The 71863-nt window shown below is 40.9% G+C and overlaps 3 protein-coding genes across 5 annotated transcripts; all 3 read right to left on the bottom strand.

Moving 5' to 3' along the window:
• Nucleotides 1–27981: 27981 nt before the first annotated feature.
• On the bottom strand, nucleotides 27982–30061 carry DRD5 (dopamine receptor D5). The gene has a single exon (XM_074865042.1). The coding sequence runs from the start codon at nucleotides 30059–30061 to the stop codon at nucleotides 28604–28606; it is 1458 nt and encodes a 485-aa protein (XP_074721143.1). The 3' UTR covers nucleotides 27982–28603.
• Nucleotides 30062–43634: 13573 nt separating this feature from the next.
• OTOP1 (otopetrin 1) lies at nucleotides 43635–58411 on the bottom strand. Its single transcript, XM_074865041.1, has 6 exons — nucleotides 58126–58411; nucleotides 52182–52318; nucleotides 49144–49202; nucleotides 47421–47551; nucleotides 44186–45132; nucleotides 43635–43805 (listed from the first exon to the last, which is right to left on the bottom strand). Exons 1-6 carry the CDS (start codon nucleotides 58409–58411, stop codon nucleotides 43635–43637), a joined length of 1731 nt encoding a protein of 576 aa, XP_074721142.1.
• A 2539-nt stretch (nucleotides 58412–60950) lies between these two features.
• Nucleotides 60951–69033, bottom strand: TMEM128 (transmembrane protein 128). Of its 3 annotated transcripts, XR_012628634.1 has the most exons (6): nucleotides 68901–69033; nucleotides 67536–67677; nucleotides 65549–65710; nucleotides 64246–64354; nucleotides 63571–63644; nucleotides 60951–62699 (listed from the first exon to the last, which is right to left on the bottom strand). XR_012628634.1 is itself a non-coding variant. In XM_074865770.1 (5 exons), the coding sequence occupies exons 1-4, from the start codon at nucleotides 69019–69021 to the stop codon at nucleotides 64255–64257; spliced, it is 525 nt and encodes a 174-aa protein (XP_074721871.1). In that variant the 5' UTR covers nucleotides 69022–69033; the 3' UTR covers nucleotides 60951–62699; nucleotides 64246–64254. The 3 variants fall into 3 exon arrangements, 2 of the variants coding, with proteins under 2 accessions (XP_074721871.1, XP_074721872.1); XM_074865770.1 differs by lacking the exon at nucleotides 63571–63644; XM_074865771.1 differs by lacking the exons at nucleotides 60951–62699; nucleotides 63571–63644 and adding an exon at nucleotides 63651–64124.
• Between the last annotated feature and the right edge of the window lie 2830 nt (nucleotides 69034–71863).

Here is a 71863-nt window from a genome sequence, read left to right as displayed (position 1 = left end):
TAGATGCAATTAATCCCTCTCTGATGAGGCACTAGGTGTCTGCCATAAATCTCACATGGCCTTGCGCAACACTCTTTTGGGGCTCACACGTTCAAACTTCTGGAGTAAATCATTGGCAATATGGTAAAAGTAGGATAAAGCCAACAGTATCACAAGACTAAGAACAGCCAGAAACCACGTAGTGAGCAGGAGCATAATGACAATTTCTCTTATTTGAAGTGCCCCCAAAGTCCCATGGGCCTGGTTGGGAGAGAGCTGCAAAAGGACACAGATGTTTCTAACTCCATGTGTAATAACCTGCAGCTCCTTTAATCTTTCATTCTTTTCTCTTTTTCCACACTGTAATCAAAGCATTTCAGCACAATTTTCTTAACTGACAGGATACAAGAGATAATTGTTGAATTTGAGTGACTTCACCCAGAAAAGCCTCTCTCCTGTTAATCCGTATATTTCTGTCTCCAGTGGGAGTAGGCTGTAGTGATAATCCTTTTTTTGCTTTCTCAGAATTTATTCTAACCTGAAATTGTTTTACAGTGCACCAGAGGAAAAGTTAGCCATAGCTATACCGATTGTACCATTTCTGGCTAACTGCTTCAAATGCAGCTAGCTGCTCTCGTCCATACATTATCCACAGAGCCAGGGTTTAACAGTGTTCCTCTTGACTGTGGTGGAAAAAGTCAAAAAAAGGAAATCAATGGGAATAGGAAACACGTTTTAATTAGCATCTAAAATTTAAAATGCTGAACATATCGATCTGGAAAGTCTCCAGTAATTACATCTCAACCTTACAACACAGAAATGCCACAACGCTTAACTACACCATGTTTTAAAGCCATGTGGCAACGAATAATAAAATTGCTGCTGAATAGTTTTATTCTCTTGGTTCAACTTTAGTGGCAGCATCTATTTGTGTTGATATTCTGGAGCGGGAGACTCCAGTCTGTGTCATCTGGATGGGACCACTGGGTGCTGTAAATGTGCTCCTCATTAAGGCAGTGTGGGTAAACGAAGGAGTGAACTCTACCATCAACCATCGAGAACTTTCAAGGCACCTTGCTGTGCTCTAGGAACTTGGTAGGCACAAGTTTAATCTTCCCAAATGAGTCATGATAACATACACTCAAGCAACAAATACCATGCTGAAAATGAACAGAAAATGGAGTCTCTTCAATATATACTCCAAATCCCAACATCTGCTCCACAATAAACATACGCTGCAGTTGCAGAATATTAGTCCTTTCATTAGCAAAGGCAATCAACTTTGAATAGCTGACTATCTACTTCCAGTAGTTACATAGTGCTTTACCTTAAATAGCTATCTTTTGGAAGAGAGACACCCTGTGAAGTATGTTTTAAAGATCACCTTTCAACAGCATGTTTACATCAACTTAGTAATAGTTACAATGTCTGTGTCTGGGGTGAGCTATGGCCCATGACCTCTCTCAGCATCCCGGGCATCACTGTGGCACTGACTAACACCACACAACAAGCAGGGGACTTGTGCTGGTATGAGAGCTCCCACAATGGGAAGTGGTGAAACGTGCCTGTGGGGAGGTTGGGAAAACTCGGGGACCCATCTGCAGACCCTGCTCATCCTCCTCTCAGAGCAGAGCAGCAGGACTCCTGAGGAGCTGCTCTCATCTCTTCTTGTCATCTTCTCAAGGTCTTTTTCTCCTGTCAGAGAGGGCATTTGGAGGCATGGGGGGATCTGATGACTCTTTCCCTTACCAAGATTGTCAGATGAGACTGCGAGGAGGCAGGGAAGCTGGCCATGCCTATCATAGCCAAAGTAAATCAGAGTGCTTCTGAGCAGCAGGATAAAACCAAATGCTCTCTGGGAGTAGTGGCTTGAGGTAGAAAGGACTATGAATGGTTCTGTCCCCACTCTTAACTGGGAGCATAGCACCTCACCAGGACACACAAACAGGGAGAGAGGAGACCTCTAACATCCCTATCCTACTTTTGCCCAGTAAATCCCAACATAAGCTGGTCTCAGGCTCTAGAAACTGCTGATGAAGGTGTATTATTACACACTCAATTGTTAATGACATTCAGAGTCAGAATCCGCTTCAGTACCAGTGACCCTGGGAATGGAAGGCTCTTCTCTCCCCGTACTGTCATGTCTCTCCATTATTACTGTTATAAAAGTCATTTTGCAGTGCAGCTGTGGCCAGTCCACACTTCATAGCCCGAGTCTCACTCCTGGGCAGTTAAAACTTAGCTCCCATCTGTGGGCTATGTCACCTCACCAGCAGCAAGGCTGTGCTGGCTCAGGAGCTCACATGTATGTGACCAAGCCAGCCAGGCAGCATCTCCTACGGGCTCTTCCTACCTAGCTCATCCTATAGCCAACCACATCACACACCAAACTCATTCTCTACAGCAGCTGCAGGAGCCCTGGATAGCTGCCGTCATCTCTTGCTTGTCAAACATGGTACTTTTCCTGGAGTACCTGATAGCCCATAGCTTTGATCATTTAGAAGCGTTCACAATGTTGCTGAGGTCAATGGAGATACTGACCCTTGCCACAGAGAATTTCGCTGGGGTTCAGGCATTCAGAAGTACTTCTGTAACAGGCTCTGAATAAACGCTTACAGCTAGAGGGAGAGAAGTGCCAAACACCCAGGCACTTGGCCATGCTGGCAGCATCCACAGCCCTGAGGAAGAACAAGAGCATCCTGTGCATGACAAGCGAAGAGTCCTGGAAATACCAGTGAACACTGGGCATACTGGGGGGGAAAGGGCGTGGTGGTGGTGCCAACTATCATAGGTATAGCAACCTCCTATTACAGCATCTCTGTTATATACCAACCTACCAGCCAGTAAAATCACCTTGTCCATAGGATTCTTCTTTACCTGTGAAAGGGCAGCCTAGGAAGCCCCCATGTTGATGAATGTGGTGAATAATTGGTGAATATTAAGAGTTAGCTTCACTCAGCAGTGGCACTTTCCCAGCTGCTAAAATATCTCAATGACCGAAGAACTTCAGCAAAAAAATACCCAAGAACTTTGACAGTGTAATGAAAACTGAGGAATGAAATGTACCCTAAAATTAGGGAAGCACCCTGAGTTTCACTGCTCAGAAAGTCTAAAGCCATTCTTCTGCCAGTATAAGAAAATTAAAGGTTAGATTTAAAATTATTTCCTCCGCCCAGCGTCCCAGTCCCACTGTTGGACACACACTTCTTGTGCCCACTTCATCCACTGCTCATAGACTGACACTAGCGACTGGCAATGTTTAATTTGTTGGATTTTTCTTTTTTAAAATACTAGTGATAAAGGACAGGTTTTTCAAAAGAACTTGAAACGCATTTGAGCAATAACAGAAGTGGCTGGATTTTGACATGAAATGACCATGGTGAGTTGGGCCATCAGCATCTTTGAAAAAGGACTCCTCTGTCAGCACCTGAGGACTGGAAAAAGGTCTGGCTCCAGTGCTGCAAGCAGAGATATTTTGAAATCTGACTCTTTCATATTATTCAAAATAATGTAAAAATGTTAGGGTTCGAGCTGGTCTTTAAGGAAGTAAACTCAAGTGCCAGCTTTTTGCATCAAGGTACATGCAGTCAAATTCCTGTCCAAATGCTTAGTAATCTGATGATCACCTTCCTATTTTACAGGTTACACTAATTTTAAAAAGAAAGATATGACAGACAGGGAGAAATGAACCTATGAATTATCCGAATTACTCTTTCCCTGTCTATCTTGGTATTGCCTATTTTGTCAGAGATACCAGGGTTGCTGGAGTCACACTTTTAATCACTTTTTGCCAGGAATATCAGGCTGCATAGCTGAGAAATATGTGCAGTTTGCAAGAAGACTGAGAAAAATAAGTAATACCTGGATACCATGGTGATAAGTGAATGATAGTCTTACATTGCTTCTCACCAAAAGTATTGGTCCAGCTGTAAACAGGGCTGGATGCAGGGCTTTGTTTCTACAGCTACATAATTAAATTTTAGATCAACAAGCTGAAAAAACAGTGTTTTCCTAAAGTAAAAATAATCTTCTAATTTCTGGTAAGACTCTGATTGCTATTGTGCCTATGTAAGTTTGCCTGCAGTGGCCCTGGGTTTATGTCACTATAATGGTGATAAAATCCTGGTCCTTTACACTCCCAGGAAGAAATGTAAATTTTATGCGAAGATGAGATGTGAAATATTGAAACTCTGATGATGATAAAGGATGCTCATAGGAGGAAAAGACTTACAGGCTTGCCAAGGCTCCAAGAGACATTCACAAATGCTGCCCTTAGTCCTGGGGCTGTCTGCCTACTGCCTGCTACCCAGACTGTGTCCTGGGGAGTCCTTCCCTCCCTTGGCTATAGGGCAGCCAAGATGAGCCCCACTAGGCAAAAGTGAGGCTTTTTTTTCTGAAACGGCTTTGCAGTGGGATACTCATTGTGTAGTAAGTGTAGGCAACCATGCAACGGAAGAGGTACAGCCCCTTTTCAGAGATTTGTACTAAAATGCATGTTGGTGTCTAAAGATCCAACCTACACAAACCAACTGATTATTGCTCCCTAGATCTCATATGAGTTACAGCCGTTTCCATGCTTGAACAGACCCCATACGAGCTCTGGCACCATCCCAGTCCAAGCGGGAGCTTTCCCCATGACCTGACAGCTCCAGCCCAGCCACAGCAAGGTGAGCTGGGAGAGGGGATGCCCGACTCCAGCCTCTCCTCCTGCGCTCCGGCAGCCCCCGGGCAGGTGTAAGCAGGGAGTGTAGGCAGAGGCACAAGAGCTGCACAGAGCACAGCAAAAGATTATAGCTGTCACAAATTGTCAGCAGTGCAGATTATCAGAGGTGTCTTTCCTAAATTTTTCTGTATTATTCTATATTACATACAGGCAGAATCAAGACACTGTACTTTCAGTGCATTGCCTAATGCTACTCTAGGGGCAACTAACCAAAGTTTTATTTTCAAGCATAGCTAATAGTGTGAAAGGCTATGATGAGGCAAACAAGGCCATTACTCCATTTTTCCCCTTTGCAATGTACTTTAATTAGTACTTGTTTCCTGGCTAGAGATGCTGTGGAAATGTTATTACTGCTATTCATAGCATACAATCAATCTACATATATGGTTTCCTTTGATAGTAATGTACAAATATCATGTCATGTTTTGGAAATCACTTGGCTTAATTGGTACAATGTTTGCAGACCCTTCCAGTCAGAAAAGATGGTATAAATGATTGTTTCCATGTGCTGTTTTCTTCATGTATAGACTTTATCTAGACTGAAATTCTTTTCTGTTCTGTTAATTCTTAATCTTAAACAATCTCTGTTGATCCTGTCAAAGGCAGACACCAAAGTGTAATGGTAATTATTGCCATTACAAGCACAGATGATCAGACTATTCAGTGCACGAGTTTTCTGCTTTTTAGAAAAAACTCACTCCTTTACAGTGAGGGTGGTGAGGCACTGGAACAAGTTGCCCAGAGAAGCTGTGTCTGCCCCCTCCCTGGCAGTGTTCAAGGCCAGGCTGGACGGAGCTTTGAGCAACCTGGTCTAGTGGAAGGTGTCCCTGCCCGTGGCAGGGGGCTTGGAACTAGATGATCTTTAAGGTCCCTGCCAACCCAAACCATTCTATGATTCTATGATGATTATACTTCTGACATTTATCTAAATGTGCTTTTAAAACAATTTGGCAACTGAATAATTAGTATTGTTTTCACAGATAGCAAAATCAATCTTCTACCTTCACTGATTTTCAGTGACCACTAATAAATAAGTAAGAATAAAATAAGTAAAATATTTGAGTGTAGTAGGTTAGAATATGTGGACATATCTAGCTAATAGAGTTGAAATGTGTGGGATCAGGCCCTATAAACCTGTATTTGTTCAATTCCTTTTCCTTCCCTCTTCTATCTCCACAGAAAATTACTTGTAAGTTTTATTAATAATCTCTTCAAAGTTGAAAAATTCAAATATCTTTAATCTATTTTAAGACTATGAATCCACAACAAAAGATTACATTTTGTTGCAGAAGATTAATTTAGTCATTGCAAAATTCCCTTATATGCAAGTGCTTTCAGCCACTGATCATGTCTTGGGCTCCAGCTGCAGAGGACTGGGTGCGCTATTTGTAAATAGTTTATCTGGGAGGACAGGAGTGCAGAAGCTCTTTGTTTTGCTGGTATTCTTGTAGGTCAACCTCAGTCCTGACCCCTATTTACATCCACACAGCACCACACCAAACTCTGGGACCCTGGTCCTGAACACTGGTCCCACGTTCCTGGAAAGCCAGCATTCAAGTATTTCGGAGCTAGAGCCTTTTTTAAAAATAAGGTGTGCATTAGATTAATGTACACACAGGCTCTGAACCACCTGGAATAAACTGACATCCCTTTTTTTCCATGCTACTGCACATGTAACAGCCAGGTATCTGGAACTTATTTAATTGTAATATTACAGCTGCCAGAGAAAACTATATTTTTCTATCGGTTCATAAGACATTTTATAGCATGTAGTCAATGTGCATTAAGATCCACAATTTCTTACCTACAAAGGCTTGAATTCAACTCCCAAAGCACACCCTATTGCTACACAAATGTGGCACAAGTCATTTCTGGAATCACTCTCCTGTCCTTTAGGATTAAATTCAACATTAGTACATTCCCTACATCCTTCAAAATGAAAACTGTGTAAAAGATGGCAAACGTTGCAGTTTGGCCCAAGACCACTATTAAAATAATAAACCAAAGCAAAATTTATTGTGTATTGGAAACTACCTTTCAGATCACTCCAGAGAGGATAAAAGTCTGTTGTGCCAGCAGAGGAGATAAATGTCTCCCTTACTGTTTCTCTCTCTTTTCACTCCAGCAGAGTAGCGGGTTATATTTAAACTCTAGAGGACACCATCACCTTGCCCCTCTTGTTGGTAAAGATTATAGACACTACATTTGTTATTAAAAAAGACAGTATTTATTAGGCTCTTGTCCAAAGCCTGACAATCATGAAGCTCTGCACTCAAGTCCTGTATAACTCTCAAATTTGTACCGTTATTGCAGAGCCAGAATTTGTATTTCAATTTAAATTCTAATAGGTGATGTTCATACCAGCTGCCTAGTCTCTAGTGGAAACCCCTGCCACACATCAGAGCAAACTGGCTGCTCCTCCATACGGTTTCACAGCATAACTGCTGGTGGGACCAAGGGAGCAACTAGAGCTGCTCCCTCTGCCACTGCTGCTTGTGCTCCAGGTCCATGGCAGGGAAGCGTCCCGGCTGCACAGCCCCCATGCACACATCCTGGGGCAAACCACCATGTGCTGCTTTCAGAGATGTTCCCCCTGCAAATCCCACATGGGTCGGGGGGCCAGGGGTGGCAACAGAGGTGCACAGAGGAATGGCACCTGTCTCAGTGAAACCAGATGATCCAAAAATTAATAATATTCCTTATGTTATCTGATGGTTAAGTCTGAGCCTCTAAATCAAAAGGGACCATGCCTGGGCATTCTAACCTTACAGTTGTCTATAGCATTAAATCACTGTAGAGGTCCCTGGCTCAGTTTTGGCCCATGCTGACTGGCAGCCTTCCAAAAACTTCCCAGGCAGAGTGTGGCAGCTGGGACAAGCCAAGGGCCATTCCTGATGAGCAGTTTCTCATCTCTCTGTCATTTCCTACTGTAGAGCACTGTGATGAGTTCATGCATCTTGTAATAGGTCCAATTTCCCCACTTCTTGGAGACAATGCTTGTATGTAGCATCACTATCTCTCAGTAAAATGTTATGCAAAACTTTCTGGTTAAGTTTTTTCAAATATAAAGTAGGAAAACAGAAGAAAAGTGTCCAGGTTCACACTTGTCAATGTTTTCCTATTTGCTGGCCCCTAAAAAGTTTCCACTGGCTACACAGATTCCTGTATAAGGCAAAGCCTATTGACAATAAAATTAGTTTTCTTCGACATTTCCACGTACCTTCCAAAATAACAGCCAATGCCCCAGCAACCAGCCACAGGGCAAAGCCATTTGTCCAAGCACAGTGCTGCAGTTTAAGGCTGAGAGGAGCCACCCTTCAGTTCACCATGTTTTCATACTGTGCTCAAGCTCCCTAAAAGAAAACGGCTGCCTTAATTCTTTGTAATCGACAAGTGGCCAGAGATGACTCATTTTGAACTAGCAAAAAAACAAGAGAGAAAGAAAATGCCAAAGTTCCCAAGTTCAGCGCTCAAAAAATTACTTTCAATTTGACAAGCATGAGCAGAAAGAGCTCTTCACCAGCCTCTGAACTGCAGCTCTGCTTAGCTCAGGAGCTGCAAAGCACAAGTCAGGCCAGTGAGATATGTAACAAAGAGCAAAACAGAGTACTGACAAGGCATTTGCCTTCACAAAAGAAGAGGAATCATTCTGACACAAATCTAAAAAGCCTGACGAACTTTTTTTCTTAACTAGAATAAAAATATAATTATAAAAAGGGGTGCAAGAGCCCCAGGAGGAATCTGGAAAATGCTTAGAGGACCTGTAAACACGAAACATGTAAACACGAAACACTAAAGTAACTACACTATTATTAAAGAAGTTCCCTGGGGATTTCACAAATACACAAATAAGGCTGCTCCCAGGGAATAGAGCTGTTGCCATTCTCCAGAGAATCTCCAATGGGGCATAAATCAAAAGCCTGAAAGCGAAAGGAGATGATTCATCTCTCAGTCTCTCAGACAGGCACCCTTCTTGCCAAGAGCAATATAGAGTAACCAGTTAACCCCCTGAAAAAGGTGATCAGAAGAAATGGATTTCTAAGTAACCTATCACCAGCTAAAATTACTGTCTTGTGACAGTAAAGTTTTCTACAGCTTGTAAGATTCAGTATATGCTCAAGCCCTTAATCAAATTACTATATTCATATATTTCTGAAAAGCCATGACATTAACTCCTGACACTTCTCAGAACATTTGCTGGTTTGACTTCAAGACCTTGGTAAGAAAAATCAGCTTTTCTAGAAAGGTCAGCCAGTTTGCACTGTTGTGGGGGGTTTGCATTATTGCTGGAGCGTAGTAAAAAAAGCAGCCACATTTTGGGCAGAAGCAGCCGAGCTTTAGAACGGAAATGCAACACAGCATCATTCAGCTTAGCTGCATACAGCAGGTATGCACTTTCTGTACCACAAGAAGCCCAAAAGAACAAGATGTGGAAGAACTTCAGGAGTCAGGAGTTATCTGTTAATATCTTAAGCTAACAGCATGCTGGTAAAAAGCTGTAACTAGAATTATAAAATAAATGCGGTTTACTTGCTCTTTGGGCATTTTCATCTTCACTTACTAATCTATCTTCCAATGGGACCATTACTAACATTTCAAATATATCAGCAGCAAAGAACCATCATGTCTTTTAAAGTGAGTAGCTTCAAAAAAAAAATTTCTTCCCTAAAGGTCATTAGTAATGCACTGGTATTGCAGTAGTTCAATACTTCATGATGTTTGAAACGTCATGCTAATGAGGTGGAGACATTTTGAACTAGCGTATTTTATTTTAAATTAGAGGACCCATCTCAGGAAGGCTCACTGCGGATTAAGGATGGCTGTCTGAGCTAGCAAAACCAAGATGAGGGACTTCCCTTCCTGCTGGAGTCGTAACAGTGAATAAGAGACCATGGCCAGAGAATTTGCAGAGAGCTTCATTAAAGCTAATAAAGTTTTACATGAATGAGAACAGCTCCAGAGTAAATGAATGAATGGCATGACAACTAGATACACAGATGTAATTTTTTTCCCAAATAACATAGGGCAGCAAAACATGCACAAACAGGAATCTAGTGAGCTCTCCTTCTAGCTTCTACCAACCACAGTCCTGAGCTGGGAATTCATGCAGTTGTACACAGCCAAGTGGTCTTTTGCAAAACAGGATGGAGAAAGGAGGCCTACTAACCTCACAGAGTATATGGTGTACCCGTTTCCAGCCAATTGCCTGTTATGGAGCTGGCAAGGTAATTCATGGACCTATGTTTTCCCCAGCCTTGGTAGAGCAGTCTGCACTGCGGGGACACTCGAAAGTGCCCGCAAGAGAACATGGGAGATTTGACTGAGGGCACTCCGGAGCATAAAGGCAGGAGGCTCCTTTCACCCTCTGTGCCATTTCCAAGCAATGCTGGACTGCATCTCAGCAGCATATCCCACACCTCTCAGCCATGGTTTGCATCATTCTAAGGATCAAAAATCCCAAATGCTGCTCAAAAACTTTGCATTGTATAGCCTAAATGTGTCTTCACTGAAAAGATTGTCCTAATGGCCAGCACCTGAATACAAAATATCCAGGCTAGCCAGAAGTGAGCACCCAGGCAGGAGAGCCACACCTGAGCTGCTGTGGTCTAAGTTCACTGAAGGACCTCAGTGTCCACAGGGGACACAGCCTGGCCTCCAGACTGAAGTACAAAGGCACAGGCAGGTGTCCAACTTCCATATTATGTGAGGACTCCTCAAAAAGGTTACCCAAAAACCCCCCAGCCCAGTGGAGAGAGCTGTCTAGAGCTAGTGTCAAACACAAGGTCTTGGAGTGGAGCTTGGGCCTCATCTAAGGGCTGTAAGATGGGTGGATGAGCTTTCAACCCTTGGGGTCCAGAGACTGAGAATTGCTAAGAAGGTTTCAAAGAGCTCCTCAGAGCTCGTTTCTTTCTCTAGTGCTCATTTGACATACAGTAGCCTCGTGGTTAAAGTACAGCAAGCAACAGACCTGGATTTATTACTTTTATTTTTTTCTGGGATGGGATATTCAAACTCCAGCTTCCCAGAACAAATTTAGTCAAAGCAGCTAAGCCTTTCTACAACATTGCTTAGGCTTCTGTGACATGCCCCAGGTATTGTTGTGATCTTTACCTCTTCAAATTAAAGGAAAAATTGTCTTTCTAGTCCTAACTAGGAATTGCTGAGTTGCCAGCTCTGCAGTTCAGATCATGACTCAAACCTGACAATCAAGAGACAGAGAAATCACCTTCTAGTCTAGGGAGAGCCAGGAGGGAAAAAAAAAAATAAAGTTTCATCACTAGTTTTTGTAGCTTTTTCCCACATAGGTGTGATAACTTAACAAATTTCCTCGCTAATTGCACGGAGGGAGAGTTTACTTTTATTCTCTTCAAAACAAAATAATACTAATTTTCAATTACTTACTTGATTAGTTTCTTAGTTTCTGACCTTCAGTGTGTAAGCATTCTCTCCGGATATCGCCCTTTCTTCCTCCATACTCTTCCTTGCCTGCAAGTGCCAGGCCCTTTCAACGCCAATCCAACGGCAAGTCCTTCAGCTGAGGGTCACACTCCGCTCCTCTCCCACTCCTCCCTCCTGCCTCCAAAACCACTTCGCCACCCTCACTGTATACGGGTACATGACTAATTTACATTGAAGATACAATAGGGAAGAAGAATCATACTGATCCCCCAAGCCACAGAAAGTCTTTGCTGTCCCAAACAGCAGCCATGCCTGCAGCCACAGGACCAAGGTCAATGTGATGGTGTTCATGTAAAACGACCAACATTCATGAGCGTTCACAAACCTCAACTTTAGTGCAACAACCTGTAATCACTTCCATTTTTCAGAAGTTCCTGCCATGGAACGTGACCATTTTTTTTTTCTGAAGAATCCTGAAAAAGTTGACATGAATGAAAAATTAATGAGTTTTTCTATCCTGTACTTCACTGAGAACTGGGATGGGATTTATCAGATATACATAAGGTGCGTGTAGTTCACCCCGTTTGCACTTCACTGTGAAGCTGCATGATTGCACAGGATATCCAACCCTGCTCACACCAGGTCACCTGTGCCCCTGGCTAAAACACATGTGCTTTACCTCGTCTACTGTTCTGTAAATTCACCCACAGTGATGGCTACAGAGTAACCAACAGGCAGGGGAACAACAAGGGTATCATCGGGGGATTAGTAAAAATACAAAGACAAGTATTACCTGGAAATTTGTCTGCTTTTGTCAGCTTGTATCATTTTTAGCTGAATTGGAAAGAAAATTGTGAAAAGAATTTTTGGCTTGGATTGAAAATGGGTATCTAAAAAATAGCTTCTAAATAAGAACAAATATAGCTTAATAGAGTTGGTGAGTCAAGTTGCTGGAAGAAGAAGAGAACAGATTTCTTTTTATAACAGTAATGATAATTCCACTGGCATAAGTATCCTTCAATGCATGATTGAAGGTAATACTGAAACAGACAAATGTGTGCATCATTAGAGACATAATAATCACCCATAAATTTGAGGCATATTCAAAAAATTGAATTTCATCAGATCATCCATGCAAACAGCAAGTTCTTCAAAACAGTCTACCTTCATCCTGCTGTTTCCACCTACAGAAGACATCGGGCAGCCATCAGCTCTTCTCCTTCTCAGTTTTTTTTCTCTTTTTAAGGCAAGTCTCCAGGACTGGCAGGCCACTGGGCTAACATTAGATACTCCGCCGTATAAGCAGGAGAGTGGTGGGGGGGCCATTATTGCCCACAAAGATCCCACAGGGAACAAGTCCCAGCGGCTCATGGTAAGAGACCCTGTGCCCTGCCTGCCCCCACCCCAGGTGTCTGTGCCTGGGGATTGGGGTGGGGGGCTCCTGCAAGCCCCACCAAAATCACAGAGCTCCCTGGGCTTGCGACCATCCCACCCAGCTGCAACTGCAGCTCCAGTCCAGCCCTAATGGACTTTCAGCTTTCTTCGATTTATAACAGACTGTGTCTGTCAGCAAAGGTATACTGTAATTGCCTTCTATTACTATTGCTTTCATTCCAACTTCTCCTCAGTTTTGCAAGCAAGAACTTAATCTTTTCCTCTGATAGGCTAATTCCTCTCCTGTGTTTAAAAGCATCCACAGTAAAAGGTTACTCTGGCCAGCACAGTGAAATAACAAGGTCTATGAGCATGGTGTTGCTTTTGGTGACCACACACTGCAGTAGGTGAGGCACTGGGATGATTTTACACTAACAGGTCACACAATGATCTAGAAGCAGAAACAAAACTGTCCCCCCTGGGATGGGGAAAGCGAAAAGGAAGAGTAACAGTGAGAAAACTCGTGGATCAAGACAAAAATAGTTTAATAAGCAAAGGATGGAAGAAAAAACGAAACAGGTGAGGCAAAGGCAATCACTCACCACCTCCCTTGTGTAGACCGATGCCCAGCCAGTTCCTGACCAGAAGATGACTAACCTACCTAACCTTGGTGCTCTCTGTTTTATTGCTGAGCATGACATTATACAGCATGTAATATCTCTTTGCTTAGTTCAGGTCATCTGCCTGGTTGTATCCCCTCCCAGCCTCTTGCACATCCACAATCTATTCAGAGAGGGGGCAGAGTGAGAAGCAAAGGCCTTGATGCTGTGCAAACACTCTTCAGCAAAAGCTAAAACATTGCTGTGCTATCACCGTTGTTCTGGTCACAAACCTAAAACACAGGACCATACAGGCTGCTATGTTGAAAATTAACTCCATCCCAGCCAGATCCAGTACAGAAGAGCTGATTTTCAGATGAGATGTGCAGCTCTGGCTGTAAATAGCTACATTAACAACACAGAATTCATAGCCAGAAGCAGTTGTTATATTTATCAAAACTGAGTCTGCATCTTCAAAGGCAGATTTAATGTAGTTGGGTAAGTTGGCCACTGAAAATCTCATGAACACAACACTAAATCTGATGTCAGAATTGTTTATGCAGCACAAGTTACGGATGTGGGTTTGTTTGCTTTCTACAGAGAATGTAATGATACTTCTATTAAATTACACCTAGCAGCCTTGTCTTTAACTTACATTTTCTGTGGGGGAGGAAGAGTTAAGGGAAATAAAATATTGCCGATAGAATTTCCTAACAATTTGGCAATCAATTGGAGAAATACAAATTACTTTAAATGCATCTGAGTGAAATATTTTGACTTGAATCCACACATTTCAATTTCTTGTTTGGAGTCTGAGTTGGAAGGGGGAGAATCAAACTTAGTGAACTTCTAGATTCATCAGATCGTGGCTGTCAGCTGCACCTCAGAATCTGTTGATGCATGACAAGTCCACTTTCATTATATGTCATCAGCTTTAGAATCAGATTTGTCCTAAGAAGGATATAAAAATGACAAACCCACTCAGTTACAAAACTACTCAGTTACTCCTACTAGTGCAGGATGCTGCAGTTATTCTTTTGTTGTTGTAGTTACCTCCAAATTTTAACACTGAACTAAATAGGCTTCCGCATTTTAATTGTGGGAAGGAAAACAACAGCTGGCCTTTGCATGCAGTCCCACTCCTTCGCTCTTGCCACACACATATGGCTCCTGCCGTTACTGCCACTCACACACCCACAAATGCAGGACGGGGGCTCCCATACGACACTGTCTACAGCACGTCCTGTCACTTAAAAGAATTTGATTTGCTTCCTCAGCCTAATACTTTTTTTTTCCCTACTAAACCCTGCATATAAAAGTAGCTGTAATCCTCCAGACAAGGAAAGAACACTGACTGAAGAAGATTTTTTAATGCCATGTTATCTGCACAGCACTGACTCAAACAGTTAATGATGTACAGGAATGTTAAGTAAAACTTGAGTAATTTTCTTTTATCCAGCCTGCCACTCTTTAGATGTATAATTTAAAAAATAACTTCGATGTTTTCCCAGATCTGGATAGGGCAAGATAGTTACTCTCAAAACTTTTCTGTAAGATTGAAAATACACGGAAGAAAAACACAATTCTCTGCCAAATGTCTCTTTGAGTTGCATCAGTGAGTCAAACTCTTTGTCTGAACCACGCTCCTTGCTTTGCTTTTTTTTGGTTTTCCTTTTCTTCCTGCTGCTTTGTTATCAGATAATGATTTCTACCCATCTATTGCAAATTTACACCTGTGCTCTTACTGAGACAACACATTAAGATGGTGTAAAAGTGACATAATTCAGTTCTGAACCAGGCCTACAGTGGTTACAGGATACTTTACATAAATTAGGGAGACAGAACTGTAGTAGGGCAGAGGTTTTGCACAAGAACTATAAGGGTCATTACCAACTTCCCTGTAAAGTGTAACTGAAAATTTTGGAACCATTTACCTTAAAAGCATATAAGCTCACAGATAAACTAGGCTGGGAGTTTTTGTTCTCTTTGCCACGTGACACAAGAAATAAGGAAGCATTAGATGAAACAGAGAGACAACAGAGCAAAAGCTGACCACAGGAACCAATTTTTCAAAGCCAGACATCCTCAGATGGAAAGTGAAACTGTAGTGAACTTCTAAGACCAAGTTGGACATTTACACAATTTTCAGTAATATCTAAAGTTAGTTAAAATTGTAGAGGAATCTCTGCTTATCAAGGCTACAAGGACAGCACTATTTGTAGTAGGCAGCGATATCTTTTATTATCCTCTATGACAAAGAGACTTTCAAGCACACGCACTTTGCTTCACCAGATATAGAGGCAAAATACTTCAGACCTGAAGAAGAGCTCTTCTTCCCAGAAGACTGACTGTTTATTGTATCAGTTAAATATAAGATATTATAGCTTTCTCAGGATTTAGAATAGTCAATGACAACAAAAATGAGGGATGGAGTATAAACATCATGCCTCAGACACCAATATTTTAAGCACAATTTAATTAAGAAAATGCCTTCATTTTGAGCTGCAATATCCGAAAGGGCTAGACAAACCACACACACATCTTACCAGGTGTGACAGCTCCTTTCTTCTGGGATTTCAGTGCAAGATCTTCCTGAAGACCTCAGGAAATCCCCTCCCCTCTCCAGGCAAGTGTTATTGGCTTATTTTCAAATACCTTCAATACCAGACTGGTAAACAGGACATAAACTTTCTTAACTGTGGAAGACGTTAAATCTAACATTTTGCCATATCCACATTAGGGCTTATTAAAAGTTTGACAAAAGACATTTAAGACACTTTTTAGTGCTCTTCCTCCACTTCCTCCTACAGGAAGAACTTCATGATGTGGGAGTACAATGGTTTATCTTGCACAGGTCACTCAATGGACTTCATTGATCCTATAATTACTAACCAGGTCTGGATTCCAACTAGAGGTCAAATACAGAGACACTTTGTATAATCCACCTTCTAGGCATCTTCTGCTGCTGCATGAAATACTTGCTAAGAGGTGGGAGGAAGCAACTGAGGCTCAAATGAAGCCAGAAAGCAATCCAATTACTGCTTGCTAACCCTAGGAAATTTGTTACTGTTTTTCTTTACATTTTTAAGCGTAGGTTTGTCAGGCTGGACATCTCATCTTTCCTTCTAATCAAATTGAGAGGTTTACCACTGGGGACCAAATTAAGCCAGTGGTGCGGCACAACATGGGCTACACAGCACAAAAGCCAGGGGCAAAAAAGCATTTCCAACCTCCTTTTAGCTCTCAGTTTTGGAAAATCCAAAACAAGTGGAAACTATGGGATGGGAATACCAGTCAACTAATTTTATCAAGGACTTTTGATCTGGACTGGGTCTTTGAACAGGTGGGAACCATATCTGGAATAAGCCTTCAAAGCGCATTATTTACACCAGGACCAGACCTTCCAAGCTCTGCCCGCTAGGAGAGGAGTACTGGACTAAGAAATGCTGCCAGTGTGAGCCTGGGCATGAGCTGCCTCCAAATCCATCCTTGCTGGACGAAAGAGATATCCAGGTGTAGCCAGTTCACGAAGAGCCAGCCTTGCATGGGATGCTAGGACCACAAACTGTAAGTGTTTGTGTAACTATTCACTTTTTCTTGTATTTCATCCTTCTTCTTTTATGTATTATCTTCTTGTGTATGGATATTCTAACTCATAAAGATGGGGACTGGTCACAGTATGTTGCTCATCCTGTAGGAAAGGCAAGAAGGCGGCACATGAGAAGACCACGTCCCCACTGTTCAAAGCCTCAATAGATACAATGTCAGTCCAAAGGGCTGGTGGCTAAGATTGGTGCAGATCCCACCACCTCCAACAGAGTCAGAGACTTAACTGAATACCTGAGAGTAGCAGGAACTTCACAACCTGACACAAGCAACAAATGAGATCTCCAAGGACTTAGGAAAGTGTGCATCTCTTCTCAAAGGAGAGCAGATTCTCAAAGGAAGACTGTCTGGCTCCAGCACTGGACAAAACTGAAGTCAATACACCACCCTGATGGACCGTGAATGGTCCATCCTCTCTTCAGTCACAGGTCAGTTGCAGGTAAGCTAGGAGCCCAATGCCAGTCTGGCCTGGGAGACTACACAGAGCCAAACAGGTATTTTCATATGACCTGAAAGCCACTGACTTGAACACAGAATGAGATGCAGAAATGAGTCTCCTCTGAATCTGGAGTTCCTTCACAGAGAAAAAGAAAAAAGGTTGTGGAGGACAATTTCTAGCATATAATCTTTTCTAGCTGTTGTAGGTGAAAGAAAGAACTTAAATTGTGAACATTAACAGGCTGCAGATAACTAGTATGGAGGTGCAGTATCCAAAATAAAAACTTTTGAACTCTCAAGCAGAAGTCTGCTACTGTAACCAATACAGACAGGTAAATTGTGATAAAACCTGACTGAATGGAGAGGCACGTCCTGAATCCTCCAGTAATAAAGAGGTGTGAGAGACAGTCACCAATTAGGAGGCTGACCATGTGATGTGCTTCTGCACATAGACTGTGTAGTGCTTGGGGTCCTGGAAAGCAGAGGGGATGTGGAAAAGCAGGGTTCCCAAAAAGCAGTCATCTTGGAAAGAAGAAGGGAGCCCAGAAAGAATAAAGTTGAGATCCTGGCTAGAGTAAAGATCTGGAAAGTAGGTTTCCTCCAGCTACTGACTATCAGCTCCCTAAGGAAACACTTTTAGGACAATTTATTCTATCTCACCAAATAGAAAATAACTCTTCCTTCTGTACCAAACAACTTTAGTGCTCCAGCTAATATGCTGGGGGAGAGGAGAGGAGAGGAGAGGAGAGGAGAGGAGAGGAGAGGAGAGGAGAGGAGAGGAGAGGAGAGGAGAGGAGAGGAGAGGAGAGGAGAGGAGAGGAGAGGAGAGGAGAGGAGAGGAGAGGAGAGGAGAGGAGAGGAGAGGAGAGGAGAGGAGAGGAGAGGAGAGGAGAGGAGAGGAGAGGAGAGGAGAGGAGAGGAGAGGAGAGGAGAGGAGAGGAGAGGAGAGGAGAGGAGAGGAGAGGAGAGGAGAGGAGAGGAGAGGAGAGGAGAGGAGAGGAGAGGAGAGGAGAGGAGAGGAGAGGAGAGGAGAGGAGAGGAGAGGAGAGGAGAGGAGAGGAGAGGAGAGGAGAGGAGAGGAGAGGAGAGGAGGGGAGGGGAGGGGAGGGGAGGGGAGGGGAGGGGAGGGGAGGGGAGGGGAGGGGAGGGGAGGGGAGGGGAGGGGAGGGGAGGGGAGGGGAGGGGAGGGGAGGGGGGGAGGGGAGGGGAGGGGAGGGGAGGGGGGGGGAGGGGAGGGGAGGGGAGGGGAGGGGAGGGGAGGGGAGGGGAGGGGAGGGGAGGGGAGAGGGAGAGGGAGAAGAGGAGAGGGAGAGGGAAAGGGAGAGGGAGAAGAGGAGAGGGAGAGGGAGAGGGAGAGGGAGAGGGAGAGGGAGAGGGAGAGGGAGAGGGAGAGGGAGAGGGAGAGGGAGAGGGAGAGGGGGCAACAAAAAAGACAATTTTAGAATGGCAAAGTCATCTCTTAAATCATCTTCACCATTGAATGATCTGTCCTAGTAGATTAAAGTTATAAAGTTTGTATTGCTGCCATCACTGAATTCATCGCATTTGCTTTTATACACAAGGCACTGAAGCATACCATTTTTTAAAAAAGCAACTGAAATTTGGCTGTGCCTCTTGGAGCCACAAAATAAAGCTCTCAGCCCAAAAATGCTAAGTTAAGGGCGTCCTTTAGCCTCCCTGAGGCTGCCTGAACGTACAAAGAGGCACAGATGTAGCGCAAGCCATTCTCTGGGCAGCCTGAGCTGGGGGGCACATTGCACACGATCGTCCTCATTTTACATCCATTGGCCAGTGCTGCAAAATCCTGCTCCGGAGTATTTTAATAGCCCCTGTACATGAACGGATGCAGCAGTATGCAGGGGCCGGTGGTTTGCTTCAGCTCACAGTGAGAGAATATAAAGCGGACATTGAACCAGGTGATGTCCACAAGTGAGAAAGGATGATCCTACTTAATCTGTGCTTGCAAAGTCAGTAGGTTTACACACTTTTATGTTGCATTTCAAAGCCTGTCCAGCTGGGACCCAGATTCATTTGTGACATGTACAGGCATACTTGAGTAAATACATCTGTAACCTAGAAGGTATTAAAATGCTTACATTTCCATTTATGTGGAATTCAGGTATCTAAGTTTAGGACAACAGTCTTGAAAAAAATCCCACTTCCACACCAGGCTGATTTTTAAGGCAATATTGTCTTTAAGTGCCTAAAGCTGGGCCATCACACACACCCCACTGGTCTTCATTTTTGCTGAGACACCTTCCCACCAACTACAGAGGGCTGGCACCTGGAGACTAGGTATTCCTGCATTGCTGCCACTTGCCTGGTTTAACGAGCACACTCAGAGCCTGCCATTTAGCTTGACTCAGAAAGGAGCCAGTAAGGACAGTATGTGCAATGTGTATCATAGTCTAGTGACTGGAAACTCTGCTGGAAACAGAGAAGTTAAGCTTCTGCAACCTCCAAGGAGAGCTGCTGAGCTGCAGTGTGAGCAGGGGCCCTGTCTCCCCTTCTCAAACAAGGGGCACTACTGGGCCAAGACTGTGATGTGCACAGATCAAGAGGGAGCGCAGGTATGAGATGCTGAGCTTTACATGGTGCAGGTCTTTCTACTAACATGGTGAATACATTCAAGCAGAGGTATTGCCACTTCTCATAGAAACAGCACATAAGCAAAACATTCAAATTTTGGAGTTTACTCTGCAGATCTCTGCAGACTGTTACCATCAGCTGGTTATCCTGACAGAAGCCACTAAAAGGTTAAAAAAAAAAAAAAGAGATGCATTCTGCAAAGATATAAACCAGCATGAGCCCTGCATAGTATAGAATTGAATATTTTCCTATTAGCTATTACATGATATATATTTATTTATGTAGTTAAGCTTTCTGTCTCAAGCTCATTTCCAATTGTCTCATCACTGTACAAAAGTGTCTGTACTCAACTGGCAAACCAATAGTAGAAGTTGGTACCTTTGTGTTTGAAAAAAGTATTACGAATACTTGTATTTGGCAGAAAGCAGAACCCCCACATCTTTTGTACTTGCACATTGGCAAATTTGGGCTTGAGTCACTAGGAGTCAGCTCCATAACATCATGTTACAAGTCACCACAGGAGATCAGCTTTTCACAATGAATATATGTATTCAATATAAACCAGCAGATTTTTATTATGTTCGATACCTTATTTGCACAGATTAAAGAAATCATAGTACTGACATACTTAGGGCCATTCTACTAGAGATTTCAGATGGGACTAGGCACCTTCAGAAAGTTTCTGGAAGACAGACTTGCTTCTAGCAATCCAGCAGAACTAGGACAAACCTCTAAAGTGCCCTACCATCACACAGCAAAACCAGCACTATACAGCACAGTGGGAAGATGATCTCAAAGTCCTCTTTGCTCTCCACTCCTTGACCAAGTATTCCTTGCAGGATGATGTAGGGTGTTGCTGTGGAAGTTATTTTCCAAGCTTTAACACAATGGAACAAATATGACAGCTCTTCATCTGCTGCCCAGTAGACTGACACTTTTACCTGTTTAGTGATAAATTGTAAACAGGTACTTGTTGTACCTGTTTAATGATAAAATGAAGTGGCAATACTGAAGCTATCCAGAAGTGGTAAGAGGGGATTGCACAGAGCAGGAGTCTGTGGATCCTGGGAAGGGAATGGGTGCATGAGTTGTCCACTCTCAGTCCTCTGTCAGCTTCCCCACAGAATTCTCACTCATCTCTGTATGGCCTCCCAGAGCCCCATGAGCCCTTAGAGATGCTCACTTCCCAGACCCCATCCTGACCCCCTCCAGTCCCCTTTCACCCACTCACTCCGAAACCTACTGACCTCTGTTATCACCCCTGCCTCAGCCACCTGGGATCATATCAATTCCTCCTGGTCCCCTGCCTTATTCAACCACCACCAAATTTCTGGCTTCCTGGACCCTCAGCTGGTTTCCCTCATTCCTCCTTAAAATTCTCTCCCTGTCTCCTACTTCCCTGTCCTCAGACATGGCTCTGCTACTGTGAGAACATTCAATCTTGCCTACTTTGTTCAGTGCTGCTGAGCTGGTCCTCAAATTTGCACTTTTCTATCCCATTTGACCTATGAAACCTGGCCCTTTGCAAATATTATTTTTAAGTGAACAGCATTATTTGAATTACCAAAGTAGTTGTCCAATACAGAAAATACTTCTACCTAAGATGCCATTTATAATTTGAATACTGTGTTATGATGTTTTGAAAGGTTATGCAATACATTTTATCTTCTGATGAAGCAGAAACTCTGCACCAAACTGGAAAGACAAAAGCATTGTTTAATATCTGTCTCTTGCTATCTGTCTCAAAATGCTTATAGATAAAGACCAATTAGCAAATCATTATAAAAATACTTTGAATATAAAACAGTTGAAAGAATGTTGTACACTCCCTTTCACGGCATAATTCAAGTTTAGATTTTTGAAGATTCTCAACTCTAAACAGCCAAAACACCTTTTGAACATCTGGGAAGACTTTGTTGTGATGAAAGAATAATAGTAAAAATTTAAGATGTGACTTGCTTCCTTCTGAATGAATTTGCACATTTTGTATTTAGAGAAAAAGAGATATCTTTAATTTCCCTGTAAATATGATTAAATATATTTTCGTGTGTGCATATACATATAGAAGAACATATGTATGCATGTAAGTATATAAAATCAAAGGCATATACTCTTCACAATGAAAATATCCAGCCTTTATACCTGTAGAAAGACAAAAATCAAACCTCTTGTAGAAAAACCTCTGTTTATCTCTATGCCTAATACCCATCCATTCTCATTTTGTACAATCAAGCAAAATCCCTAAGAGCTTTAAAAAAAGTCTATTTACGCTTGTCCTCTGAATTATGTTTCTGGTGAATAATCTTGTGTTGAGGAGGGAAATGTTGTAGCTTGGAAAAAAAAACAAAAAAAAAGAAGATCTAAAAGATTCCCTTTAGGCTGAAGACGTAATTTAAGTGTAGCTTGAGGTAGTTCCAGATTTGGCGACAATGAGGTACCTAAGCAGCTAACTCCATGCCAGGACCTTCTGTTTACCAAAGGAGACTAATTATATGAAGTTAACAGAGATAGCAAAAGGTCAAGGCCAAAGCCTAGAAATGTAGGTTTTTAATCTTACTAAAAACCTTTCAGAATGGAAGAATGAGGTCAAAGGGTAAAAGAGGTCACACTGAAGTTCCTTGTTAATGTTTTACTCATGGGACATTTTCAAAACTGCAGCAGGTGAGCTTCAGACTAGACTTCCTGATGTCCTCGAAAGCAACCATGCTCAGGCTGCAGGGGAGGCTCATCTCTGCTCTGCAACCACCAGACTCTTCAGGGGCTCTGGAAAAACTGTATGAATTCAGGATTTCTTCTACTCAACATTAGGCCCCTAAACTACGACATACGTGCAGTTCAGATGTTGAAACCCCAAGCAGCTATCGTAGCCACATCCTCCAAGCACTAGACAGGCAGCAGCTAAACCAGAGAGGCTACACCAACCAGATGTCATTTGCAACCACTTTTTTCAGAGCATAACCTCGAAAAAGCGAAGTGTGGTTTCTCTTTTATGTAGTAAGCAGAAGTCAGAGCAGCTGCTAAAAAGTTCAGATTTCCTAAGTATTACATGCAGATTTTGAGCAGTCACCTTGGGAGCGAGAGGTCTACCATGCAGCCAAGGTCCAGGGAGACGGCATTTGTGGTCGAGGCTGAGGTGTTTGTGCATCAGGAATGGTTCACTGCTGTGCAGTCCCCTGCTGACGCTAGACCAATTTAGCCTGGCTGGCTGACACTAGACCAATTTCATGCAAACGGAACCTTTCTGTACATGTGGCTGCCATTTCCTTTCTCATTTTTCAGACCTTCCTCCTAATGTGAATCAACAGATTATTAGTAGCAGGTTCAGAGCAGTCCAGTTTCTTCTGGTAGCAATGAGAGTGCAGCACAAGATACAGACAAGTATTTATTGTTAACAGTGGGGAATAATTAATAGGAACAGATTTTTTCATAGACTGGAATTTTTAATTATTTTTTTATGATTACTGCATTGTATTTTGCAAACCTCGCAAATGTGACTGTGATGGCCGTGATATGATTAAGTCCATAAAAATGTTTATCCTGCTTAAACAGCTATCTGTCCCCTATAAATATTACTGAACGTTATCTCCAGTCACAACTGAGAATGGATTTAAACATACAAGATAAAATCATCTTGTAAATTTTCTTAAACTAAACTATCCTAGGAGAGCCAGCAGGCTCCCCAAAAGAAACAACCCATCATCTGCTTCAGATGATATTGTTTCTATTTCCACTCTTTGCACCCCTAATCCCATTATTGCTCACTGCAATCTTACCACTGCTAAAATAAACAAAAGGCTGAAGAAAGAGGCACATCTTTGGTGCCCCATTAATAATGGAAATGTCCTCATTTATAGGTATTTTTGTGCCAAAAGTATACCCTCATCTTTGAAAACATCAGCTTAGAGAGGCGTAATTCTGTTCATAAAAGTATAGTGCACTACATAGTTACCAGGGCACTAAAAATGCAACCAGTTGTTGCTGATCTGAGATATGATCAAAGTGAAGATGCTCTGTGTGGACTTTGTGAAGCTCCTGGGAAGTTTGAAAAGTCTTCCAAAGTTTGAAAACAAGTAAGTAAATCTGAATAAAACAATTATTTCTGCATATCAGCTGGTGAAATACTTTGTTCAGCATGCCAACTCTAACCCATCATCATCTAGTAGCAGAGACTACCAGTAATAATATTCATAAGAAGCCAGGAGAAATAATTTCATTGCTCTGTGACCCAAGCCTACATCCATCACTGAGGTCTTCTACTGATTTAAATAGGCACTGAATAATTTTAAAGATGGCCTCAGTAGCAAAGATGGCCCCAGAGGAAAGAAAAATCTCTGTATAATTATTAACACCAACATAGGTGTATACCCTGCCTTCTGTGTGACAGTGATGAAAATTCCCTCCTTGTTAAGAGTGGCAATTTTGGCACATACAAACAGCTGACGGACTCGTGACCTCTCAAACCTCCAGTTTGATGCATGTTCTGAACACTGCCTCCAGTCTTGTCAGTCTCTTGAATGCTGAGTTTATACATGATTGACTCCTAAATGGTGTAAGATTGTGCTTAGTGTTATTTCAACAAGAAGCCTTCCTAATTTTGAAGCCTTTTTTTGTTACATGTTACAAAAATACAGTTCTCAGTAGGGAGCCTCCCTACAGACACACATCAGATGTGGCTGGCAAAAGAAAAAACACAACTGAAAGCAAACGGATGAAGTACCAAATTAACCAAAAATTATCGCAGTAATTTTTCTCCCTTTGGAAAGTGTTTTGTTTGTGTTCACCTCTGAGAAAGTCATCTACATTTGTGTAGCTTGGAAAAAAAAAACAAGGTACTACCCATCACCCCTTGTTAAAGCCAGAGCTGTTAAAAGCTTTTTGTGGGTTTGAATAGTGTAAGAGTCTTCACGGTGTTTGCAGCATTTTACATAAAACACTGTACTTTTGTGTCCTCCATATTCCAGCTTCTTAAAAATGAACTAAGATACCTTCACATGCTCTGTTCTTTCATAAAATGAACTCCTCTGTCATTAGTTAGACAGAAAACAGACTATTGATATACTGACCCTCCTTTGGTACAGAGTTACCCAGAACTAACAGAATAAGCCATAACAGAAGATTTGGCTGGCTAAAAAGTAATTTAACAGTGACATATATTGCAAGGTAAGATTTCTAAACAATAACACAAAATAGAAACTGAAAATAAACTGGGACCTTGAAGGTCAGCTGTCACTCAGGACTAGACTACATTCAAATCATTAAAGTACAAAGGACAAAAAGGAAAAAAACCCAAAACTGAGCTAGCAATAAGTGATCATGCTTAATTAGGGAGTAAAATGCATGACAGGAGCAAGGTGACTTTCATGGAAGAAAACATGTTGATGGGAGACACAAAACCATCGGCACAGACAAGTTCCAGAGTGACACCACAAGGATTTGAGGATTATAAAAACCTTCCTGCACTTCCAATGAACTCTGCTCTATGGCCAGCCAGATGCATAAGTCCTTAAGAGGGAAACCATTAAAAAAGTAGGGCAGCAGTTTCATCTGAGAGAAACAAGATAAAACAATCCTTTTTGGGGATGTTTTCATTAAAAAGGTCTGCCCCTTTTTATAGTTCAATGCAAGAGACACATTTCTTTTAAAAATTTATTTTACTAATTCTGAATACTCTAGCTTTGTCAGTGGTAATTAAGACACATTATAAAATAACAAACTTTCCCTATGTTACGAGTCAAGAAAAAGGTTTTCTTTCAGATCTGTAAGGTCAAGCTGTGCTTCCAGAAAAAAAAAAAAAAAAAAAAAAAAAAAAAAAAAAAAAAGAGTACTTTGTCTTTTGAAGCAGAAATGTTCCCTTTCTGATGCTCCTGGGCTCCAAAGGATGAAGCCCCCTGGTAAATACATATTCTAAGAAGAGGGATTACGTCACAGAGCCACCATCAGAAATCATTTACCAGCTGAAGTCATAAACTAAACTAAAAATTAGTAATTGAAAGTGGCAATTTGACCAGTTTTCTGTATGGTCCTAATCATGCTCCCAAATTCTGGGGGCAGGCTAAAAATTGCCATCCTTCAGATATAACATAAGAGTGTTTCTAATATTCTGTGCAAAGCTGTTATATAAACCCACTGATGGAGATGTCATCTTCTTGCATCCCAGCGTTAGCTTATTCCAGAAACCCAGGCAGGTAAAGCCTCAACAACGAGAAAAACACCTGTCAAGGGGATGCACTAGCATCTTCTTGTACACATCCACCCCTCCACCACACCTACAGGGATTCAAGGGAACTGCTACACCACCAGTACGGGGATTATTTTGAAGAGGAAAGGCTGCTTGGGGAGGTGGAGGGACACCCTCTTCACTGTTACTACTGGAATGGTTTTGCTGCTCTGTACTGCTGCTGGAGCAGGGTGTAACACAGCATCAGACTGCACAGCCTGTTGGTACGCAGGTGCTCTGGAAGAGATCATGTCTTCCCTTTCCCATTTCCCTGGGCTGTTTCTGATTTAATATGGACAAAATTGGATAAAACACAGGCATCGCCCTGGGAGCTGAAATCAGCACCAGGTGCTTGCACCTCTTGCATCTGGATATCATAGGCTTTTTGCACAGATCCAGAAAGTTTAACATGCTGTACTAGCCTCAAAACTTCAGTAGTCACTAGAAAATGCAAAAATCTAAATTCTGGTTGGCATAATTCATCACTGCACCACCAGAAGCAGTTTCCTTCATTTTTATTTGGGAAAATGATTTTATTCTGGACAAGTTTATCTAACCAGCAGAGCTAGAGCTACGGTTAACTCCTGGCAACATATGATTGCTTTAGAAGAGAAATGACAACATACTCACCCTCGATGTCAAGTCATTAGTAGGTTGAACCTGGTTCTGGGCATGGGATTTCTCTTTTTCAAGCTTCCCTAAGCCACAGTCACAATACCCTTTTCTGAGGACGGCTGTAAAGGGATATTACACCAAGATTTCATATCAACAGCAAAGAAAACACTCAGATGTCAATCTTCAGTGACAAACAGTTGAAAAGATAATCCAAAATGACAATAAAACCAATTAATATCAAAGACTACACACAAAAAACATTGCTTGCAGACAAAAACAGATGTCAGCAGAGGCAACCACAAAGGGATTTCAATCACATGCCTCCTGTGCTTCTTGGACCCCATACCCCAAGGGGAGGTAAGACAACCCCCAAATCAGTATTAGAGGCCTGACTTCCAAAGAGGCTCAATCCTAAATGCACAACATTCACAAATCCCAGCATCTGGTTAAATTACATTCCCTGAAGCATACTGACTAGTGCAGATCCTACTTTTCCCCCATAATCACATAGGGGCCTTCAGTTCCCAGTTTGGCAGGATGGGGAAGGCCCCAGGTGAGGCTGGTCAGGACCCTTAGGAGAGAGTACTACTGAATCCACACCTAAAATTAAATTTAAACCTGTTCAGCTCATGGCACGGGCATTTTTAAAGGGCAAATGAATTCAAATGTTGTTCATTTTCTGAGCCAAAACTTGAAATAAGGATTGGTATTGCTTTTGCTACCTTTGATCATTTGTCTTGGAAATAAGATCACTTTTGATTTCTGAGCTGAAAGCTTACAAACATTTCTAAATACAATATTCCATTTGATGTAAATGCTTCAACAGAAACAGAGCTTAAAATATTCTTTCACAATTTTTAAAGACTGCTTCAAAACGTTTTGTAGAGTCAAAGCACTTAAAGTATATTTAAGTTCCAGTTAATAATAACTAAAAAAAATACATCAACAGCATTTTTTCTTCTCTTGGTTTGAATGAGTTCTCTAATGTCAACACTGGGAAATTGCTGATTATTGGCACCATTTTCAAACACAGTTACTGTTTTTAGACACATTCAGCTCCTAACTCTATCACCAAACTCTTCTCATTAAGAGTATCTTTAAAAAGTAAGTTCAAGTATGGAATTAAGTGGAAACTTTAATAGCTTGTAGATACATATACTTGATATTCTTAGCTGCAGAGAGGTATAGCATCAGTTATAATACTGAGAAGAAAAACAGGCATAAATCTAGCTGTAAGTAGAGCCATATAAAAGGAGTTCATTTAAGTCAATCATTCCTATAAGCCTTGTTTTTATTCAAAAATTGTATTTTCTATACAGACTACTTTGCTTTTTAAATAATAGGGTTTAGCTGTTAGTCGCTCTAACCATTCAAACAGGAATGTTAAAGTTTGCATACTTGTTGTAAACCTTTCAGGATGATAAATGAAAGATAATAACCCCTTGATCAATGTAACTTTTATTTATTCATCTGGGAACATGGCAAGGATATCATAGGCAACAATGCTGCCTAGGAGAACATGGATTTCACATAAACTGTTTTGGCAGAAAGACGCATTTAAATAATCATCCAAATCACCACCTCACTATTTCTATCTTTTTTAAAAAAAAAAGCAACAAAAAAAAACCACCAACCAAAAAACAACAGAGAAAAAGAAACGTAAGATCTGAACAAACAAACAGCCCAGAATTTTTTTCTATTTAGTGTCTGTCAGCCACATCTGTCCCTGATTTTAGAGGTTGTAATACTTAGCACTGACAATGGCACCTTTCATTTGCAAACACGTTATAAACATGGACTGACTGTAATTAAACCACAATACCTCACCACAGCTAATCAACGCGGCTGCCTACCCCTCCCTCAGTCTGGGGAAGTGCTGTATTAAGTTTGTGCTGCCAGATCCCTGTATGACTGTGTCTACAACCTGCAAAGTGCTACACATAGAAGTGAGTTTAGCATGAAGTGCCTGACCAAACTATAGCGTAAAATCAAGCAGGTTTTTCCACTCAGTGCTAACATTTTGGTTTATATTCCAGGAAGAACTGACCAGGGCAGGATGAAATTTTAATGTAAACCATTTGGAGTGAAAGGTGTTATTTTGCCTAGTGAAATCTCCCCCTCACAGTCCAGCTCACAGACAGAGTCAGTGGCAATCTCATGGTCAGGGGAGATCTGGGACATCCTATCAAAAGGGTCCTCGCGATTTTCCTCACAGTCAACCACATTTGGGATCATGTTAACATAAGCAGTCACTATCTCCTTATGGAAAAGGGTGTCCTGGTTGTAAGAGATAAGCTCGTTGCTTATATTAACAGTCTCCACCGGAGTACTAGAGCAAAACTGACCACATCCCAGGAGGTTGGAGAAGACCTTTCTAAAGTCAGCATTGAAGGCATAGATGATGGGGTTGAGAGAAGAGTTGGCCCAACCAAACCAGACGAAGATATTAAAGGTGGTCTCACTGACGCAGGGAAGGCCAGCGTGAGGGTCACTGGGTGGGCTCTCGCAGAAGGGAACCATGCAGTTCAAGACGAAGAACGGCAACCAGCAGCAGACAAAGACGCCCATGATGACAGAGAGAGTCTTCAACACCTTGGTCTCTTTCCTGATGGAGGACTTGAGGCTTGTGTGATGGTGGCAGTCAATGTGGCTGCTCCGGCAGCTCTGAGCGTGCTCAGCTGCCCTCTCCAGGGAAGAGATACGACGAATCTGCACCTGGGCAATGCGGTAGATTCGAGTGTAGGTAACTATCATGATAGCCACTGGGATATAAAAACTGATCAAGGAGGAGGAAATAGCGTAAGTCCTGTTGAGGCTGGAGTCGCAGCTCTCTGATGGTCCAGTGAGGGTACTGTTGCTGCCAGAGGTCCCATCAGAGGGTCTCATTGCTGCCAAGGCCACCCATGTGGTGCTCATATCTTCCGCCCAGGTGGTGACAGCACCTGCTGCTGCCCAGCCAGTGCCAAATCCATCTCCAATATCACCAGCAGCAACAACATCCCCACCTTTGTGCCAGTTGAGCTGGACAGGGATGAAGGAGATGAGCACAGACAAAGCCCACGCCACACTGATCATCACCAGAGCCAACCGCTGGGTCATCTTCCTCTCATAGCGGAAAGGGCTGGAAATAGCCCAGTACCTGTCCACGCTAATCACGCACAGGTTCAGGATGGAGGCCGTGGAGCACATGATATCGAAGGCCACCCAGACGCTGCAGAAAGCCCCGAAGGGCCAGTACCCGGCCACCTCGGCCACCGCCTTCCAGGGCATGACTAGCAGAGCCACCAGAAGGTCCGAGACGGCCAGGGACACGATGAAGATGTTGGTGACCTTGCTCCTCAGGTGCCGGTACCGGACGATGGCCGCGCACACCAGCACGTTCCCAAAGAGCGTCCAGAGGATGAGCAGAGCCAGCAGGCTGCCCGCCGCCACCTGCGCCGCCCCGGGGGCGCCCGCCGGCCCCGGCGCCCCGCCGGGGGGCCCCGCCGCCGGCGGCAGCGGGCTCCGGCCGCCCCGCAGCATGGCTGACGGCTCCCGCTGGCGGCGGGGCGGCGGCGGACGGGACGCGCCGAGCAGCCCGCGCCGCCCCGCCGCCCGGCCCCATGGGGCCGCTGCCCCCCGCGCCCCGCCGCCACCCCTGCCGGATGCCCCCCGCCCCGCCGCTCCGGCCGCCTCGCTCCGCGGCTCAGCGCGTACGGGGCTCCGCGCCCCGCCGCTCAGCGCGCCGCCTGCTCGGGGTCCCCGACCCGCGCTCCTCGCGCCCCCACCGCCCCCCGCTCGGAGTCCCCGCCCCGCGGCCCCTGCCCGGCGGCTCAGCGCGGGGGTCCCTGCTCGGGGTCCTCGCTCCGCGCCCCGCAGCTCCCGCCGGGGGTCCCTGCTCCGCAGTTCGGCGCGTTCCCCCTGCCCGGGGTCTCCGTCCCCGCGGACCCCGGTTTGGGTACCCGCCTCGCGTCCTCTCGCTTGCGCTCCCCGCTCCGCGGCTCAGCGCGGCCCCCCTGCTCGAGGGGGGGTCTCTGCTCCGCCGCTCAGCGCGCACCTCTCCTCCTCGGGCTCCCCGCTCCGCGGCCCGCCGCGCACCCTGATCGCGGTACGCGCTCCGCGCCCGCTCCTCGAGGTGGCCGCTCGGCGCTGCGCGGCTCCCGGTAGCTCCCGCCCGGGTTGGCGGCTCCGCCCGCCCCCCTCGCCCGCCGGGGCTCCCAGCGCGGCGGAGCGGCGCCCCCGCCGCCGGCTCCCCGGGCCCCGGGCCGGCCCGCCCGCCCCCGCCGCCCTCTGAGCATGCTCCGCCGCCAGGGACGCCCCGTCGGGGCCGGCGTGCAGCCGGGCTGCGGGGAGCGGGACGGGACGGCGGGGGCGGTCCCCCCCCGGCCCACGCCGCTCCTTTCCTCCCTCCCGAAACCGAGTCATCCTCGCAATTTTTTTGCAGCCGTCACCGGCCGTGTGCGGTGGTTCCGCGCAGCTGGAGGGAAGAGCGCGGTTCCACGGCGGGGAACGGGGAAATGCCCCCCCGCCACCCCCCGCAGCATCCCCGGGGACAGTGGGGCTCTCAGGGACGGGCACGGCCACAGCGAATGGGGCTGGAAGTTGCCGGGGGGGAAGCGGGACGGGCTGGGTTTATTCCTTAGGGATGGGAACGGAGCCTAAATCGGTAATTGCTCCAAAGGGCTCTGCTGGACGGCTGTGTTACAGGCAAGAGACCCGGTAAATGAAATCCGATTCTCTCTCTTTTCAGCTCTTTGTGAGATGAATCATTCCTCTCGGTGGGGCTCCCGCGCAGCTAGAGAGTGGCGTTATGGCCCTGAGCAGTGCAGGTGGGGATGCCCTGCTGGTGGACTCGCCATGCACTAATGCCATGCCTGTGTTTCAGAGAACATGCTTTAGTGATTTTGATTCAAAATATTATGGATTTAGTTTCTCCAAAACTTAATTCTTTTTCAAAACCGTTGACAGCGATCAAACCCATTCTTGACTCAATAGCCTGTTCTGGCACTGGAAGGGCTGAAAAAGCCACTGCTCAGGGCCTTCCAGCTGCTCTCCAGGCAGATGGGGAAGGACAAGCCTCACTGTACCTTGGTGGATCTGCAGTGACATGAAGGAAGATTAAGTGTTAGAGTTACTAAATACAGAGTAAAAAAAAATAAATAAACTCTGCAACCTTTTAGGCAATTTTCTAAAATTGTCACAAGAAAAACTGGAGCTTCACTTTAGCTCTCACTTAAGAAATTGGCACTACTTTTCCACATTTAAGCAGAGTTATATTTAATATTGGAGGGAGAATTTAGCTTTTGTCACCACTGAATTCTAAACAGCATGACTAAAGCTGTGATGCTGAGGCAATGTGTTGCTCGCACAAAGTCTGCTTTCCTAAGCAGTGCCTCCTACAATTTCTATAAATGAAGGACCTAATTGCACAAGTACTTGTGCACGTGCCTGTTGAAGCTGCTGTTCCAGAAATGTGGATATTTTATGTAAAAAAGTAATGATCTGATTTGCTTGTTTAGCTTATATTTGTAGCTTCACCAATGTAGAGGTGTGTGCATATCCATCAGCACAAATTGTGCCTGTAATATGGTATCGACGTGCAGGTATGTATTTACATGAATGCAGTCAGTATGCATTAGATATTTAAATAAACGTATGTGTAGGTATCTCTCTGCTTAATAACAATAATAACATAGCCTGCCCACAACTCAGCAGCACCATGCACACACTGGTGCCTTGGTACAAATCGGTGCCGGCGTTGGAAGCGAAGACACTGGGCTGTGACACTGGGCTGTGGCTGGGGGCAGCGGAGGTGCGGGTGTGCGTTATCTCCTGCCAGCTCTGCTGTGTGTGGTGGAGTCAGGCAGAGAGGAGGTGCAGGCAGCTGGGAAAGATGCCTTAACCCATTGAAACAAAAATTGTCAGAGCTCACTTGTCAGACGTCTAAAGAATGAAATTTTACTATGCTTTCTACAGTACTTCTGCAATAGGCGGACCCAAAGTAGAGAGGAGTTTCCAAAGTATCTCGTTTATCAGCCAAGTGTTGCATTTGACTGCCTGGCTCCTGCCTAACTCAGAATTTAGAGGATATAATATCCTCTCCCACCAATTTCATCTTTAGCAAATGTTCTTGAATTTCAGCTGGCATGAACTGAAGTTGCTCACCAGAGATGCCTTACAGAGAAAAACCTACCATTGAGCTGGGGGAAGTTTCATCGGCCAAAGATGCACCTGTGTCTGTCGTGCACTGATGATACAGTCTTCAATGTTAACCTGACATTTCATGCACACTCAAAACTTTCTTTCAAGTCAAAGCAATGCATTAGGAGATAAGTAATATTTTCAATGGTAGTAGAAAAACAATACTGTTTTGTGATGGGGTTGCATATGAGACTAAAACCCCCATGCTAATAGATTCCAGTAAGTTGCAGGGAGGTGGAGAAGGAGCAGGCAACAGGGCACCTGCTTTGCCACAGCACTTGTACCAGATCATTCATAGCGGCACCAGCTCAGAGCAGCAATCATGTAGTGGGGACGTTTATGGTATGTTGTAATACTCCATCCATTGCCATCAACATTTTTTGAGCCTGAGATAAAAAACTTTAACATTTATAGGTTATTAGCATCCTTTTTTTTTTTTTACTTTCTGTAGGCAGTTTGCATATAAATACAATTTTAAGAATAATCCATTAAAACCACAGCTGTCACTTGCTGAGAGATTTGGGGTGGGTTTGCTTCATCCTGAAATCATCTTTGTAACGGCTTTTGTGCTTTTCCTTCAGAGCTTTGTCTCGTTTTTCCTTTTTTTATTCACCTGTTAAAATTGCACTTCTCTCTCACAGCTGGCAGATTGGAAGTAATGGAATTTAACTGCTATTGCAATGGTTCTGAGCAAAAAAAAAAAAGCAGTTCCTGATTTTAGAAATGTATGTTTTACTTGCGCTTTCCCTTCATTGCCACATATTCTATTTCCATTTTAAAATACACAGACCTACTGTTCTGCCGAATGATATTTATTTAAAAATAGACAACAATGAGAAATTTACACATCCTCTCATCTAAGAGATACTCAATATAAAGAGATAAAAAATCATTAACACCAAAAGGAAGTTAAAATATATAGACACAGAGGTACCGCTGAGGTTTAGGCTATAAAAGCATCCCATCAAAAACCTCCCATTACGGTTAAGCTCTAAAACAGGCAAGAGGAGCTAGCGGTAGAGGTGGAGGAGGCTGGAAGTCACTGTACGTTAGGCCAGTTTAGCAAAGTAGCTGGACATGTTCTTAACTGTAGAAGTAGTTAGAAGAAGTCCACTGCTCAAGTGGAACTATATTTAGGAGCACAGTTGAACGTATGCTTAAGGTCCATCAGTTTTACTTACTGAATGTTTTACTGCACAAGGATGGACAAAGGTGCAGGTGTATATATAGCCATGTGAAAATACTGAGGAAGGAAGGGAGAAAACTGGTATCATCAATTTATTCAACACAGAAAATTCCTTGCAGACTAGACCATGATCTGCTGTTCATGTTTCAAATAAAAATAAATATGAGCCGTTAGAAATGATCAGAAAAGCATTGCAGGAATTACGTCTGGGAAACTTCCTTAGCTGAGCAGAGGGCACCAGGAGGGTTAGAAACAGCTGGCAGTGTCTTACAGGGGGAAAAGTTTTCTGAGAATAGATGACTTCTAATATTTCAGGTAAGGTCATAAAAAGTGCAGTGGCTAGAAACTGAATCTATGAGAAATCAGGGTAGAGGTAAGGTGCACATTTTTAACAGTGAGGGTGATTAATGGCTGGTGCAATTGATTTTGGTTTGTAATAGATTTGCCATCATTTGCTGTCTGAAAGCCACAGCTGAAAGCATTTCTTAGAGACCATGCCTCAGCTCATCCCCCAGCTCTGTCTTGATTCAGATGGTGCCAAACAGCATTCTGTAGTCTGCAATGTGGGAAAAGTAATTTTAGACAGTTACAGTTACCCTGCTGGCCTTAAAACCTATTTAAGTTTTTGCTGACTTGGGACTGTGATGGATAGTATTAATTAACCATATATAACAGAATCGACAGTTCTCCCAGTATCTCTGTTGCTTTTTTCTCTGTAATGAGTGCGATATGGTTCCTAGATCAGCCATTGATCACTCTCTGGGTGAAATCATGAGGTAATTGATGCTACCAGAAGAGATTTCCACAAATTTTCCTTTTTTTTTTTTTTTTAATTCATACTGAGCCTGACTTCATTTAAACCAATGGTAAAAGATGAAAGATGAATGCTAGCCAAGACCAAAAGCAAAGGGAATAGGATTTTTGTAAATATGATTTCCTGGTTGACTGTCTTAGTTCATTTTGTGGCTTTTATCTTATAAAGCATTATCTTGTATTTTTGGATATTCATTATTATATACTAAAAATTAGTATCATTATTTTTAATATAGCAAGAGCTCACATATGAAAAATTACTAAAGATCGGTGACATGTGAAGCAAGGTAAAGGAAAAAAAAAGAAAAAAACCCTGATTTATACAATGGTACATTTTGGGTATGATATTCTCTGGGTGTGCACAGCTACATCCCAGGTGAACATCTGTCCTGAGAAAATTATCAAGATGAAAAAAGTGATTTTCATTTTCTGATACTGAACATTTCAAGATTTTTATTTTGTCTTTTGTCAACTATAGTACCAAACTGCAAATGAAAATCAGGTAGGCTTAATTCCCAAAGAAGCAGCTGTAATTTTGTCTCTGGCTTAAATAGCATATCAATTTGCCCTATGGAGTAATTTGAAAACAGATTTCAGTGTTCTGATTTCTCTGTTTCCTTAATCTACTGTATATTAACAGGACCTATTAATTTTATATTGAATGTGTAAATTACAGGCTTTTTTAGTTAATAATTTTTATTGGAAACCTTGCATTCAACATCATTTATCGTAGGATTTTACCTTCTCCATTAACTTAGTCTGAGATTGTCTTCCACAAAATAAGTAGGAAAACCAGATCCTTCATGGAATCAAACAAACAGTAATTTCTGTAATGATGCTATTGTGAAGACTTTCAAGTCTGATAGAAAAAGGGAGCTCAGAAGACAGAAGTCAGCAGCCTCTCGAGGAACACAGATGATGTTTCATAGGGTCGTACAGTAACTCATCGTTGGGCTTCCCTCCTCCCAAAAGGCAGCTGATGGATGGAAAGGAATGGGGTTGGGAAGCGGGACCCCCAAACCTCAGCTGGTTCACTGGTGCTGTGGGCCAGCTGTATTCTGGCAGGATAGCCTGTTGCAAATGCTAAACAGAAAACTACAATGCAAGGTCATTTTACAAGTGTGCCAACAGTTAGAGCTGAGAGGTTTTTTTATCTGTATTTTTAAGAGTTGTATAGGACCAGGGCTAGATTTTGTAGTTGAGGATTTATTTGAGGGAAGAATTCCAGTTTCAAATTTTTAAACACTAGTGGTAAGAATGAGCAACTTCGTCACTTTGAGATAAACAGCAGTAAATTACTGCTTTTACTTAGTTCTGCCTTTTTTTTGGCCTTATGTAAGACTTAAAATGCTCCTTTGGAATCAACAGGTCTTATTCATCTCCACAGCAGAATATCAGCAATAGGGATTAGAAAGTTTTTATTAAATGCCTATTGCAATAATCCTTAGGACTATTAGTGCTATTACAGAACACAGAAGAACAGCTGATGAAGACATCAGTCTGCTAACGCAAGAGTTGTACTGGAGTTGACAAAGAAAAACTAAAGGGTATTCTTCTGTCCATCTGTGAGACAGCAATAGCTATTTATTCTAAATTGTGAGTAGCCTTCTGCACGCTGAGCAGTGGCATTTCATCCTACGGTGTGTCTAGATTTGTCATCCTCTTGGTTTCTTCTTCTCCAGCACATGTAAGGAGGGTCAAAGAAGAAATATGTACTTTTTCAAGTACAGAGAGCATCAAGCACCCCCTGGGATGCCTTTATGAACCCCAATCTTCTGGCCAACACACTGCAAATCAAAGGAAGGAACATATGGATCGAGAAGCATATGCTCCAATAAATCAAGGCAAATACCCCCAAATCCTCAAAAAGTCATAGCCACAGTGGATTGGCACAGTGTGCAGCCTTGGAACAAAAATCACCTTTGAAAAGGGAAGAGATAGGACCTTGACAGCATCGTATGGCACAGGCCCAGCATCTGATCAGTCGTGGCGAATTGGTCAGTCTGGGGTTCATTTGGGGAACGTCACAGCTCTCAACCCCTCTCAGGGAGAGCTTCTGTTAAAAGTCACAGTGAGACCTAAGCAGTGGCTGTGATACTGGCAGCCAACAGTTTGTCCCTGTGATCCTTGCGTTGGTAAACCAATAACTCTACCCGGTGAGATTTTCTGGATATTATTTTGGCAGGGTTGGTCAATCAGAAGACTCTTCTACGTACTAACTTTCAAGATATGTTAAAAGACTATTTTTGCCTTGGGATTTCAGCAGAGGTAACTGTACACAGGCCAGTCTCCATGAAACATAAAATGTGTATTGATCTGAGACAAAAAGAGTTGCTGTAGGGAGGAGCAGGTTCCTGAATGTTGGAGCAGAAAACAAAGCCAAGGGCAGAAACTATCAGTTGAAATATTGTCTAGTTGCTTTCATCAAAGAAAATATTGCATATCAAATTATCTGATATTTGTGAATTGTTTGTTGCACGTAGGCTGTACTGATTGCACTAATTACCTGCAATAATGATTCTCAGCTCTGGTCTGAATTTTAATTTTAGAATAATTTGCAACTACTTACTGTTGCTGCTATAGCCTTTATAGTTAAAAATACCTACCTAATGCAATTCCTTTTAGTACTATTGACTGAGATTTGTGGCCTGAAGATGGAAGGGCTATTTTATTTTAGCTGTATCCCTACTCAAACATGAAAGATAATCGTGAGAATTATAGTTGCACAAAAGTTTAACATTCATTTCTGCTTTGAAAGAATATGGCGTAGTTTCCTTCTTTAGATCATTTAATCTATTAATTATGCCCCACGAATTTATGTTGTTGCAGTGTCAGGTCCACACCCAGTGGTGTGTGGACTGCCTTGCCCCTGTCAGGTCTTACTTGTACTTGATGGCCACATCCCACAGGTTCAGTGTCAGTGCCACACCTACACACAGAGCTGATGTCAAATGCAGGCACAGTCATCTCTTCCTCATACAGTGAAATTTGAATTCTTGACTCTTACTGCATTGGAAAGGTTTTCCAAAATGGTAAGCAAGGAAAATAAAATTAAATGTTTGTAGAGAATAAAGACACTGATGCTTGGAAAAGCACTTAATGCTTTCAAAAGTATGTTTGGCTAGCGTTACGTCTTATTAAAGTATTTCTTGCTAATGAAGCTATTTGGTTCAAGCAGGCAGTGGTGGAAAATCCCACCTGGGAAGCACTGCAGGAGTGCTCCTCATTCCTGGGAGAGGAGCAACGGGAAGCGGGTTCATGTAACCAGCTACCATTAAGATGTTGTTACAAAGCTGTTGCTTACTACCTCATAGCTGTTAGTTGCTGCCTTCCTACAAAGGTCATTGCCTGTTAGAGGCGATACTACTAAATTCAGAAGATGGTGGACTCAAGTCTGAGCCAAACACCAAGTGTAGATTTAGCCCTAGATATGTTATGAATTGTTTCCATGCCTTTTTAAAAGCATTCTGATCTTCAGTTAAGCCTGGTAAATATTTGATTGCAGAATAAATTAGAATAAAGAAGTTATGGTATCCTTGATAATCCTGGCTGTGTAGACAGGAGCTGTTCCTCACTCTGCTTTAATTAAAATGCTGATGTGGTTCCCTGGAATTAATGGATCTATGTGTGCTTTTCACAAGCTGGCTTTTAATTCCAGGTATGTTGCAGTGACATTCAAGCAAAGATTCGCTGGAAAATAAACATGAAGCATCCACTGCTTGTGCAAGTTTTGATAGAAAATGTTCTGTAAAGATAATAAATTGTGTTTGTTGTAAGTAAAGGAGGGAGATGGCAACTGGTTTTCCTGCCATCCCTGTTCTTTCACAGATTTCCACCTACTGCATCCTAATACATGCTATATTATTTGATAGCATGTTCTTGGGCCTGAATTGTGATCCACGTGCTTCTGGCAAGAACTAGAAAATATTTTGATACAGATTTTACCAAAGGACATACTTATAGGGATGAAAGTCAGTTCTCTTTTAGGTGAAGAACAGTAGCAGGAAACATGCCACAGAGAACTGCAAGTTTTGCTTTAAATCTCAGCCAAATGAATATTATGAGACATAACACACCTCCTAATAAACAAATTTTAAAAAAGGACTTTAACGATTGACTATTGACATTAAAGTGAGATTTCCCACTATCATCAACTTCAAGATCAAATTATCGAATTCATCCTTTAAAGCTAATGGAGCCAACCCTGATTTTTAAGATTCCCATTAACAATTGCAGCTGTTTCAATGCTGTTTAAATCCAGATTTTATTTTATTCATGCATGCACAGAATGAGGCCAGATCCTAGGGGACAAGAGTTCCCAGGGAATAAGTGATCCAATGAGCCAGCTGTACATACCTCATCTCTAATCAGACAGAGCAAGGTAGGAAAATTAAAAAATGAGTGTATTAAAATCTTTAAGTTTGGGGATCTTTTTTATTTCATGGATTTTAAGTGAAATTTAGTGAATGCATTCTTGTTTTTCATAATACATTATATAAGGTATGGTGTCATAAGGTATGATGTCATTGTATAAGTCAATGGTGTCCACGGACTCTTTTTTCAGGATCTAGAAATGAATCATTTAAGGATATTTTGTACATCACTATGTGCAGATACTCATATCTCCATTCAGCCTGTGTTTTGCATACTGTCAGGTCACATAGAGAATAAATAACATTCAAGCAGCAGTCATTGGTTTTGCCAGGCTGCTTTCCAACCTGTGTTACTAAAACTTCAACAGGGCCATCACAGGCCTAGTCAGATACGAGTAAAGAAGTGGTGTTTAACTGTTAAAATGAAAGCATCATTTGTAAAACCACAGTCTAGTAGTGTCCAGAAACTTCACCTTTGAGAAACCTCTGAAGAATTACCCTTTTAAAAACCCTTTTTCTCTTTATTTTTGCAAATGTGATTTCTAAGCATTTCTTGATCTTATTAAGTAATAAATTAAATTAAAATTCATATTGGCTACACAAAACATTGTCATCAGGTTTACAAGTAAATTACCCTGATGATTGAAATTTGTACTTCATTTTGAGCTAGAAATAACTCCAGCAAACAACAAGCCTACAATTTAACAAAACTATTGTGTCTTGAACTTTCTTTTTAACCAAATCCTGCTTTGCTCAGAGCTTTTGCAGGTAAAGGTAGAATAACACAAGCAGGATATACTATGTGCCCCTACTTAGGGAAGAGATTAGTACTTGAAGGATTTATTACATGCTGCTCAATGGAAGAGACAGTCAGCTTTTAAAAAAAAAAAAAAATAATGAAGTAATTATCATTACAAGGACCTTAAATTCCCTGGTCAGTGGAAAGAAGCATGTACTTAAATTACTTGGATACTTTCCCTCTGTGCTGTTCTCTGGAGCCATCTACTTCTCTGCACTGATATAGTCCATTCAAAGTCTATGCTGCACAAGTGAACCAAACAAAACTGGAATATTTCCAAAATTATCACAATGGTCATTGGAAAAAAAAATTAAGTGATTACAGGAGGAAATTCAAAGTATTGAGAAATACTAGTAAAAGGAATTCAGTTCTTTCAGGAAGACTTAACCATGACTCCTCCACGTTCTTCCATCTTAGTGTCACTGACACTAAAAAACACTTGGAAAAATCTATGGTCATGCAAGTTTGACTCTTCAGGCAAATGCTTGAGGATTGTAGGAATCTTTTTGCACCTTAGCAGCCTTTATTCCTGTACATATATGAGTTTAAATGCTACCCCAGCATATATTATTGAATAAATAAAATTATCTAGGGAGGAAAGGAGGGAGTGGAAGAGTCTAACAGAAGGATACGATGAACATCAGAGAATAACTTTCTGACTAAGATTACACAGCAAAAATTCAAAATCCTTTATATAGCTAGTGATAGCTAGAAGTTGACTAAATAAATTCCCTTTTAAAAAATCTCTTTTTAAATAATATTAAATTGATCTCAAAGACATTCCCTAGACATCTCAAACTGTCCCCTAGATACACCTCAGGTACATAACAATGAGCAGCTGTTACACCTCTCTCCTGGGTAAGCCGGATCTCTTGCCACATGCTTGAGCAGGTTGGTAGGCAGAAATAGGGTAGGTTCATGATATTTCTTATATTTTAAAACCTGTGATAAATTAATTTTGTCAATATATGCCAGAGAACAACAAAAAAGAGAAGTCTGAAAGCAGTTGTTTGAAAAAGCCCAGGTTTAGCATTGATCAGGGAGCTAGCAGTCACACTATGTTAAACAATCTGATTATTGTTCCTGGTCCAAAAATCTACATTTCTAAAATGTTCAGAACTTCATGAGTCACTATTGCTTCAATAGTAGTTAAACTAAGACCTGCTTCCATACAATAGTCTGCATTTGGATGAAACAATATTTTTTGAGGGAAGTCCTGTTGTGAAAACCCCTTAAGCTTCTCAGGCCAAAATCAAATCTCTGGTCCTGAAACAGAACCATTTAAGTCAGCAGGGTTTCATCAGTGCAGCTCGGAATAGAATCTGCCCATTAGCATGTTTAAAGCATTTGCTTACTGCCTGAGTGCTGCCTTGATTCACTTTTCTGAATAAACTTCAATCCCAGCACTCAGAATCAATTTTATATTGTGGGCAAATGAAATAATTTCAATAGTAATGTTAAGAAACAGAAAGGGCTAAGTAATTGCATATGAAATATAACTAATTAAGGATGTTACTTATTTTTGAAACTTCCAAAAGTGTGCTACATATTTGTAATAGAGCATATGGCCCCTTCTTGGCCCTAGGGGTTAGCTAGTTCTGCTTCGATTGAACACAATTACAGGGAATCAGCTAAAGAGCACCAGTTCTAGCTGAAGAATGACATGGGACCCATCCCCCAGAAGAAGAGGAAGAAGAAATGGGCTTTCTCAAGCCATCTTTGTGAGCGTTTAAAAGATGAAGTGGCATTCATGGGTTTACCTAGTGAAATGACTTTTTTCTGATACCAGAATTAGCTCGAGAGTGAGTCCAAGAGTTGATTTGGAAGGAAGATTAAAGCTTTATTTGATTATCTGGATGGCTCTATTCACTCTACTTAAAATGGGTCCACTTCACAACCAAGTGAAGCGGTTAGAGCTGGTATTTGCACGGAAGTAGGTGAGATCAAGCTACTGTGTTCAAGGGGAAAAATAGAAAATGTTACTGTCTAGAATGAATGTAAGAACTAATAGAGATGTGACAAAAGAGCATGAAAAGCAGCCCTAGAGAAAGGCAGACATTGCAGCAGTGTGATCAGATGGTGACTCTTTTAAAAACCACTTAAAATCAAACAACTGAAACTGCTTTGCAGTAACACACGAGTTCTCCTCAGCCTCGCTGATGGTTCATCTAATTCAGGCTGCGCCTGAGACTTCAGATGAAAGTTGCTTTACTTGATCTGGGTTTTGCAACAGGTAAAGAAGGTAGCAAAAAATTCCTACGCAGGTTATGGCTGTGTGTACCACAGAATAGAACTGAAGATTAATTATGATGTGAAGCAAGCCACAGAAGTAATCAGTCTGTGATGGTCTGTGCTTGCCATCTAGTGGTACAAAGCCAAAATTTTTGTTCTCATGCACGAGAGCAGATGACAGCTGAAATCTTCTGTCTCAGCAGCAGACCACTCCCACACAGAAATATGAATGCTTTCAGACAGATGGTGGCGACAACTGTATAACTGTCCTTTTAGGAACTAGAGGCATGAATTTTGCAGCCCTTGGCCCACCAGACTTAGGACTAGATCATTTATGAGTTAGCAAGTGTTTTAATCTGTCGCTCCCTTTCAGTATTCTGGTCATTGCTCCAGTCTTTTGATTTTACAGGTGCAGATTCAAAGAATATTCAGGCACCAAACTTTTCACTTCTTTCTGTAAGAATTCAGGCAACGAAATATCCTAGGGATTTGAGATTATGTTCTGAGAGCTTGTAAATCACACTTACAAAACCCTCGGCCAAGAGCCCTCTAGATTTCTAGAGGCATCAGCTATGTTTTACAGCATCCCTGTATGAAGATATATCATTATCTTCCAGCCAGGAGACTGAACTACAAAAAAATTAGCAGCTCATAAAAAAATTGTGCAGGGAATATATACCATTCTGGCAACAGAACATATATAACTAAATATAAGCTATAAGACTGGTTTTCTTCTTAAAATATTTCAAGGATGTGTGAATAAAGACTTAAGTAAAAGGATTAACATTATTTCTCAGTCATGTCATATAGTAAATACAAGACAAGGGGGATGCATTAATAGAAATATATTTTATCAGAAGAAATTATATACAGCATGATACCTAACGATACATGTTATTTACCTGGATTTCTTGCTATATAGTTAAGAAAATAGTAATTATGTATTGGTTTTTTATCAGTATTCAGGAAGTTTAAAATAATTCCCACATCTCAACTAAATAGCAAATGTTTTCAGGTTTTCCTATGAAAACATAGCTAGAAATCAAGAGTTGGAGTTTTCATAGTATCTCTGTGATTCAGGAGCATCACTCAGTTTAGCTGTTCCTGGGATTTTCTCTCCAAAATCATAGAGTTTTTTTTAAACACCCTTTCACAAGGCAAAATGAATGAAAACAAAGCAATACAAATTATATAGAGGACAAATCCCAGATGACTAAAACAAAGATTAATGAGATTGCTTTAACTTTACTATGTAGTGTTAATCATATTAACACTAATATGATTCTGAAAAGCATACCTATAAAACAACACCACATATATAACAAAATATGTGGAAGAAAAATAAAAAAAAAAATCCATGCTGTTAGCTATGGTCCCTTCTTTTAAAAAAAATTATTGAATCTTCTATTTATTGAGCAGCTGTTGCTATGTTCACTCATTCATTCATCCACTCATTCATCTGTAATTTATTTTATTATTCAATCAATTGTTCACTGAGGGACCGTGTATGATCTATGTTTTACAATTGACCTCAAAGAGTGAGGCAGCTGAATGCATCCGATAGAAAATAGAAAAAGGCATTGCAAGGTTCACAACAATTATCCAGGGTTCAAAGCCAAAAACTATTTCTTCTAGTCCATTGTCATATTCCGGGCGGCACCCAAATGCTGGTGGTATCCACAGCTGCAAGGAAAGAACGCAAGGCCAGTATTAATCACTAGCGATATGAGTCACTAGCCCTTAATGAATGTGACCCCACCGAACTGCAAATTGGTTTCAGAAATCCCTAAGAAAACCCTCCCTGTTGCTACTGGGGCACACTGGTGGGAGAGGGTTTCAGCTTCTGCCGCTGCTACAGTTTTTGTACTGTGACTAAAATGAGCCTAGGCGCCCATGTTTAAATAAACTTTGTTCCCCAAAGGCATATTCACTTATTCTTCCAGAAGAAGTAAAATTTACTTGCTACAAACTACAGAACCATGTAATTTTAATGTACTTATCAGGTTTGAAAGGTTAGGAAGCTTTTGGGTATAAACTTGTGAATTATGTTCAAAATGTCTTACCGAAAGGTTGCAGAGGAATAAAAATGCAGCTATGTTCTTCAGAATTCTCCTCTTGTTATTAGTAACCGAGTTGCTACTGTAAAATGAGAAATCTGAGGCTGAATGCATGACCGAACTGTTTTCCTGACTTGTTTCTTCTTTGGCACCACCACCACCATCATTTTCTCTCCCACAGATACTGCCCTCAAACAGGCAGGGTACCTCCCCGCTGTCACGAGTGGCTCTGCCATTGTAAATTTCTTTGTATGAGGGGGTAAGTGATAAAGTGCTCCCCCGAGATATAGTCACTATTCGAAGAGTTTTAATATCATCGTTCACCTTTTCCTGCTCACGGTGTATGGATTCAATAATAAAGAGGTTCTGAATGTATTTCTCAATAATAACCAGGACAGAGTAGGGCAGGTTATACCATGTGTATTTTGGATGAGCCTGGGCACAGATAATGGCAAGGATCGAGCCCCAGGAGAGGAGCCAGGACCCTGCAGCTGTGCCCACCAGCAGTTCTGCATCAAGTTTTCGAGCAGGATTTTTTGAATTATCCAACGATCTATCTTCCAGTCTGTAGATGAGAAGGGCAACAATTCCAGCTGTACACATGAGAGCCAACACAAAGATAGCATGCAAATAAAACATAGTAAGTGCTAACTCGCTTTTGATTTTCGAACGTCCAATCTGAATTAAATACACAACAACTATGGCTATTGTGCTAGTTAACACAATTAGTCCAAAAATCATTCCAACAGTTATGCCGTGGAATTTGAATGGAGTTTTGTGTTGCTGGTGGTGCTCGACTTTGCGGCCAATGTTCTTCCACAGGACATAGAGCATCGTCGATGCTAGGATGTGGTACTCTATATTAAAGGGATATAGGTAATATATTCCTTGAGAAAATATCGAGCAGAGAGTTGTTGTTGTGCAATTGCATTGAGGTGCATGATCATCTAAAACTAAAAGAGAGGGAGAGATTAGTTATGCGCGTTATAAAGTTTTCTTGTTTAAAGTGAATAAATAAAACAAAATAACAAAACATAAAAGGTAAGATTTCAGTCAAACAACACATCATGCCACCCAGTTAGCCACCTAAGAAAATGTCTCACTGTTAAAGTCATTAACCTAACAAAGCTTTTGCACGTGCACTGAAGTATGATCTCTGACTTCACCACTCAGCTGCTGAGCAATAATCACATCATGAACAAAAGCTGCACCAAAGTGCACCAAGCTTCAGCAGGGTCTTGGTAAAAATACTTTTTTATAACACACAAATCCAGATCCCAAGGATTTTGAGTCCTCAGCCCTTCTTAGGAGGCTTTTGTAGAAAAGTAGGTATTTGTGGATCAGATCAAGAACAAGATTAACAAGGAAAGGGATCCGTTCTACTCCCATTTTTATCAGTTATTTATACTAGTGTGGTTTCTAATACCAAAACCACTTTATTAAAAAGTTGTTGAGGTAAGAGGTGAAGTAAGCCACAGATACTTTCAATGTCACAGTATAGTTTTAAGATTAAAAAAAAATAATTAAAAATCAATCTTCTCCTTTTGAGAGGAACCTATGAAATCATTATCTCTCTGCTGTGCAGTTACCTGCATTGTAAACCCATAAGGCATCTCAATGGACAATTGCTCTTATTCATAAAATAAATACCTTTAATCTGCATTTATAACCTAAGCAAATAATGTCAGAAATCAGAAATTTCCCACAGTGACGGAAAAAAAAGATACTTATTTTCACAATGTATTTATTTATAAATATATAAACATACATGCTGAAGAGCACATTTTTAGGTGCTGATCTTAGATTTGTGTCTGGAAGTTTCTCATGTGTTTTCTATAGTTTTAGAAGAGCAGAGGAGAGGAGAAAGTTGGTATTGTTTTGTCTCAAGCACAGACTGTTAAGAGATGAAAAAAAAATTGCTTTTGCAGTGGATTGTAAATGTCGAACTTGTCTTGTGGATCACTACTTCACTGCCCCCTTGTTTCAGATGCTATTTCTGACTGTTCATAATTGCGTAATAATTCTGGCAGCAGAATAATAAGAAATAATGTAAGGAAACTGCTTCTATTTAACAAGTAGAAATATCAAGAAGAGCCACTAACTTGTGATTTGCCTGCTCTCTACTAATGCTCCATGATTACAAAATCCCTGAACTATCAATTCAGCTACCTGATTATTAATGGAAACTAGATAGTTTCCATAGATACATATAAAGGGTAAAAATTGCAAACAGATGCAAAATTGTGGGCATAATTCTAGACACAGTTATACTGAAAATACTGGTTTACAGATTTTAAAATTAAGTTTTCACTTATATGTGAACTTTGGCAGCAATTATTAAAAATGTCTAAAATGTTTCCATTTTTACAGACTATAAATAGGCAAAAAAGAAATTATTTCAGGATTTGTCTTTGTAGAGGCAAAATCAGGAGTTTTTAGGATACAGGCACTACAGAATTTACTGGGTGGGAAAACATACATTTTCCTCTTCTAAAGCTGTCTGTCTTCCTTTGTGAATGCAATCAAAACTTATCAGCTGTACGAATAAATTTTCATGGGAAGAAAATTACTTATAGCTGCTGAGAACTTTTATCTCCTCTTTAAAGCTAAGCACTCCTAATTTCTCCATGCTTCAGTGGCATTTGAAAGCAGAAGGCATTCCCAGCAGTTATACCCATTTGTTGCTTACAACTTGCAGTATCTTACCAATGGAGAAAATGGTTCATTACAAAAAAAGAACCACCAAGAGCAAAATCCTTGTCTTGAAAAGCAGCACTAATGGATAACCCCTATCCCTCTGAGCCATGCCACTGAATCCTGTAGGACCACACGCCACATGTAACAACTCTCCCGGGAAGGATTTGCAGGATTATCCATGCTTGTTTTTCTACTTAGTAATAACTTAGTAAATCATAAACTCCTGTTCTAAAACTGCCATGTTCAATTTACTTCTATGATTTACTAATCAAGGGGTTCCTCAGTGATGCTATTCCTCAAAGGAAATTTTTTCCAAAATCTGTTTGTTTGGCACTTAGAATACGACAGCCTGGATCACATATATGATAATGATCAGAAAACATTTTAGTTATGATCTGAATTGACTCTGTATCAGCTCATTTGCCTGGGAATGATCATGCTGACACAGTCATGAATGACCCAGCTCCATCCTACAGCGACGCAGTAGTTTGTATGAGAGCATGTTAGAGCAGGAATTCCAAAATGTACCAACCCTTTCACTTACCTATTGTTATATTCCCAAAACCAAGTGTGATTAGTCTTTCCTTATGTTCATTCAGTTGATGCTTTGACTCTGTTAGCACTCCATTTGTCCACAGGAGTAAATTTGTGAACACAGAATGGATAACCCCAAACCTACAAAATAAGGTAATTATTGAAGGAATCTGCACAGAGTATACCTCCATATATGTTAAATAACATGAATTAACTTTCTGTAGACATGCTACATGGCACTATTTAGCTGTCAGTGCAGGGAAAATAAAATCATAACCCATCTCTCTAAAGATGTTCAGTGGAGCACAATGAATGCCAGACTTCCAAAATTTTACAGGAACACAATGGCTTAATGCATGAAACCATTAATAGCATGCTGTTGTTATTTGTTATGTTCTCTTATGTGATGGTTGTTATTCTTTGGGCTGGACAAGCTTCACATTAATGACAATGACTGGACAGTCTGAACAGGGTTAATTGTTTTGCAAGACAAATTTCACAGCCTTCTGTGGTGCTCCTTCATACTCACTGTGGCTGGTCTTTCTTCACAGATACCACTGCCTTCTCCAACTTCTAGTCCATGCATTTTTGTCTCCTGGAGAGAGTGGAAGCCAACAGAGGGCTTTATCCCATTCAGACTACTGGCACAGTGAGGGTAGATCTCCATGTGTTTTTGAGATTCCTGGTTTCTGACAAGCCAGGCATTTTTCCCCTGCACTTGAGGCTGGTAATGTTAATTCACCAAGAAAGAGTTCTTTATTACTGAACTGTTCTCACTGATAGACTTGCAGTTAGGGATTTTTAAAATTCTGCTTATAAACAGAGCTGATTTCACCAGCTGACATTGCAAAGCCTTCTGTGATCCCTCTCATTGGCATGAGGCTTGAACACTTACCCAAGAAAGCAAAAAGAGACCCTTCTCCATAAATGATGTTTCTGAGTAAATTTCTTTAACTTCCTATAGAAACTGGTCGGCTCATTGATAATTTGAGATGAGTATTTTAAAAGTTACCATGTTTGTTTATTTATGTTCTAGGTACAGATAGGTTAATCTATGTTAATCCACTTTCTCACAAAACCAAAAATACATCACAGCTGGCTCTGCTGCCTCAAAGACCAGTTCTCACTTCGATAAGAAATGTATTCAGCTGTTCAGAGGCCACATCAGTTACACTGTGAGAACCAAGTTCTGGTGCCAGAAATGTGCACAACCCTTACTGATATGGGATACCACCAGGGAGGTTATGTTTCCTAGTGACTTTGCATATCTGCATCTAGTTTCAAAAGGTGCTTTCCATAAAAATCAATATAAAATATCTCAGATATATTGCACTGACTGCAGGTTGCTGATACAGATTCCCTTTCAGTTGCTAAATAAAGAAAATATAGTGCAAAGTCCTAACACACATACATAGTGCTTCCTTCCTTCAAAAAAAGCGAGTGACACTGTGGTATCATATCTTGCCCTTTTCCTTCTCTAGAGAAAAATATATTTACTCTGTGACTGTTGTATATTACAAAATATAAGCACAGTTAAAATAAGATAAAAATAATTCAGATTAACTATTATCTTCTCACTTGGGTAAATGGGGTTACCTTTTATTTGTATTAACACAAGAGGAGAATCAAACTCTGTGTTTTCAATGTCCCTCATACAGTAAAACAGTAGGTGTTAAAGCACTGTGCAGACCTACACCTGTTAGCATTCCAGATGAGGATCAGATTCACTTTACCTTTCAAGTGTTTTGAAAGACTGGATAATATCCTTTGCATGACACCAAAGAAAGTACACCTAAATGAAAGGAATACATAGAAATGTCATTACACTAATGAACATGTGTGACACTCAAAAAGGACAGTGCAACTACAAATGGAAACACTGATGATTATATCCTCTGATGATTTAAACTGAGGTAGCTCCATCTCTATACATGTGAAATAACTCAGGATTTCCTCTGATGTTCATCCAGAACCTGTCTGGCATGGTGAACCTAAGATTTCTTATATACAGAGTCAGTGACTCAATAGTAGAAAGTCTCAGTCTGACTCACCAAAACATATCTTGTGGCTGTATCTGGAGAGGCTTTTATTTCAATGACAAAGGAAATAAAGCTACCAGCTGTGGACAGCAGTATGATTGCTGCAGAGCATGGAGATGCTAAGTTTGAATAAATTATTAAATATATGAAAAGTCTATGGAGGGAGGGAGACAGATAAGTGAAAGAATGCCAGACAGGATTAATAAAACAAAACAGACACCCAGGAAGCAAGAGAGAAGTTTGTACTCTCAGTCTGAGAGACAACTGCATTAGAAACACATGCAGTTGTGCCCAGGTAATAGTGCAGAAAGCTCAAGCTGGAGAACAAAAGAGAGAGAGATAACAGTATTGAGTTAGCAAATCAAGAGGAAAGAAGTATTAAAAGTGGGAATCTCTGTTTGTGGGAGGATAATGGAAACCTCAGTATACAGATTGTTGCTGATACAAAACCGGTTCCAAGTGCTGATAAGCGCAAGGAGAACAATACCAATATTCCTCAGGGATGTTAGGGTGAAACTGGGCATCCTGTTTAGTCAGGATAGCTCCTAGGATACCGAACTTGACAGTAGGTGAACTATCAGGAGAGAAATGGTCCAAAACATTTCTCTTAGAAACCTGCCTGGTTTGATGTTCCAGAAATGGTTTGAAAAGTGCAAAGAACTTTGGGTTCTTCTTCAGCAAGTAGAATAACTGGAAGTCCATTTTACCACTGTGTCCATTAATGTAGGCACCCTACATCACAGCTGGTGTTGTCTGAGACATTCAGTATCTTATTTTCAAAAAAGCTAGGAAAATGTAGTTCTTTGTGCGTCACCTACACCATCCAGCAATAACATGTTCACTCATTCCTCTAATGAAATGTTTATCAGAAGGAGGTGTGACCACTGTAAAACCCCAGGTGTAGAGACTACAAGATCTCATGGAGGTTTCAAGTGAAATCAAACAAATTGAAATTAGCATCTTAGTCTCATCTAATGTCATGTTCAATTTCCCATTCTGGGATAGATGCAGTAAAATCTAACAGCAGATGTGAAAGCATTCTTCAAAACTTAAAAAAATATAAGTTTTGAAGATATGTTCAGACATTAGAGTGAAGAAAGTGGGGGGAAATAGGAACAGAAAAGTCAGTAAGGTGAAGAAATACCATAAAATCCAATTTTTGCTCATTGCCTCAAAGGGACTTCTGCCTGCAAAAGAGCATAATGCACAGCCTGTCTTGGAAGGGCATGTACGTGTTAGTTCATTGATTGCACAGCTGCAGTATATTTATTAATTTAATGGCACATATCAGGATGTCTCATTTGAGTAAAATACAACAGAATCTGACACATATTCTGTAGAAAAATCCTTTGGTTTTTAGATGACGTAATGAGGGATGTTCTCTGCCGTAATTTCATCCTGTGTTTCAAAGACATGAGAAGATTTGTCTTAGGTAAGGGGTACCTGGTAAATTACTTTTTTACTTTTCCCTTGATTGTTCAGGCTAACATTCAAGATTTCATTATTTTAACCTAAGTAGATGATAAATTCAGCAACATGGGGTGATGTAAAATTTAAATTAGGATACTTGTTCCCTTTGTTCAGCATTGTTATACACCGTTTCTTCCACGCTCCAGTTCATGGTAGCTGGAAACCTTGTCAGATCAGAGTCACTGGATGCAATGAAGAATGCTGCATGCAGATCAGCAGGGGAAAAAGGGCTTAATATCTTTGGTTTGGTTTTCAGAGGTAAAGCAAAGAAGTTGCGAGATATGGAGAGTGGGTATTACAAGAATGTGAAATTAAGATTACTTCAGCAAAATCAGAATTTCACCCTCAGAGAGAACGATAGAAGAGGTCACAGTTACTGCTTAAATTTCAATGCTTTTTTGTTACAGAAAGAAAAAAAAGGTAGGTTGTTCAAATGCTTATTTACACAATAACTGCTAGGAAAATCGCTCTTTTCTTTCTGAATGACTTAATAATCTTGGAAAGTGCATTAAGTGACCTGGCTATAACTGAGTATCTTAGTTGAGTGGCTTTTTCCTTCCTTCTTTCCTACAAATCTGCTGGCAGGGGTTCAGATGAATTCATGCGATAAACAATCAGCTATGGAATATCACTGTATCATAATGACCCAAAACCTTAAAATAAACAAGCAGCTGAAATAAACTACCAGAGTCACTGGCTATGTTTGCTGCTGTCCAGACACTGATAAACATAATGAAATACTTCCAGAAGAAAAATCCATGTTCATTTGGTATAGGAAAGATGTGCAAGTATTTTGTAACAAGCTAAATACACGGGAAGGGTTTTGTCCCTTTCAAGTATCAGAACTCCACCCCTAACCACCACGAAGCATCGGGATAGATTGAATTGAACTTGCGTGGCAAGTCCTACATACAGAAATAAGTGAACTGTCTTTAGCCAAGCTGCTCATTTCAGCCTGAAAATTCTGAAAGTTATATATGTAACTTGAACTAAACAAGGCATGTAACTTCAACTATAGGAGAGCATTTTTTGATTATTTCTTTTTTGAACCCATGTGAGTTTTACAGCTGAGCAATTTCAGGTTGCAAAGCCTGAATTTACACATAGAAAGGATATACATGCACAAGAATTTAGCCCTCAGAAGTATCCTGTGATATGCTTAGAAATTAAATTAGTGTAAAATTCACCAATTATGAGAAGATAAAAGATATTTTTGGTAAGAAATACAGATATAATATAAAACTGCAACCATTGACTTTTACCTGTAAGATGGTGTGCGCAGCATGTGTAACAGGAAAAATGCCTTCAGTTGGTGATAAACAGTTTGAAAAATCAATATAATATCCAATTTTAAAAGAGTCCAGAATTAAAGTAATCACTGCAAATAATGTAATCCCACCTACAAATGACAAAGATATCAGAAAATGTCAATGTCCAGTTACAGTGTCTAGAGACAATATGTACCAATATGCTAAAATCTGTTTAGGCAAATAAGTCGATCGATATCCATATTCTTGTTTAGGGAAGTAAAAGTAAATTGATGGTCATGAAGATAATTGACTCAATGTAATAAGTCCCGCTAATTTGTGAAAACCTCTGCCTAATACATTATGAAAGCACATCCCCATAGCGCCTTGCACGGTCAGCGTAGAGGAGCCAGTCCCGCAGTGACCAGGACCTGGAGGCACTCAGCACCTTGCAGATGGCTCCCAGCTCCTTCAAGGTCAGCCTCTCAAGTAACGGTAGCACTGAAGCAGCCATACAGTGCATGAATTAATGCTCTATACAGCCACACAGCAAACTATACAGTTCCAGGGAGCTGAACAATCATGTTACAGTCTCCTGGCCCAAGAGCTCAACAGTGGAAAGTAACACAATCACTTGGTATGCCTTCCCCATGGTTCAGGAGGTTACGCTTTAACTCAGAGACCAAAACTACAATGAGCTGTACAGTTTGTTCTCCTAGAAAGAAACCAAAGATTTCATTTCTGTATCTATTATTTTCACACACACAAAAAAAAACCCTAATATGTTTCTCTAAATATGTATTTTGTATCCCAAAGAACTTTCAAAATACATGTTTCCCTTTGCTTAATTTTTTTTTTTTTCTTTCAGGAATCTAAATATTTGTTACAAACTCATTCTGGAAAGCTATATGGTAACACAATGTATATTATTAATTATTAGGTTTGTACCCATATGACTAAGCACAACTGGCTATGAAATGACTGAACTGAACTCTAAAGTCTTCATTTGCTTGGAGTTTTTTTTCTCTCTAGGCTTTTATTCACACAAGCTTCCACTGGATTTAATTTGGGTTTATTTGAATTAAGACAAGATAAAAATCTCTCCATGGACCTTAACTGGACCTTAAGATATAGATCAGCAACAGTATCTTAATCTTTCTTTGTAATTCCTCACAGAGTAAATAACGTCCTAGTGTTGACTTTGATGAATATTTATCCTTTATAAGGGAACACAACCTAACTTCCTTATAAGCACCATATGTTCCACTTGACTTGCATTAATAAAACACTAATTTAATAATTTATTTAATTAATAATACGTTTATTACTGAAGTTGCATTGATAAAAATCAAGTATAAATTATACAAATGTATTTTTATTATTTCATTGATCTTTTAAAATTAAACAAAAATAGACTTCAAAATTTTTTTTTTACCACAAGGGTATGAATTCCAGTAGGATTTTATGTTTCCATTTTACAATAATAAAAACAATGTAAAATTACTGATGGAGGGTAATTTCTACCAAGAAATAGAAACTTTTGCTTTCATATTTCAAAACCAAAAACCTGAACTTCATGCATGTGTACAGTCCTGTAATTTTTTTTATTTATGCTTATTATGTCAGCTAATTTGTAATATTGCTAACATGTGTAACAGGACTGGAGCCCACATTTAAATAAATATGCCATTTTCATTATTTATAAAAGTAAATGGCCTCACAAAATGAAAAATTCTAGGCTTGAGATCAAATGATAGGTTTCCTTCCTTATTTGAAGAATTTAAATTATTCTAAAATACATTAAATTGTTAATTCTTGTGAAATAACTTTACCTGAGGTAATTGGACCTTCTCTGAGCAAGGTGTTGGACTAGGTGACCTCCAGAGGTCCCTTACTACCTAAATTATTCTATGATTGATTCTATGATTCATGGTTTATTTAGAAAGTATGCAGGAACTCAGCCTGTTTCACTATTTGTCTGAAAGATGTCAGTCTTAGCGACTTAATGTGTATTATAGTTGTTTCAGTGAGAAGGAAAATGCTGTCTTCTGAAGCAAAAGGATTATAAAATTCTTCCACAATTACTCTACAGTGAAATGTTGTGCAATATGTTGACTTTACACATTATTTTAGAACGGTATTTAATTCCCCAATTGTGACACTAGTAAAGTAATTTCCCAATGAATTTGTGGTGCAGGATGAAGCCCTGAGGAACTGCTTTAGTGAAGTAGCAATGTCAGAGCAAAATGGGTGGAAAATGTATTTCATAATGTAAAAGTTCTGCATCATTGCTTCCATTACTCATGAGAGTGTCTCTGCAGGACAGGATCACAAGGCACTTGTTAACTAGAAGAAATGGGAAGAGGGAAGCCAAAGCAAGGCAAGGCAAGGCAAGGCAAGAGGCTCAGGTTTAAAATCACAAAAATAAAAAGCAAACACATCTTAGAATAGTGATCCACCTCCTGCACCATACATGCATCTTGTCTTTACAAGGATGACCTGTACTGCAGTTCCACTCTGTCTTGCTTCCATTTCACAAGGTCAGTATTTCAGTTGTACAGTTTTACAGTTTTGCATCAATGCCCCGCAGACCACTGAGGGGGAAAAAACCCAACAACGGCAAAAACAAATAAACACTCCCCCCCATGAAGTTTCTTTCACATTGAGTATTTTGGTTTATGCCTTAGTCCGTCTCTTCATGTTTTCTTTATGTCCATTAGAGATTTGGCGGGCTTCAATCTGTTCCCATCGAAATCAATAGTTTTGCCACTGTCCTCTGGGGATTAGAAGACTTTATATGACTCATTTCTTTTAAAGTTTGATTATTTCATATATTCAAATGATATCTAGATGTTTCTGGCAATCACTCATGTGGCCACACTGTAAGCATATACAAAGTGTTCAACATACCTATTTAAGGGACTTTAAAAGAGAATGACTGTACTAATTGCTTAGTCAAAAATCAAAGCACAACTATAATGACCATACATATGGTATGCTAATGGTTTCCATGTTAACTTTTCCTCATGGAAACTATTATGTATTACTGTACTAAATACTAGATATATAACAGCAATTATAAATAAGGAAGATAATTCCACTGTTTTGCTATTTCTAGCATTAAAGAAGCAAGAAAGGATTGCTATTGAACCCTGCATTATTAAAAAAAAAAGAAGGGGGGATTTTTTTCAGATGTTCATTGAAATCTGTATATTGTAGGGGATCAAGAATATGATTTTTAGTATTGCTAACTGCTGGCTTAATTCTTTCTGTTAACCATCTAAAAGGGAAAAAGACATCATGAAACAGTTGGGAAAATGACACTCTAAACTTAAAATATTTTTCAAACAGTAGACAATTTAATGCAAGCAGTAAAAAGATACAAGTTGAAGTCTGCCAAGAGCTTTGTAAGTTGACTAGTTGTCTATGCTTTAAACAGAAGCTGTGCTGCTGGAGAACGTGATAAAATAAAACCATTTGTGAAGCCCATTGATTTTCATTTTGAGTTCTCTGGCTCACTTGTCTGAACTTCCAAGTAATGGTCAGAGAGCTTTTCCTAACACGAGAGTGTACTCAGGGGAATAACATTTGGATGAATCGAGGAAAGGACTTCCTAAGTTTCCATGTGATTATTTGGGTCAGGATAACTGTACCTTATTAAAGACAAAGCTGAAACTTTTCCCACATTCAGACTATAAGCACAGTTCTTGGTCTGCCACACCAGTGGGAAGACATCTGTGCTCTAGGGTTCACACAGTTGCAAAAATACTCAAGGAAACCTTTCTGTGAGCAACTGTTGTAAACTATTTGTCCTTCTGGCATTGATAACCATATGCAAGGACTCAGCTATAGGAGGTTTTTGTTAAGTCATTCTTTTTCAACAAAATGCTCTAAGTAGCCAGCTACCACCACTTTTACAAAAAATAACATTCACAGTTTGAAGGGAATCGTGAAAATACGTTCATTTTATACTGCTTAATACAAGAACATTTTCTCTCAAAATGACAGCAAGGAGATATTCCTCAAAAGCAGGTGATAGAGCTAGTCAAAAAATGCAAAGAGCTTTCTGTGGATAGACTTATTGAAAATTTGTCCTCCCCTCCTTATCCTTTTTGGACTTTTAGTCTTTCAGAGAAAAGATTTCTATGACAAAACCATTGGTGCAGAGGAGGGCAAGGGGGATCTTGGCAGAGGAATTGCCACCCGAGTTTTTCCTTAGCTCAAATAAGTTTTCTTTTACCAACAGAGGATAAAGGACTTGTACAAGGCTTGTTTTAACTACAAGAAACTCCTAAGAATAGGAAAGTGTAGGACTTTCCCTAAGGGTGAATTTGTTGAATTGCAGCCTAGACATCCAAGAAAAGGAGTGGAAGCCACACCACTTGAGAAGCTAGTACAAAGAGCCATCCTGTACTGGTAAAAGAAATGGATAAGGTAACCTAGTAGTTCATTCCAGTATCTTATTTCTAAGTTTCTGTAACTCCTTATATCCTGTAGGACAAATGAAATGCTGTGAATGCTGTGCCAAAAGAAAAAGGGCAGGGGGTCCTGCTGTACTTACCCATGTTAAACAGTATTTATTCCATACTTAGGAGAAGAAAGTTACCCTCTGAGTAACACAAGCATAGCCTGGTCCAAAATAGGATCAAATTAAGCCTTGCATTAATGAATTTCATGAGATTGTAAGCCACATAAGCTAATAAATGAAAAATGCCTGAGAGCTGAATACTGTTTTGGAAAACAGTGAATAATCAAGAACAATTGAACAGTTGGTACATGAACTCCATACATTTCAGGAAAGAGTCTACAGACCATAGCTGTAAAATGTTAGACATTTAAAAAAAAAAAAAAAATTTCTCTGAACAATTGATACAGCATAATTGCTAACAGTTGCAAAGAAAAATAAAAGACACACAAGAACTGAGACTGAGAACAAACTGAACTTCCACAACACGACCTTATTTTTCAAAATTATCAGGTTTTAGATGTTCTTGGAATTTTCATTTAGGTATTTCATTAGGTGCTGCTGTTATAATTCACTGTTGTCTCATTGCTAGCAGGACAGAAATATTTTACAGAAAAGCTGTCTTACACTTAACATAATCATTTTCCAACCTATCATTTACAGTGCCAAGACTGGAACAGAGGTCAGTAAAACTGAGCTTGCCTATTACTCCACACAGTGCTGATGTGGGTTGTTTCTTTTTCTCGGGTCCCAGAAACAGCACTTCTGTTGCTGTGTCTCTGCGATGTGGGTCCCCAACCACCTTCTCTCAATATACCTTTATATCCTTACTCCAGTACGCACCTGACTCTGCAGACATGGGCCATCACATCCCACCACTACGCAGGCAAACTTGTATACTTTTCCTACAAGCTAATGCTAGCTTTAGATTCCTTGCTTAGGTGTTTTATGTACTAATCTACAAATTTATCTGGCCAGGGATTTTGTCCTCTTCTAATGCCAGATGTTTCTAAGGCATCACTGCACACATATAAATGGGAATCTCTGATATCCATTGGCATAGAGAGAGCACTTGAGGACCTTTCTGACTGGCACTAGCCTAAAGTAAGTTGCATTATATTGTCTGGAAAACACGATGATTTCTCCAAAATGACACCAACAAAATTGTCTCTTCCATTAGCTACAGTTTATTTTTCAAGTGTCGCCAAACCAGCCTGGTAAGGGAAAAAAGGCGTCGGAGCTTTCAGCACTGTAAATGGTAGGTTGGAAAGTGAGGATGTTTAGCAAACAGCTACAGCTTTCCCCTGCAATCTCCCACTGTGTTCAGCTTATGTATATATTTACTTTCGAGTGCACCGCATGTGCGTTAAGTTCACGAATACCCGGATGGCTCCTGGTAGGGATGGAGAGGGTAACAAAGTGGTAGCAGAGACGGGTGATGGCCCGGACGTCCCGTGCGTGGTGCCACCCTGTGTGCCACCGGCCAGTACTTACACTTCAGCCAGCGGGCTCCGGCGTGCGTGTCCTTGTCCCGGATCAGCCTCCTCTGCGTGCAGCTCCTGCAGAGGTACCACAGCATCCACAGCAGCTGGATGAGCATCAGCGTGATGAGGTAGGAGAGAAGGTGGCTCTTGCTGATGCCCACGGCATGCACAGCCCAGGCGAAGGTGAGCAGCAGCCCGGCCAGGAAGAGGTTGATGCCGTACTGGCTGCTGAGGATCTCGGCGTTTTTCTGCGGGTAGCTGCCGCCCACGGAGGGGGAACCGGCGGCTTCCTCCATCTCCCGCGCCGCCGGCCAGGTGCTGCGAGCAGGCGGCCCCGCTTCCCCCGGGGAGCCCCGAAGCCGCCGGCTGGCCCGGCCCCCATCGGCGGCCGGGGGCGGAGCGGGGCCGCCGGCCCCCGCCGGGCCTTCCCGCAGCCGCTGCCCGCCGGGCGAGGCCCTCCGGGGGGTCCCCGGCTCCGGGGGGGAGCCCCGGGCTCCCCCGGGGGAAGGTAGCCTGCCAGGGGGCGGGGGAGGCTTCAGCGGTTTTGCGGGACGGGGAGTCTTGCCTTAGACTCAGCCAACAGCTACGGTCGAGATTAGGGTAAGGGAGGAATTATTCCGCGGGGGAACAGCCCGGAGGGGGTTGTGTCCCTCGCAGAGGGGCCCGTGAGCCCGGCCTGGCTGGTTGCGGTGAGGGACACGGAGCTTACGTCGGTGTTACAGAGACGTGCGTGTGGCCCCGAGGTAGGGAGACGGGAAGGATAGCGAGCGGTGACAACACAGCCCTGGCTGCCAGCGGCTGGCTGGGAAGCCGAGGAAGGGCCAACATGCGGGAGATGTTGAGGCGGCGAGGCGGGGCCGCTGCAGCCTGCCCGGCAGCCCAGGGTGCGAGCGGCGGGCGTGCAGTTTCTCCGCACGGGGTGGCAGTGGATCGCCCGCCACGTACTCTGGGCCCCACCGTCCACCTTCCTGGCAACTGACACTTCCACTGGCAGTAAATATCCTCAGTTTTCAGGACTTTTCTAGACCTTTCGAAGGCAGCAATCTACCTTACTTTTTGAGTAAGCCCCATTCTGACAACAGAGTATTACAGCTAGCTGGAGTAGCAACTACTGAGCTCAAAGTAGTAAAGACTTCTGCCGGATTTAGTCCACTTGTTTTCCCAATTTTTATACACATTTTAAGTATTGTATTCGAACTGCTTAGTTGTAACTGTGACCTATGGTCCTAAGATATTAAGGTATGCAAACCTCAAGACTTGGAGCACCAGTTGGCTGCCTGTAGGGGTTGAGAAGAATTTAGCCCAGTGTAAAACACTAAATATTTTAAATGGTATTTTGTTTGCATACAATACAAATTCTCTTAATTCTAGGTATTCAGGTGCCTAGCCATAGCTTGAAGGCCAAATACCAAGATAGACTGGTCCTTGTTCTGGCCAGGCAGGTCTTACATTCTCACCCCTGTATCTGTTGGTAGCATATCAAATATCCAAAGCATTGTTTTTTACAGTGAGCGGCCTATGTCTCATATGAAATCAAGCCACTAATTCAGCTACATCAAAAAAATGGAATAAATGAAAAGACAGCATCTATTTTACTCTGCTCCCACTGGCAAAACTTAGAAAGGTTTTAAGCTTTTTCTATTCTGAAGCCAGAAATTACTGAAGAGGGGTTTTTCTCAAATAACAAAGGACATTTTCGACTTATGTGTAAATTTCTGAGGTTCACATTTCTCTTAAAGAACAGGGAGGGAAAACAAAATGGCAGAAGGGTAGAATGACTGATTTCTGGACAATCACCTATTTAGGTAAGCATAATTCTTTTTTTGTTTCGGCCTATTCTCAAGAAACAGGTATCTCAAGCCATCTACAAATTCTCCTTTTGAAAATGCACTTAACTGAAAGCTAGCCGTGTTTCTGTGTGGCCCATAACAGCAGTATAAATAAAAAGCATAACTAGTCAAACAGTTAAGGCTTCAGCCACCTCTAGCTCAGAGCTACGTCTATCATCAGAAGCTTATGGAAATGCCAAGTCCTACTTTTATCTTATGTAATGTAACCTTTAAAGAGTAACTAGGTAAGATGCTTTCATTTTACAGAGCTTCTATGGGTAACTGTGACAAATAATCTTTACTGTGTGGACTATTTTATTTCATTATTCTAGAGCATCTCTTGTCACCTGTGAAGAAAAGCTCTTTGGTGCTGGTACACATTCTCATCCATAAATGAAATTAATGTAAATGGATACAGAAAATACCTATGGTGGGCTGTAGCCAGCTAATACATTCAAGCTTTGGCAGAGCTGGGTATTTTGACCACCTAATAATTGTTTTCAAGAAACTATTAAGATACCTCTTTCTATTCTTTTGCCCCTAAGTTCTTTGTTTGGTGGTAAGGAAAATAACAAAAGCAAGAAGTTCACAGAACTGGAAGTGGCAGCTGCATTTTGTCAGGTTACTGATTACAGCAAACGTTTTAAATTCTTACCAGATTCGCCACTACTTCCCTTTGAGGATGTAAGTGAATGAGTATTGCACTGGACACTCGTAACTGCTACTGACTTTGCAGGACTTTTGTACAGTGAGTATATCAACCTGGGATTTTCAGAAAAAGACATCAAAGTAGTCAGAGGGTAAACAGCTCTCCAAAGGTGAACAGAATGGTATCACATCTCCTGTAAACACAGCTGAGAGGTCATGAGAGACAAACATACTCCAAGTCAAGTACAGTATTTAAAATCGACATGAACATCTATTTTGTAGGCAAAATGATGGGGTGGCAGTCCCCAAGAACAGTGAAATTAGACAGTTAAACAATTAAGTACTGAACAAGGACTGATCACTTTTATATAAAGTTTATTAAGATGTTCAGAAGAATAAATCTGAAAAACCATGTAGCAAATAGTTTTAATTCAAGAGTACAAGGCAACTCAAAACACCTAGAGCATTTATATAGTTGACAAATAAAAATACAGTGGTAATTACCATCCCTGAGCAACACTGCATTTTAAATATCATAATAAACAAAGTTACTCAAATGTACCTGTGTATGCAGATGTAAATTTGTTAAAATTTGTTAAAAGATGAAGATCTGAAATAGGCAACTTGCCCTTTAAAGATGCGAAGTACAACTGGTTTTGGAAAACTTAAATATTACATTTAAGCAAATCAAGCTGTTAACTCTACAAGCTACTTAACAGCAGGGCTAAATGTATTTTATTTTGGTTTCACTGATCCTTTGTATCGCATACTGACAACAACTTTTTTCCTTAATGAAACAGTAGTAGCTTAAGACAATGTGTATCTTTTTCATTACTAACCAATTTCATGTATTGTGTATCCTGCAATAGTGTGAATTTGAAAGTCAGAATGAAGAAGTCTCCTCTAACAGTTCAGACTTCAAGCAAGAGTCACAAGGAGTAAATTTTAACAAGTTTCAGTACCCAGCTTCTACATTCTCCTATCTTCCAAAAGGTGCAGGTGTGAAAGTATTTAATACAAAGATCTATGTAAAATGGTCTAGCAACTAGATGGTGCCCAGTTTTCCAGATACTTAAGTAGCTTAGCCGAGGTGAAGAGACAGACAATGTTATTTTATTTTCCCAGCTGTGTATGACTAATAACATTTAAGGTAATACCAGCCTCTTTATTGCTGAGGAAGAAAAATGGCAACTTCATTAACAGGCACTGCTAATAACGAAAAGTTAATTTACAGAAGAAAAACATCCTGAATACTGAAAACTAGTGCATACATCAAAAGAATTTACTTTGTTCTCTTATTTTCTTGAGCAGTGTTAATATTGTTCATTAGACTGCTGGTTATTCACAGCTTGATCATCCATCTTTGGCTGTGGACAAGCTGTATCAGCACAAGTAGAATCTATTTATTTCATTGACAGCACTACCAAATTAACAATGATGTAAACATCAACCAGCTTTCTAGGTCCTTACCCTGATCTGTATCTTTTTTTCAAACATTACCAGGTCTGAAGTCAAGAGATTAAGTAATAAAGTATTTCCTGTATCATAACACACATAACATTAGAAATTTAATAGATCAAGAAACGTCTCCTGTGTCATCTCTGAGTAAGTTTACAAGTACAAACACAGATTCCAGATAACAATATTTTAGCTGTCAATTCAAATTGAAAGAATATCGTATTAAAAGCCCACAACACTTGAATTAAGTATCAATTACTTTCAAACCAAACAACCTGCTTTGAGCAGGAAGTTGGACTAGGTGACCTCTGGAGTCCCCAGATAGGATTTAGGACTATGTAACTGACTTATTACCCATCTGCTTAACATTGAAATATGAAAAAAAGCTTTACAAAGCAGTGATGAAATGCTTTATGTTACTAAAAGAGGTAAAACCTATCTATCTTTCAGTTATTCGCTATCAGTTGCTTTTTCCCAGCCACTGGCTGACCTATGGTTATGTCCATTTGATTTATAAATCAGGTAGTCTAAGAATTACGGTATCAGTTACAGCAAACAAGCAGTATTAGAAATAATAAAAGTACTGGAATGTAACAAAAGTGACCTCCACTTTGCAGGATAACAGTTACTTGAGTTCCTTCACGTGATGCTGAAAGAAAAGGAAAAACAAATACAACTTTAACAAAAATGCTATCAGGTTATATAGACTGCACTAGCTGTATCTTGCACTAATTCAGTATTGATTAGTTAATGATTTTGCATCACCAAGTAATAATTTGGCCCTAATAAGGCCACTAATTATTTGGCCTAATACAGAATATGTAAATTCTGTGTAACAGAAATATACATATTCATATAGAAAACCAGAATGTTTTCATAAGGTTCAGTTGTTCAGGATATCTGTAATTCACTTGTACGTCTTACTTTCCAAGTACAAATTAATGCACAACGGTTGTTCTAGTTTGTTAATATAAACAGCTTTAACGCACTGAAATGCGTCCTTTCCTCAGATCCTTCCAGTGCTCAGACAGAACACAGCTAGTGACAGAACTAACAAAGAGGATTTGGAGAAGTTTGCATTAGCAAGCGTGACTGAAGGTCCCATAATACAGTAAAGAGGTTCTGAAGTATTGTATTTTTCAGAAGCCTATAGGTGTTGTCAGAGTATGACCTAAGTTAATTACCTCCTTAAAAAAAATCAGGTTTCTTGATATCTAGAAAATGGGGGGAAAAATGCAACACTAGTTTCACTTTGTTTATGCAAATGTCCCAGCCATTAAACATTTTTTGCCTACAACTCTAGCACTACAAGAGGTTACACTCAAAATCCAGCACAGTCTCATTCTTCTCATTGAACTCAAAAATGCCGGGGGACTTCCTCACTGGAAAGGATTTGTGATGGCAAGCAAAACCAAACAGGCTTCCCCACATTCCCTTGAGAAGTACAGCAAACAAGACCTGCTGAAGGAGTCACTTCACTGGATGATGTAGACACCTGTGATACAGGGGACATCCCTTACCCTATTTACTGCGTGATCTTTGATGTCTTCCTTAAGCTTTTTCAGTTTCACAGGATTCATCTGAATAGTATATCCTAACAAAAGATGTGAGAACCCCTTTTCAATGTTGCAGTTATTGAGAATGAATTCTTCAAGTCAACAAAATACCTGGTTTTGCCTTTTAAAGGTTGTTTTTCAGGAAGAGCAAATTACTGCTGATATCTGGCAGTTTTCCAGATAGGTTGATCTGGACTGCTCATCGCAGAAAATGAAAACAGCACACTTGAAGATAAGACAAAGAATGTGAATTTAAAAAAAATAAATTAGAGAAGACAGCTGCATATGGATGTTAGTAGCTTCTCCCCTTTACTATCAGGTCAAGCAACTTCACGAAGAAGCTTTCCCAGTCTGGGTAAAAGCTGCAGGTATTTGGCCTGTACTCCCCAAAAACATCCATTCTCATTAATCGCTTCTTTTTACCATCCAGAATGGAATCTTATAGAAAAAGGATATTTTTCCCCTCAGGATACTTGCATGTTCTCCAGTTATTCTACATGCCACAAAATGTCAAGATTCTAAAAGTATAAACTAAACATAGAGAAGGAATCTTTAAATGGTGTTTACAATCTTTAAATGTCTAACAAAGCAGTTCATACAACAATATTTTTATGTACTTAAAACAATTCAATTATTTACCTGAAGGACTTATCCCAGGAGTGACACAAGCATCACAACGCCCATGAACTGAATGAAGAGCAACAAAGGTGTCATAAACGACCAGACAGGCCATAAGGCAATGTTGAAACTGGGAATAAAAGCAGGAAGTTTTTGGTAAATTCAATTGTCATACTATGGAAAGAAAGAAATCAAAGAAAACAAAGAAAATATGGCACAAGAGGAAATGAGATTTAAATTACTCAACCTGGAAAAATACTTGTTTCTTTATGACTTGAGAGAAAACAAAATTAAAAGACCCCAGCACCTACTTATTAAATTGGTAGTTTTGTTTACTGTTTATTTACTGACAACTCATTCTAAAACTTCAGTAGCTGCTGCAGATTATACACTGAGCAAGTCCACTCAGTTCCATCAAGGGCAAAGATACCTTTTACTTTCAGAATCTCTGAAGCACCTGAAAATTATCTACTCTTGATATTTCCATGGGCATACATGGCAACTGAGAAAAGCCTTAATTTGTACTTCCAGCCAAGCAGATCTGAGTTAACTGAAGAGAAAGGGGGGAAACCAACTTATTTTGCAACTCAGTTACATGGATTATAGATCTGACTAATTCTAAACTATAAGGAACTGTTACCTTCTTCACTCCTCCTTTTTTTCCCTCCATTGCAACAAATACTGACATTATTCAGATACATCTAAACTTAAAGAGAGAATCAGCTTTCATGCAGCGAGCAAATATTTATACTGGCGCACACGCATATTTTTTCATTCACACGCACATTTGCTCAATTCTGACTCCTGTAATCTCAGAAATACAGTAGCTCTTACTATAAATACCATTCTCTGACAAGATATAAACCCTTAAAGCTCATATAACAATAGTCAGAAGTATAGATTTCAGTATATGTTTGCTATTTACAGATTGTTTGATAATGAAGAACTCTGTATTAGAAACTGACCGAGCATAATTTTTTCTCAGCTAGAAAATACACTTTTGTCTTAATTTGTAAACCTCACAAATAGTTGTCAGAGGTGAGCAATTTACACTAACAAAGCCAAGGACTTCAGTTTTCCTATAAATTTTCAAGGCATAAAAGATCCAGCACATCTACAAGTACACTTAATATACAGTTTTGACAGTTGCAACTCTTGCTTTGTGGATGACTGTTGAAAATGGAAGAAATTATGCTACGTAGAACTGGTATTGTCACCAATACACTTAGCAGAATTAAAGAAATTATACTTTTTATAAAATGAGCCCATTAACACAGTCAGACTTGCACAGGTTCGGAAGTTTGTACACGGTGTTCGAACTTACCAAATTGCTGCTGCAATAAAGGTAGCTGTTGTGACAGGTATCAATGCTGGATACTGTGCATCATAGTCCTCAATTCCACAATACCACTCAAGATACAGTATGCAGTAAAAGGCAACAGATAAACATGCAGCCAATAAACAACTGCCAGAGGCAAACCACCAACTGTAGAGGGGAAAGCATGTTAAAGCATGTTAAGCACACTCACACTGCAGTTTGCGCATTAACCTTCATTCTAGTCTAGAAACAGAACAGACAATACCTGTTAATTATATAGTTGGCCTGTTGTTCCTGTAGCTTTTTTCTTAAATTACTTTTAAAAAACACTTTTTCCCCTTCTAAAGCTGTCTCATATACATAACTAATTGAGTTTAATTTTGCAATGCAACATTCCCGTCAATTTATTTTTCCCTCAAATATTTTGGAAATGTAACGCAACAGACCTTGTCAGTGATCCACCACACCAAAAATACTTTTGTCAGTAATGAAATAAAATAGTCTCCCCTGCAACTGTGCTCAAATTTAACAGACAAGAAGATTTTTCTTTATAGCAGCTGAAGAAAACCGTAGAGAAATACAGGATTTCAAACTCAGAATCAAGAAAACACAGGGTATGTGACTACTTAGGAAGACACACTTTTGAGTCTCTTTGAGGACATATGTCAAGAGTAAGATGAAAAAGACAACTTGGGAGAAAGGTGTACTTTAATAAAATCTTATCTGAATGTATAGTTAGGAAATAAAAATTTTAAAAAGTGAATTTTTATTACCACAGTTTGGTTACTGAATTAGAAAGAGTAATCAACTACTCAGGTACCATTTGCTCTGGTTTGGTACAGCAAATCATATGTTATTTCGGTACCTCAGTACTACCAATTATGAAAGCTGCATTAACAGAGCAGTCGCCAAGTCTACCTAAACAAGCAGTGCAGGAAGACAGGGTCCTGCAGGGAGCAGATGGGGCTACCCAAAACCTTGATCACATCCTGGAGTCATAGTTTGCATCCACAGCTAACTGGATGTAGGGTGTATCTAGACCAGCCTGGAAGAGCAGCTCCAGAGAACCTCACGGCACAGAGCGAGGCCCTGTTCAGCTTCCACATAGTGATACAATAATGACAATGAGAGAGTTTTAAAAGCACTTCCAAGTGAAGCTATCTAAAAATACTTAATATCCATCAATCCCATTTAAAATAATTTCATAGAAAAGAAACAGAATAGAAATTATTTCATAGAAATTATTTCACTAATCTTTCACTGGTCTGCTCAAGGAATTAGAGAACTTCTAGAGAAATTAACTTCATTTTGACATTTAAAGATTAATTTCAGCTTTTTTTTGATTAAAATAAAACCGAACTCCCAACACTTTCAACAAAAAAGGCAGTGATTTCTTGTACTTAAGTGTAAACTTCTAGGTACAGTATTAAAACATCCTGCTATTAGAACAAATTTTGCATGTACACAGATGACTCGGCAGAGCTTGAAGAAAAAAAAAATTATAGTAAAATTTTAAGCATTGTATTTACTTAAAAATTAGTTTAATAATAATGGCTTAGGTGGTCATCTGGTCCAACTCCCCTGCTCAAGCAGGGACACCTAGAGCCAGTTGCCCAGGACCATGTCCAGACAGCATTTGAGTATCTCCAAGGCTGGAGACTCCATGACCTCCCTGGGCAACCTGTGCCAGTGCCTGGTCACCAGTGCAGTACAAAAGTGTTACTTGATGTTCAGAGAGAATCTCCTGTGTGTCAGTTTGTGCCCATTGCCTCTGGTTCTGTCACTGGGCACCACTGAAAAGAGCCTGGCTCCACCTTCTTTGCACTCTCCCTTCAGGTATAGGTAAGATCCCTCTGAGCCTTCTCCAGGGTGAACAGTCCCAGCTCTCTCTATTGCTACTGTAGATCTTGTTTATCCAAGATTTAAAACAGTGTTCAGATGTAACAAACTGAATATGACAACACAACTTTCTTCGCAAGAAAAGGTATCTTACCTATTTGCTTGAATAGTTTCTTTAACAGTTTTAAAAAAATCAAAGTAGTATGTCACAGCAATGGATGCCAAAATCCAGAATGCAGAATGAATATTCAGTCTGGTAAGAGGCTTCCTCTTCTTGTCTACAGCTGTAGACTCTTCTGTAAATAAGAACATAATTATAGCACTAAAGCCAGTCATTAAATGGAGTATGATTACAGTTACGTAAAACATGATGCTTTATCCTTTTAATTCATTTATCTTCAGAGATTATACTCAATATAATACACTTTGTATTACAGAGGAAGTATTCTAAAAAGCTCTGCACATCTCCTGAAACAAAATACACTAAGCAAGGTATCCTTTGATAAAACATGAAAGCAGTAACAATCAGCACATACTGTGTGTATCTTCTTAGGAAATTAACAGCTGACTAGATTTTGAAAGGGTTATTTAACTAATTAAAAACGTCCTGGTGTTATTAAAGCATTTTTATTACTCTAGCATATAGGAAGTCAAGTTGGTATTTCTGATTACTGATTTATTGGTATCCTTTTTTGTTAATTTTAATATTTGCAAACTATTTTCAGGCATAAATAATTTTCTTGTACTCAACTGCAGATACTTCACAAGAGATTTTCAACTTCAGTTTCAGGAGCTAGCTTGATTCACGCTGCATACCTTCAACAGGTAAACTAAAACTACCATTATGCAGAAAAGTATCTTTTCTTTTTTCCCTTATCACCTTATATTGTTTTAGAGAGACAGACAACAGAGCGAGCAGATTTGAAAGCGTATTTTTGTTCACGACAGTAACCAGCTAACACATTCAATACTCATCCACACTGTCAGAAAAGGCGTCAAAGGTGCCTCTGATGTTTCATACTTTGCACTTTACCATTAGATGTTTTTGGTGGCCCGTGTGCCTGCAGCAGTGTATTTTATGCTGGCTACTCCACACGCGTTATCACCAGCCGAGGGTCAGCTCTACTAGAGTTTACAGCCATTTTTATTTTTTATTTCCTAGACTCTTGCTCAACTACTAGGGCTTGGGTCCGGAGCACTTAAGCACTTCATCCCCATCAAGAAAGCCGCGGTTACAAGTCTGTCACACAACTCATATCTCCCTTTTCATACTCCAACTCCCTGTAATCGACCCGAGGGAAGACGAGCTGGCTGCGAGCAAGCGCTATCCCACCGCCCCTTCACCGGCGGAGCCCCCTGGCTGCTGCCGTGCGCGGGCTCCGTCCCCTTCCCCCGCTCCCGCCGCGGGGCAGCCGCTGCTTGTCACCGCTCCCCGCCCGCCCAGCAGAGCCTGGCTCCGCTCCGCTCCCCGCTTGGCGGGGCCTCCGCGCCCCAGGCCCGCGTCCCCGGCACCACCCACCGGCCGTCCCGCCGGCGCCGGAAGGCGGCTGCGGCAGCACCGGGTCGCGGGGCTCTGCCCCCCGCCGCAAAGGGCGCCTCAGCCTCGGAAGCGGCTCCGCGCCGCTGCCGCCGGCCTCCATCTTGGGCCGCTCCGGCAGTGACGCCGGGGCGGGGCGGGAAGCGCGGCCGCCGTGACGGCCGTTGGCGTGAGGGGCGGTGGCCCCGCGGCTGTGGGCCGGGGCGGGCGGGCTGACCCCGGGTGCGGAGCCGCTGCCGCCGGTCGTGGCCTCGCCAAGCCCGTGGCCGTAGCACCGCCGGAGCAAGTGACGGCCCCGTTAGTGGCCCAGGAATATCGTGTGAATCGTGTGGTAAATCGCACTAATCCCCTTTGGAGAGAGTGAACACCGCAACTAAATCCCAATGCCAGTGAGGACAAAATTATTAACAAAACAGGGAAAAACTGGGTGCATAGAAGCATTTTGCTCATAGCATTTTGCAAACCAGATGCTTTCAAGGACAGATATTAGAAAATTCTGAAGTTTTCGTGACAGCAGTGGTTTAGATGGAACGGGAGTCACATACAAAGCTGTGAGAGGTTTCAAGAACCATAGGAACCCTGTAATACTGGATACTGCAACCCGTAACTGAAAAGAATAACCATATTTACAAGACAAACAAGATAAAAGTTAAATAAATAATAATTATATAAATAAAAAGTTTCAGTTCTGCAGCTGAATTCTGCATAGCTAGATACGAAGTCACAACAGCATGTTTTTGCAAACAAAACCTTGAAATTTAGTAGATTACTACTGCTTTCTTGTTTATTCACATGGACAAACTCAAAACTACTGAATTATATTGACAGATTAATCTTAGATCTGGTTGTTACATGAATACTGTGAATATACGTACTGTATCTTGTGGGGTGTGTTCATTGAATAACATAGCTTTGAAAATTGAAATTTATTTCTAATAGTAATGATGTATTAGGCTGATTAGATGATATGTGTGGTACTTACAAATTCGGTGTTTTCTTAGACAAAGTCATGTGTAATGTAACATTCCTAAGGTAAAAATCCCACTGACTACAGTATGGAAGTAACAGTCCAATATGGCACCTGTTGTGGACAGCTTTTCTTTACAGTGTAATTAAATGTGGAAATATTCAATAAAAGCTCAGATTTCTGTAAGGTAGATTGAAGAAAAAAATCAGTATGTGGGTTTTACTTACTAAAATCAGATTTATAGTCTTTCTAGCTGTATATAAAGTTCAAAACCCACATGTTTAATAACTTGATTATACTTTTCCTTTTAGAAGGCAAACAACTGTGCCTGAAAACAGTGTGAGAAATATGTCCAATTTTCACTTACCATGTGCATTCTTTGCATACTGTGTGGCATTTATCAACTTAAAAGCCTTGCAGATTCTTCCTCCATAGCTTCATGTTGAGAAAACAGGAAAAACAAAAAGAATGGAATGCAGGCTGTGGATAAATAATTACATATTTTATCAGTAAACCTTAAAAAATGTCAGGCTATCCTAAGGGTAGAAACTGGCAGGGAGAAACTAATTAGGGTACAAGCTAGACTTGCTCTGACCTGCACTGCTTTTAAGCAGTACTAAACCTGTTGGGGACCTAATGACCTTGTCAAATGTCCTTTGAAATAGGTGGAAAAAACCTGGGAAGTATTAATAAAATAATAGATCTCCTGCATATATAACCTAATTCATAGAGTGTTATGTCAGGTTTAACTCAGTAGACTTACATCAGTTCAAGTAGTGTAATGATGAGCCCCGAAAGTACATAAGACAGTTTTTTCAACATATTATCTCAACTTTTTCTTACATTTGGTTTGAATTGTAGGTGCTGAAGTAATGGAGAATTTGACTTAATCTGTACAGTTAGAAGGAAAATAGAACTGTCTCTTCATTTGTCGAGTAACCTGATACGTAGATACCCTGTGTTGTACAATTTACCTGAAGATGTTACCTTTTCAGCAAAGGGACTGCTAACAGTCATTTACCAGGAAAAAAATTACTATATTTTCCTAGTTAGCCTATTGTCTGTTTTATAGATGAGTGAGACTCTAGGGACAAGGGAAGCAAGAGTTCTGGTTATTCTTTATTACTCAAGAGTTCTGGCTATTCTTTATTACTGTGTATTGAGTTTTGAGTAAATTCAGCCTAAAAGGTAAAAGAATGAAACAATTTTTTTTTTTTTTTTTTTTTCATCTGGAGAAAGCTGGGCCTTCATTTACATCTGAAATCCATGTAAGCCATGTCATGGTGAGTAGAAATTGTTTACCCAGCCTTAGAACATGTCTCACATAAGGGCCAACCACATCATAGTCCTTAGTGAGTACAGTAATTATTTTTTTTAGTTTTGTTGAATATTTTGAAGTTAACAGCTTGTGGGAGCCTCTGAGCTCTGCTTTCTTAGCAATGAAATAGAGGTTTCTTTGTTTTATTTCCTTTGAGTGAGATGATTACCTCAGCCTTCACTTTCATGCTAGTGAATCAAATAAGAAACAAAGGAAATCTTCATGTACTTTCTTTGCAAAAGCTATTCATAGGAGATAGCTTTGATTTAAATGTAGCAATTAAATAAATATGTATGCTTGAAAAGGTTAAGATCTGTTAGTGTTGTTAAACTGAAGACTCCTGTTTACCTACAGAGTAGGTATTGTGCAAAGAGCTGAAATAAGAGCTTCCCTTCCCTGACTCACTATTGACCTTAACCGAGACCGCTCATGTTCAGTGTTTGTAGAGCTGAGATGTTTTTTGTGATCTTTTCACAGAGCTTCTCTGATTCAGAAATTATTAATCTGTTAAAGAGTAGATAGCGATCAGGAGCTGAACTGAGACTGTTACAAAGTGAACAATGCAATTAAGAAAGCATCTAGGCAACAGGCCTGTTATGGATAATAGTTCTTGCAAGTAAAAGTTTAAGAATCCCTGCATAAATGTTAGGAAGTATTTTA

The sequence above is a fragment of the Strix uralensis genome, chromosome 4, assembly GCF_047716275.1.
Source record: "Strix uralensis isolate ZFMK-TIS-50842 chromosome 4, bStrUra1, whole genome shotgun sequence".
NCBI lineage: Eukaryota > Metazoa > Chordata > Aves > Strigiformes > Strigidae > Strix > Strix uralensis.
The sequence above is the reverse complement of the archived record's forward strand: the minus strand, read 5'-3'. Positions and strand labels throughout refer to the sequence as shown.

What these genes read in the sequence shown, in the direction of transcription:
- DRD5 (XM_074865042.1), bottom strand. Translation starts at nt 30,061, where the DNA reads ATGCTGCGGGGCGGCCGGAGCCCGCTGCCGCCGGCGGCGGGGCCCCCC.
- TMEM128 (XM_074865770.1), bottom strand. Translation starts at nt 69,021, where the DNA reads ATGGAGGCCGGCGGCAGCGGCGCGGAGCCGCTTCCGAGGCTGAGGCGC. An exon ending in CGGCGCCGGCGGGACGGCCG is followed by an intron (nt 67,678 to 68,900) that starts GTGGGTGGTGCC and finishes TCTTATTTACAG; the next exon opens with AAGAGTCTACAGCTGTAGAC. An exon ending in TTTATTGCAGCAGCAATTTG is followed by an intron (nt 64,355 to 65,548) that starts GTAAGTTCGAAC and finishes TTTTATTCCCAG; the next exon opens with TTTCAACATTGCCTTATGGC.
- OTOP1 (XM_074865041.1), bottom strand. Translation starts at nt 58,411, where the DNA reads ATGGAGGAAGCCGCCGGTTCCCCCTCCGTGGGCGGCAGCTACCCGCAG. An exon ending in TCTTTCAAAACACTTGAAAG is followed by an intron (nt 47,552 to 49,143) that starts GTAAAGTGAATC and finishes CTTATTTTGTAG; the next exon opens with GTTTGGGGTTATCCATTCTG. An exon ending in TATTCCTCTGCAACCTTTCG is followed by an intron (nt 43,806 to 44,185) that starts GTAAGACATTTT and finishes CTTTCCTTGCAG; the next exon opens with CTGTGGATACCACCAGCATT.